Source organism: Trichosurus vulpecula, chromosome 5, assembly GCF_011100635.1.
Source record: "Trichosurus vulpecula isolate mTriVul1 chromosome 5, mTriVul1.pri, whole genome shotgun sequence".
NCBI classification, from domain to species: Eukaryota; Metazoa; Chordata; class Mammalia; order Diprotodontia; family Phalangeridae; genus Trichosurus; species Trichosurus vulpecula.
The window spans coordinates 105,390,113-105,462,201 of NC_050577.1; the positions used below are offsets into that span (position 1 = coordinate 105,390,113).

General features: G+C 39.2%; 3 protein-coding genes and 2 pseudogenes across 3 annotated transcripts; all 5 read left to right on the forward strand.

Annotated features, from left to right (window-relative positions):
• The first annotated feature begins 11,352 nt into the window (after positions 1 to 11,352).
• Positions 11,353 to 12,297, forward strand: LOC118851018 (taste receptor type 2 member 3-like). The gene has a single exon (XM_036760612.1). It carries the CDS (start codon positions 11,353 to 11,355, stop codon positions 12,295 to 12,297), a length of 945 nt encoding a protein of 314 aa, XP_036616507.1.
• A 10,949-nt stretch (positions 12,298 to 23,246) lies between these two features.
• Positions 23,247 to 32,648, forward strand: LOC118851020 (annotated as a pseudogene).
• Positions 32,649 to 35,401: 2,753 nt separating this feature from the next.
• Positions 35,402 to 36,262, forward strand: LOC118851021 (annotated as a pseudogene).
• Positions 36,263 to 42,315: 6,053 nt separating this feature from the next.
• On the forward strand, positions 42,316 to 43,263 carry LOC118851022 (taste receptor type 2 member 3-like). Its single transcript, XM_036760613.1, has one exon. The coding sequence runs from the start codon at positions 42,316 to 42,318 to the stop codon at positions 43,261 to 43,263; it is 948 nt and encodes a 315-aa protein (XP_036616508.1).
• Positions 43,264 to 52,872: 9,609 nt separating this feature from the next.
• Positions 52,873 to 53,781, forward strand: LOC118851023 (taste receptor type 2 member 3-like). The gene has a single exon (XM_036760615.1). It carries the CDS (start codon positions 52,873 to 52,875, stop codon positions 53,779 to 53,781), a length of 909 nt encoding a protein of 302 aa, XP_036616510.1.
• The last annotated feature ends 18,308 nt before the right edge of the window (positions 53,782 to 72,089 follow it).

The window sequence follows — 72,089 nt, forward strand, 5'->3', positions numbered from 1 at the left end:
TGAGCCAATGTTTGATGAAACACACAAACCTAGAGAATACTAAGAGAGCATAGAACCAAAGCAAAATTTTAAAGAATAGCTCAAAAAAGAAATAAAAGGTTTGAGAGAAGTTAGAAGGGAACACATGTCAGAATATATGGCCTGCACAGGAAAAATATTTGGCAGAATAGAATAACTTAAGCACCAATGAGAGTGAAACAGAAAAACAGATTTGGAATATAAGTTGTTTGTCCTTCATTCTCAAATGCAATCAGAAGGGTGAAGCCACAACTGGCAAGTGAATTGGATTTAAGTAAGGAAATTCAAGTACACTGAAGTGAAGGACCATCTAGAAGAAGAGGTGCAAAAGGAAATAATGGTAACAGAACTCACGATCTCTGCTCTAAGCAAAAGTCATTGATCTCAAAGACAGGATGCACAAAGACAATTAAAGGATCATATGTCTCCACGAAAAACACGGCAAATGGGAAAATCAGAATACCATAATGCCAAAAATAATACAAGAAAACTATGCAGAACTTCTGAACACAGAAAACAAAAGGATTAATCAAAAGAGTCCATACATTACCTCTAAAAAATAATTATATTCTTCACATTCTGAGATACATAGTAATTAACTTTACTAATTCAAATAACAAAAAAATAAATTTTTCAGGTGGCCAAGGGAAAGACGTTCAAACATAAAGGTAAAGAAATTTAAATATTGCATGACTATTCTGCACACACTAGAAAATGAAGAAAGGAAAGTAATAATATCTTCCTAGAAGTAAAGGCGCTGTAGATGCAAACTAAAATGATATATCCTGCAAACCTGAATAAAGATAGATATTCCATAAAAGAAAGGCATCTGTAGCATTCCTAAAAAAATGTATGGTTTGGTAGTCAAATTCTCAAACTTCTGCTGGGTAAGCACACACATACTTTCAGCCAAGTGCTTCTGGAGGAAATCTCTTGTTTCCTTAACTGCTGCCATCTCTTGAGCTGAGAAAACCTGTTCTCAGGAATTTTAGTCTATGATCTGTACTCAGAAGCTGTGGGCAAAAACAAAGAACCACCATGCACACCTACTTCCAAAGCAGCTATTCTAGTTCCTCAATGGAGGACACTGTACATAAGCACAGATCTCTCTTTCCTCCTGCCACACATACCCATCCTGAACATGGGTTCACTCTGCTACCTGACAATCTAGTCTTTTAAAGAACAAAAGAACAAGCTGTTCTGTCAGCCCACTTTTATTGACTGCAGAAGAGAGCAGCAACTCCGACAAGTGTCCATCCTCCTGAGTCTTGCCCAGCAATATAAGAGGAGTCTGTGTCCTCTCAGGAGGCACCTTTGGCCACACCCATATTCCAAGGAGAGGTGTTAGTCAAGTGTTTGCAAACAAAAGCTGACATCCTCTAAGGTTGCATTAGAATAACTGTGGAATTCATCAGATTGGTTAGGGACTCCCTGATCAACAACACTTACATTAAATGGCTAATAATGATATATTGAAGAAATTTAAAGGTGAGCAGCTGGGCAGCATTATTCAGGCGAATTAGAAGGGCTTGCTAAAACACCTAGGGAAGGGGAGAGGAGGGTGCCATACACTCTATCTGGTACCATGATGGACCAGTAAGGAATAGATATATCATAGCTCCTGCTACACTTTTTAATTCATATAATACTTATTAGTATATATCTCATAATCCATCCTCCCTCCACTCAAAAGAAAAAAATTGTTTGTGTCAGCAGCTGGTAAAAGTCAGCCACCTATCCAGATAAAAACTCAGATCAAGAATCCTGGGCGTGAGATAGAATGTTTATTCTAGGAAAAAATAATAATAAACCTTCCCTGCTGGCTTTCGCTAGTTTATACATATAAATTACGTTCATTCGAAAAAAGAAAAGAAAAGAAACTCCCCATAAAGGAAATTAATTTGGAACTTGGGCTTTTTCATGATGGGAATATGGACATGGACCTAAAATCTTTTGGCACAAATAGGCTAGAGCAGTGAGAGATAGGCGAAGAGTGTGAAGGAAACCAAGAAGCTGGGGGAATAACGGCATTACAAAAAGAGTTCTGTTTCAGAAATCAGAAGACCTGCCTTCATGTCCTGGCTCTCCTACAACTACCTGTGTAACTTTGGTTTGAGGTTTTGCTTTTGCTTTTTAAGAAAATTCTCTACCGAGTCAGATCAGGAAGGAAGCGAGCATTTGTTCAGCTCTCGTCTCATCTTCTCTTCACAACAGTGGGAGGTAGGTCCTTTTATTATTGCCCCTTTACAATTCAGAAAACTGAGGCCTACAGAGGTAAAGTGACTTGGCCAGGATCACATAGCTAGGAAGTGACTGGGGATGAATTTGAACTCAGGTCTACCAGACTCCAGGCCCAAAAGACACTGAGAACTTAAGAATTTGCTCAGGGTCACAGAGCCAGCATGTGTCAGAGGCAGGGCTTGAAATCGAGTCTTCCTCAGGCCAGCTCAGAGTAACCTGGAATAAGTGGTTTACATGGAACCTCAACCTCTTCATCTGTTAAGTGAAGGACTTGGACTAAAAGCTTTGTGAGGATTTTTTTGTTTTTCAGCTCTTGAAAACCCTTCAGTTTAAGACTCACCATAACAGCAACTGTACTGGCATACCCAGGATGGCTGCTAGTGCAGGGTCTTTTATCTGCTTTACTAAGGAAAGACAGCTGTTTCAGGGCTCAACAATCTTCTTTAATTGAACAGAAAAAATACACAGAAGAGAAATAAAGACCAGCAGACAGGGCTCTACTGCCTGAATCAAAGTCTTTACATCCACCACTGAAACAAGAGAGCCTTTACCTTTGAGGAGTCAGGGAGCTCTGAACATACAGCCCCTCAGAGTCTTGACCAGGGAATCACATCTTTCTCATAAGTGAGCCCCCAAAGCAAAAGGTCTCTTCTCACAATATATACTCTTTCACCTACTAGGCCCAGAGCCAGAAGGCATCACAACCAGATTCATTGCCTAATTAGCTTATTAACAAAAGGGGTGTAAGCCTTCCTACGAGCAAGCTTTCCTTAATGGGCTCCACATGAGGCCTATTAATGGGTGAGGAAGATCTTGCACCTCACCCCCATTAACATTACACTCATGTAGGAAAAGGCTTAAATCCTAGGGCGCGCTCCTGATGGAGTCCCTTAGAAGACTAGAGTTGGTGGAGAAGAGTCCGATCTGGGCTTTTTTTTTTAAGCTACATGGTATGAAGAATGTTATGTAATGTCTTAGGATCCATACCATTTTGAAATGGATTCTAGATGATGAAAAACTGTGTTACCTGTTTGTAACTCTCCCTTCCTAAAGTCTGACCCTCTTTGATCCATCTGCCACTCAGCTTCTGGCTTCCAGCTTCAACAGAGTGGGCATGTGGTTTCAGGCTCTCCTGGAGAAAGAGAAAGACTCTAGAAGAAGGTAACATTTAGAGGACTGGGGCCTAGATCAGAGGTTCCCAAACTTACTTGGCCCACCACCCTGTAACAATAGTGTTGCTAGCAGCTACTGTGGCTGTGTAAGACCAACAACAAAAGCACACAGAAGGGCTGCCAACACAGGTTCTTTGATCTGCTTTTCTAAGCAAAGCAACTTTAAGGGGTTAACAATCTCAGTTAAATTAAAAATACATATACCGTTCACTTAGTTCAGGGGGAAAAGATCAGCCCCCTGAACTTCAGGGCAAATACAAACAGAAATTACAAACATCAACAGACAGACCTTGTCTGATTCAAATCACAATTCATAGTTACCAGAGAAGCACCAACATCTGGGTTACAAAGCCAGGGGGGCTGTTTCAATGGCTTGCCCAGAGTCTTGTCACCCTTTCAATGAGTGTACCCCTAAAAGTTAAATACTAACCTTCCAGTACATATACCCTGTTCAAGACCCTGGGGGCTCCAGGCAAACCATTTAGGGGGTGAGAAACCAGAGTGTGGGAAAGCTCTAACCACCAGCACCACATCATATACAGTTCAACGTCTTAGTTCAAAGAAACATTCCAAGACAAACAATCCCACTTGACCTGCCCTATTCAAACAAAGGTCAGACTCATTAAAGGCACTTAAGAGGATAACAGCAAAAAATCCTGCCCTGATTACTGTTACATGCCCCCTTTTCAAGAAAAATTACTCAGCCCCCCCCCCCGGAAATCTACTTTCTTGAACCCTTTAACTCTTTTTTTAAAAAATTATATCATTTTAAAAAAAAATTTTAAATAAAGCATCTTAAATTTAATAATCTAGGGTAAATTTGTAGGGGTTTTCCACATTGAAGTTTTGATAACACAATATTGTGTCATAAAACCACACAGAATCTTATCGTAAATAAGTCATTACACACACATATTCCTGCCCTGATATATTATGGACTTCCTGACAATGCACAACTTATTCACCTGCCAACACTTACTTCTTAGGTCCTGTCACCAAGGAATGGTACGTTTCTATCTGCAGCAACAATCCAGCTAGCAACAGCTGTTGAGGTGTAAGACCCAACAAGACCAGCAACAAGAGCTGCCAGCACAGGTTCTTTGATCTCCTTTACTAAGGAAAGCAATGTTAAGGGGTTAAAAATCTCACTTCACTCCAACATACAAATATCGTTCACTTAGTTCAGGAGGAAAAGCCAGCAACCTGAACTTCAGAGCAAACACAAACAAATTACAAACATACACAATATAAAAAGACCAAATCACAATTCATAGTTACCAGGAAATCATCAACATCTGGGTTGAGAAGCCAGGGAGCTCTTAACAACGGCTTACCCAGAGTCATACCCCACTCTTCCAGTGACTGAGAGCCCCAAGGGAGAACACCAACCTCTGGGTTTATATATTCTGTTCAGGGTCGAAGGGTGTCACCACATACGACTCACCCAAGTGACCTAAAAGCATCACAAACATGTGACTTAAACCCACGTGGACTAAAAGCCTCTGGCATCACAAACATGGCACTCAAACCCATGCAAACCAGGCTTTCCCTTGAGGCAAGGAGGTCATCCAAGATTCCTAATTTAATCAAAGAAATGAAGGCCAAACTCTTCAAGGGCACTTGATTAAATAAGTGCTAAAAGCCCACCTTAATTACTGATACATTATCTTTGATAAAAATTGTTACAACAGACCAATTCAGATGACACAAGCCATCTCCACCATATAAGTGCCTCAGGAACATAGCTTCTAAAATGTTGACAGGTTCCACTTGCCACTAGTCTTGAGGAGAAACAGGAACTGTCTGGCCTTCCCTTCAGACACCACTGAACAAATCACCACTAGACACTGGATTAGTAGCACATCCACTCAGAATGCCCTTCCTTTGGTCTTCTCAGTTTGTCCCTTCTGCTGCGTCATTCTAGTTACAATGCTAGCAGGTACTAGCACATTGAGAAGGTGCTGGTATATGGGAATTGAGCTGTAGATATTGCTGAGTGTGAGGCAGTTTTCGGAGGAAGAAATCAAAGCTATCGATAGTCATATGAAAAAATGCTCTCAAGTACTATTGATTAGAGAAATGCAAATTAAAGCAACTTTGAGACACCATCTGACACAAATTAGATTGGCTAACATGACAGAAAATGAAAATGATGAATTCTAGTGGGATTGTGGAAAAATTGGGACACTATTGCACTGTTGGTAGAGTTGTAAAGTGGTCCAACCATTCTAGAGAACAGTTTGGAACTATATTCAAAAGGCTTTAGAACTGTACATGCTCTTTGACCCAGCAATATCAATGCTAGACCTGCATCCCAAAGAGATTAAAGAAAAAGATTGATTTGTACAAAAATATTTCTAGCAGATTTTCTTGTGGTGGCAAAGAATTAGAAACCAAGAGGATGCCCGTCAATCAGAGAATGGCTAAGCAAGTTGTGACATATATGATTATGATGGAATACTATTGTTGTGCTATAAGAAATGACAAGCAGGATGGTTTCAGAAAAACCTGGGAAGATTTATAGGAATTCATGCAAAGTGAAGGGAGCAGAACCAGAAGAACATTGTACATAGTAACAGCAACATTGCACAATGATCAACTCTGAAAGACTCAACTACTCTGATAAAGACAATAATCAAAAACAATTCCAAAGGACCTATGATGAAAAGTGCTTTCCACCTCCAGAGAAAGAACTGATGGAATCTGAATCCAGATCAAAGCATACTTTCTTTTAACTTTCTTTATTTTTCTTATTTATCTTTCTTACTTTTTTGATTTGTTTTCTTTTGCAACAGGGCTAATATGGAAAAATGTTTTGTATGACTGCACATGTATAATCAATATCAAATTGCTTGTTTTCTCAAGGAGTGGAGAGAGGAAAAAAGGGAAGAGAATTTGGAACTCAAAATTTTTAATGAATTTGTTTAAAAGTTACATGTAATTTGGAAATATTCAACAAAATAAATAGATATTACAAAAAAGATATTACAGACTGTATATTTTCTAACTAAAAGGGTACATGGAAAAAAAGAAGTAGGAGATTTCTTAAAATGAAAGTTTTAGAGTGATTGGACAAAAAGATGGCAGGAGAGTCAGTTACCTACCATGATATGACTTCTATGACAATTTTTACTGTGGATATGAGGCTAGAAGCAGGCAGTGTTCTGAACATGATGACCTGAGAGGACAGAAATCTACAGGAACCTGACCTTAGACACTCCAGAGGGCTCTGAAGACCACAACATGCTAAATCCAAACAATACCTAGTACGTTGAAATCTGCCAGCACTCTGAGCACAGATACACCAAACCACATGGAATCAGTGACAGGAGCCCAGGCAATCAAGATCAGGACCAAAAAGGATCTGACCATCCCATCTAACATCGCAAGAAGATTCAGAATCTAACCCTATTATTAAATCTCAAATCAGGAACTGATGCTGGAGATAAGAGTCAACAGAAGAAAAAAACAAGCAAACAACAAATATTACAGATCAATACATACGCAAGAGATGCACCTAGAAAACGAGAGAAACCAAATAATGATTACAAGGATGGACTCAGAGAAAAAATGTCTTGGCCACAAGGACTAAAAGGGTACATGGAAGAAAAACAGTTGGAGACTTCTTTAAAATGAAATTATAACTAAAATAAGAGTTCTTGAAAAAAGAATTGGAAGGAAAGTAGATACCCTAGAACATAAGGCAAGATACCATATCCAAGGAGCAGACTCCCTGATAATTGGAATGGAGCAAGTAGAACTAAATGACCCTATGAAATAAAAGGAAATATTAAGCAAAATTAAAAGATTGAAAAAATAGAAGAAAATATAAGGCACTTATTATTTTTTAAAATGACCTAGGAAAGAGGTCAAAGAGAGATAGCTAAAGTATAAAATATGTGGGGGTAGGGGAAGTAAAAGTTGTCTAAATATATATATATATATATATATATATATATATATATATATATATATATATATATATGGCTCACAGATGGCATGAATGGGCATCTAATGTACCATCAGCATGCCATCTGAGGGAAGAGTCAAGAAGATCAAAGACTGCCAAGGCTCAGCAATCTCTTCTCCATTCTCCACACCTCACATGATGAAGAACAACCTCTTTGACTGGCTATGAAACCAGGGCTGTGGTGCATTTGAAAAGGCACCAGGCTCCTGGTGAGGTCTCTGTCCCAGACTTCCTAGCATTGGAGAAGGAGGACAATCCACTAAGGGCATCTAGGGAGGGAGAGGGCACAAAACAGAGAGCCCCTAACTCAGCTATTGCTTTGGTCTCCATTGTGTTCACTCTTTCCTGCTTCTAAGTAAAAGAGGATTTACCTTATGACCTTCAAAAGGTCAATAGACAGAGCAACCAATAGCACAAGAGTAGATTCCATGTAATTTTTTTTTCATTTCTAGTCTGTCCAGTATCTAGGCCCTTCAAAGCCAATTCAATAAAATTGTTCATTGCCAATTGTTAAGTTAGTAAGCCTCCCTACTGTAAAGGGGAACACTGACCTCAGGAGACTCTGAACAAAAACAAAAACAAAAAGGAAACTGGCCAATCACATCAAGACTGCCTATCACAGACAATGGTTCAGAAACAAACTTTTCAAGCAAAGAAGGTTGTGTGTATTTATTATATGCCAACATCCAATTCAAATAACTGAAGAGTACTCAACTAAAAGGCAGTCCCTTTTATGCTTACTATTTCTCACAGTAGACTATTCAGAGCATAGTAACACTGTTAGCCAGCCTGAGATCACCAACCTGTTCAAGTCTAGGGAGGCAAACCTATGTCTCTGAGGAGGATTATGATGAGATCACTCTATCTACTAGCACAGGTGTAGGGGAAGATAAGTCAACAGGACATTGAAGAGCTAGGACTATAGACATTTGCCCCTAACTTACATTTTTCCCAGGAGAAACCAGTAAAATGATTGGTTACAAGTGTAGTCATAAAATAATGATAATGGTTACCTGAGTAATGTGTGATGTGAATGTTCTACTGAGACATATGTAACATATATATTTCATGGCATTTAGGTCTGTGATTACTGAAACAACCAGTCAAATGTTATTTTCATTATCCTATATCTATTGCATGTATGGTTGATGGCACTCTAAAGTGAATCCTTGGAATGCTGGGTTAATCATATTAGGTCCAGCTGTGACACAGATTTTGCAAGGGACTTCAAAATTTTGAACCCTGGGGAGAAATATCACAGTCTGAGAATGTTTAGGCTACCTGCCAAGAAAAGATTCCTAAGTTCCTAAAAACATTTGGATTTGGATTGTATTTCTAACCTAAATGAGAGGGGGGGGCTCTTAATGTGACATCAAGACTGATGGTGGAATTTTCCAAGATGGCTGGAATTTCTTTAAATCTCTCTGGAGAGAGGGAAATGAGAGAAGAGTGGGAATTAGAATTCAGTAGTAAGACAGCATCAGCAGTGTAAGGTCAGTGGTAGCAGCATCAATTAGTCCTAGCAGACTCACTCTAAACCTTTTCCTTTCCCTGGCTTGAATTATTGAAAGGAAAAGAAAAAAGAAAAGAAACTAGCAGAATGAACAGATGCTAGCTTCTCAGAGAAACCACTGGAATAATAGTGAATCTACTCCACTCTCTGTCTCTTCCCATTTTTTATTGTCATTACAATGTGTTGAATATAGAACTCTCAGTTGATTCAGCTGCCTGGGAGATGACCTGCCTAGCTTGCCTGAAAGCCTGGGGTATCCCATGAATTTAAATTGCCATTTTCAACTTTTTTTAGCTTTGCAGAGAAAGGAAGCCATATGGAATCAGTACTTTTGCCCTAGACTTAAATCCTCATGAATGAATCTCATTTTCTCCAAGCAAACTAAAGTGAGGACAAAGTAGGAGGAGTAGAGACTTTGGGAGACTTTGGGCCAGCCTCAGTGACCTCTGCTGGGACACAGCAGCAAAATAGAGTCTGAGAAGGGCTTGAGCTCGATCAAGGTCTGGGTGCTAAGTAAACGCCCAACAATGAGAAAGGATGCAGAGTCCAAGATTTGAGGCAAAGGATCCTGATCTTACCAGCCTTGAGCAATACGGTTTCTTCACTGTGATCAGCCTAACCCACTGCCCTTCCGGTAAGCTGAAAGATGCACATCCTACCTGTGCCTCACCATTAGGCTTCATGAGCCATAGCTGTTAAAACACAGTGTGGTGAATATACCAGAACTTATACCACAAAGATGATAACTGAAGAAGACACTAACAGGAAAGTAAATGAATGAAAAACCACTTACAGTGGAATCAAGCGCTGCCTACCACATACATGACACTGAATGCAAACTTGCTCTAATTAACCATTTTATGAGCCCAATAAATACAGGATTATTCTTTTCTTCCCAGGATGATTCCTTATTAACATTCCTGTCAGTCTTTCTAGGAAAGGAAAATGAAAAGACTGACCAAGAAAATGAAGAAAGAAGTAAAATGAGCCTTACTCTATTGACATAGCAAGAGCTTATCACCCTTCACTTGGTAACCGAAAGGAAAATTCAATTAATTCACTCATAAAAGGGCTAAAAAGAATGCCATGGTTTACCCAACCAACTGAGCAGGGGCTCCTAAAGACCCAACTTTCTCCTGTCAAAGGAGAACCCATAAAAAATTATCTCTTGTGGAATTTTATTGGTCAAGATTCACCAAGAAATTCTAGAAACTGCATCAAGAAGCCAAGGGAGCTTAACTACTGGGAGTTTTTATGACAATCTACATAGCTATCGATGGAATATTAGAGGTGATATTATGAAGAGTGTGACTGGTGTGTAGGGAGCGTTGGAAAGAGAAGGCAGCAATGTTTGGCTTTTATAGTAGAGGTAACATATTCTGTGAGGTTCCTGCCACACAGGCAAGGCTAGTTTTTCCTTAAAGAGTAATGAAACTGTCCTCAAGACTGTGTTGGCCCAGAGGCTTACTTTCATAAGGCTCAGGCCAAAGACATCAATACCAAATGGCCAAAGTACAAAAGCCCTTCAAATGTTGAGATGCCCAAAGTCTCTGTGGCCCTCAGCAGTGCCTTCATCATTTATAAGCTTCTGTGCAAGATAAATGGATAGGCAGGATCTTCTAACTAATCTGTTAAAGAAAATCAACTATATTGAAATATAGTTACATATATTACACATACACACACGTGGCAGAGAATAGAGGATTAAATTCCATATGCATGAGGAGTTCTATGTCATACAAAGATAATGGAATCAGCCCTTGGTATATCAGAAAATACAGCCCACTGGAGAGGTGTCTGGAAATGAAAAATGGAATATATTGTTAAATAGATAGGTATGGATGCACACACATATAAATGAATATTTTTATGGTATTGGGAGAGTCATTCTTCAAAATAACTCTTCCATCCAGTCCCTTCACCCTTCAATAGTTCCAGATACCTCTCCAGTGGACTGTACTTTCTGAGGTTTCAAGGACTAATTTCATTCCCTTTATGTGACAAAGAAAACTTATTGTCTGTATGGAACCAACCCTGCATTTTCTCTGACTCTGACCCCTCCCTTCTCTGTGTGATACCAAATCCTGCAATTATTTGCATCTTAGCAAAGATCCTTCAATCACTATTGGTTGGTCTTTTGTGCACTAAATGTCACTTATTACCCAAGGCATTAAGAAAACTCCAAGCCTGGAGTCTGAACTAAAGAACAATAGCAGACCAGTTTGGGAGGAGTACAAGACTGACCCTCAAGACTTTCTGAGCACTCTGGACAGAGGCAGGAGTACAAGCAGTCAGAGAAGGACAAAAGGTACTAGTGACACTGTGGAAAAGCAGGTGCCTGTGTATGCTTCCTTACCTCAGGTCAGAGGAGCTGTAGAACAGTAGCAAGGCTGCAGATAGCAAAAGGATTACAAAGGTGGGGAAATCCATCTGCAGACATGCTGACCTCATTCCAAATCTTCTTTTTGTTTGTGACCTTCAGTCAGTTCATTCTGGGGATTTCGGGGAATGGCTTTCTTGGGTTTATCAATTGCATCCACTGGATTAAGAGGAGCAAGATTTCTTTATCTGACTTCATCATTATGAATCTAGCCTTCTCCAGGATCATCCTGCAATGTGTGGTCATTTTTGATGCTACTACCTTGGTGTTCGATCATGATTTCTATTATGGACTGACATTAAGCAAAATTCGTGAAGCTTGCTGGAACCTTAGTAACTATTTAAACACCTGGCTGTCCACCTCCCTCAGTGTTTTCTACTGCCTGAAGATTGCCATGTTCTCCCACCCTGCCTTCCTCTGGCTTAAGTGGAGGATTTCCCAGGTGGTTGCCTGCATTCTGCTGGCCTGTGTGCTCTTCTTTTTCTTCAATACAGTATTACTGATCCAAAAATTCAATACATATTCTGACCTAAAAATGAGACTCATTACAAACTACACTGAAGATGTCAGAAGAAAGGAAAGAGAATTTTATGTCTTCCAATTTCTTGGTCTCCTGCCAGCAGTGATACCATTCATGATATCCCTGTTCTCCTGTCTCTTACTCATCCTCTCCCTGAGGAGGCATACCAGGATGATGGGGCACCAGGTCAATGCGACCAGAGACGTGAGCACTAAGGCCCATGTGAGAGCCACCATTGTAATGTTTTCCTTCCTCTTACTCTTTGTCTTTCATTTTGTCATTATCTTCATTGGGATAGCAAACATTTTCCTGTCATTTACCAAGCTGACAGTGATTATAGAGTTGGCTACTCCTGTCTTTCCCTCTGTGCACTCATTTATCCTCATTCTGCAAAACAAAAACCTGAGAGAGACATTCCTGAGGCTGCTGTGGTTGAAGAAGGCCTGCATGCAAGGTTGGGCCAGGGGATCCTTTACCCACTAGTGCAAGGGCAAAGGGGGTGGTCAGTGTAGAATCCGCAAGGCTTTTAAAATTCTCCTGTTCTAGGTAGCATAGAAGGGAGAGCATTGGACCTAGAGGCAGGAAGGCTTGAGTTCAAATTTTGCCTCAGACATTTACTAGCTGCATGACCCTGGGCAAGGCATTTAACCTTCTCTGACTCATTTTTCTCATGTGTAAAATGGAGAGGATAATATCAGCACCTACCTCACAGGGTTGTTGTGAGAATAAAATGAGAGAATATGTTTAAAGCTCTTTGCAAACTTTAAAGTACTGCATAAATGCTGGCTGCTATTATTATTATCATCATTTAGCATTATATATATGCACATATTTATCTAAAATAATTCTGTAATTAAAGTTTTTCTTTATATAAATAACTTTTGAAATGTTTTGAAGACATTCAATGAAATGTAAATTTTATTTCAAAAGGTTGTATTTGGTATCCAATCATTCAAATGTGTTAAATAATATATGTGTGTATAATATATATAGATACAGATTAAACATATAGATAGAGGACAAGGTTTTTCCCTTTGGGAGCAAAACAGTTTACTGTAGAGTTCCCATATTTGGAGAATAGTAGTGAGAGAGTAACCAGTGATCATGGAGAAAGATTAATGTCCTTAAAATAGGTAGATGTCAGCTGTAATCAGGTTCCCATATGTCAGATATTTGGAAAGCCACAGAGACATAAAGAGAGCTTTGATGAGAAATGGGAGAGGGCCAGTGATGAGGAGGAGAGGGGGTAGGATAATATTGATCTCTTATTTATATTATCTGTCATCTATATAGTGCTTTATAAAGCGGCTTTATCCAATCAATGCTGGGAGATAGTACAAGTGTGTTTATCCCAAGGTAATACCAGGTCACCAGGAAGCTGGGGCTCCAAAAAAAGACATGGTAAAGAGCAAAATCGAATAACAATGCCCAGAATAATACAAGAAAATCCCTCAGATCTTCTGAACACAAAAACAAGAGGATTTATCAAAAGAGTCTACACATTACCTCTAAAAAATAATCCTATTCCTCAAACTGTAAGATATATAGTAAATAACTTTAACAATGCAAATAACAAAAAAAGATTTTTCAAGTATCCAAAGGAAAGACCTTCAAATATAAAGAAAAGGAAATTTAAATATCACATGACTATTCTGCACCTACTAGACACTGAAGAAGGGAAGGTAATAATATATTCCTAAAAGCAAAGGAGGTCAAGATGCAAACCAAAATGACATGTCCCGCAAACCTGAGCCCAACAATTGTTGAAAAAAGATAGATATTCAATAAAAGAAAGGAATTTGTAGCATTCCTGGAAAAAAACATGACCTGATCCATAGATTCTGAAACTTCAGCTTAGTAAGCACACACATCTTCTGCCATGTGCTTCTGGAGGAAAGCTCTTGTTTCCTTAACTGCTGCCATCCCTTGAGCTGGGAAAGCCTCTTCCCAGGAATTTTAGTCTATGATCTGAGCTCAAAAGCTATGGGCAAAAACAAGGAACCACCATGTACACCTACTCCCAAAGCAGCTATTCTAGTTCCTCAGTGTAGGACACTGTACATAAGCACAGGTCTCTCTTTCCTCCTGCCACACACACCCATCCTAAACTTAGGTCCATTCTGCTACCTGATGATCTAGTCTTTAAAAGACCAAGAGAGCAAGACCAAGATCTAGTCTTTTAAAGATAAAAAGAGCTGACACCTGTCAGCCCACTTTTATTGACTGCAGAAGAGAGCAGCAACTCTGACAAGTGTCCATCCTCCTGAGTCTTGCCCAGCAATGTAAGAGGAGCCTGTGTCCTCTCAGGAGGCACCTTTGGCCATACCTAAACTCCAAGGAGAGCTGTCAGTCAAGTGTTTGCAAAAAAAGCTGAAAACCTATAAGATTACATCAGGATGACTGGGAAATTCATCAGGTTGGTTAGGGACTCTCTGATCAGCAACACATATTAAATGGCTAATAATAACATATTAAAGACATTTAAGTTGGGCAGCATTATTCAGATGACTTAGAAGTGCTTGCTAAAACATCTAGGGAAAGGGGTGGGGGGTGCCACACACTCTATCTGGCACAATGATGGACCAGTGAGGAAATGATGTATAGCTCTTTCTACATTTTTGAATTTATATTATATTTCTTAGTGTATATCTCATAATTCATCCCTCCCCTAAAAAGAAGAAAAAAAATTGTTTGATTGTGTCATCAGCTGGTAACAGTCAGCCACCTATCCAGATAAAGACTCAGATTAAGAATCCTGGGCATGAGATAGAATGTTTATTCTAGGAAAAAAATAATAATAAACCTTCCCTGCTGGCTTTCGCTAGTTTATACATATAAATTACGTTCATTCGAAAAAAGAAAAGAAAAGAAACTCCCCATAAAGGAAATTAATTTGGAACTTGGGCTTTTTCATGATGGGAATATGGACATGGACCTAAAATCTTTTGGCACAAATAGGCCAGAGCAGTGAGAGATAGGCGAAGAGTGTGAAGGAAACCAAAAAGCTGGGGGAGTAATGGTATTAGAAAAAGAGTTCTGTTTGAGAAATCAGAAGACCTGCCTTCATGTCCTGGCTCTCCTACAACTACCTGTGTAACTTTGGTTTGAGGTTTTGCTTTTGCTTTTTAAGAAAATTCTCTACCGAGTCAGATCAGGAAGGAAGCGAGCATTTCTTCAGCTCTCGTCTCATCTTCTCTTCACAACAGTGGGAGGTAGGTCCTTTTATTATTGCCCCTTTACGGTTCAGAAAACTGAGGCCTACAGAGGTAAAGTGACTTGGCCAGGATCACATAGCTAGGAAGCGACTGGGGATGAATTTGAACTCAGGTCTACCAGACTCCAGGCCCAAGAGACACTGAGAACTTTAAGTATGTGCTAAGAGTCACAGAGCCAGCATGTGTCAGAGGCAGAACTTGAACCCAGGTCTTCCTGAGGCCAGCTCAGAATGACCCAGAGTATGTGGTTTACATGGAACTTCACTTTCATCATCAGTTAAATGAAGGAATTGGACAAGAAGATTTATGAGGATTTTTTTTTCCATTTCAGCTCTTGAAAAACCTTCAGTTCAAGACTCTTGTAGGAGGAAGGTTAAGTCCTAGGGGCTGCTCCTGCTGGGGTCCCTTAGAAGACTGGAGCTGGTGGAGAAGAGTCAGATCTGGGTTTTTTTGGTTACATGGTGTGATGAATGTTATGTCTTTAGAATCCAGAGCATTTTGTAATGGATTATAGGTGATGGAAAATGGTACTACCTGTTTGTAATTCTCCCTTCCTAAAGTCTCACCCTGCTTTCATCCACCTTATACTCAGCTTCTGGCTTCCAGCTTCAAGAGTGAACCAGTGGTTTCAGGCTCTCCTGGAGGGGGAGAAAGACTCTGGGAAGGAGGTACCATTTAGAGGACCTGGGTGTAGAGCCGAGGTTCCTAAACTTTTTTAGCCTACCAACACTTTTGCAAAAAGCAAAAAAAAATTACTCAGTACCCCTGGAAATCTACTTTCTTTAACCTTTTAATGGTTATATTTGCTTTTGAAATTTGTATCATTTAAAATATATATAATTTTTTAAATGATGCATCTTAATTTTAATAATTTATGGGAGATTTGTGGGGTTTTTCCTTCATTGAAATTTTGACAATATTGTATCTTGTAACCATATAGTACCATATTATAAAGAAGTCATTACAAGCATATTCCCACCCTGATTCATTATTGACTTCTCAACAATGGGCAACATGCTCTCTTGCCAACATTTAACTGTTAAGACCTGTCTGTAGACTTAACCACTAACCACTAATCAGCTATAATTTTCATTTTGTGTGTTTGTTTGAAAAATAATGTAATCACTACAATTTTAACTTGTTGCACAACAGATGAAACATGAAAAAACAGTTTTTTCAAATTTTTCTATTCTTCTCTTCTTTCCTTATACTTCTATCGTCCCCCCTCCATTTTTATTGAATGCCCTCAATTATATCTGAGATTACTACCACATTCTCTGGATTGTTCCAGCATGCCCCAGGGAGAAATATCACCCATTTTGGGTCCCTATGACTCAGAGAATGTTCCTGTTCTCACCTCGTATTCCCTTGGGGGTGAGGTAAGGTCACCCCCCTCTTCATCTCTCTGCATGTCGCTCTATCTCTGTCTCTGTGTGTGTGTGCGTGTGTGTGTGCGCGCGCGCGCGCGCGTGTGTGTGTGTCTGTGCGCGCGCTCCAGGGTTCCACTGCTGCCCTTGCCCATGGGGAACCAGAACAATGTTCTACCCCGACCTCAGCATGGAGCCCAAGACCCTGACCAAGAAGTGGCTGCTGCAGGCACAGGTCTCTCTCTTCTTCAGGCCTGACACTTCAAGGTCCAGCTCTGCTGCACTCACCCTGAGCTTCATATATTAGAGGAACATCGATTTGAGCATTTAGAGGGGATACTAGGATGACATAGTACAAACCCTCTAAGAAGGGGAGGAGAGCAAGGGGCCTGTCAGATCCTTCCTGTTTCCTTAGGGTACTGAGGGAATACAAGAAGAAAAACAGAGAATCTAGGGGCACATTGGGTCCATTCTGAGGACTTTGAAGAAGGGAAAGAAAAGGGAGGGTAAAAGAAATACACAGCTGTGGAAGGAGGGGGTGCCAGGACTTGCTATTTCTCATAGTTGGATTGTGGGAAAAGAGCATACAAATGTGAAAAGAGTGCAGTTGGTGGGAGTGTGGTAGGGAAGAAATAGACCTCAGATGAACTGCACTCTTAGCTGAAAAGGACAGGGTTCAAAATTCACATTATTTAGTACAAGAAGATGCCAAACTCCAAAGAGAAACAAGCAGAGATGAGTAGGGAAGAGATAGAGTGTGGAAACAGTGAGGAGAGAATGGCCACAAGCAAAGCAAATTCCCTGGTCCTGAAAGGTGGATCAAAAGCGGAAAAAAAGAAAATCAAATAATGAGAAACTAGGAGCTACCCATCAGCTGGGGAATGATTGAACAAGCTATGATCTGTGAATGGAATGAAATAGTAATGTATATTAGTAATAGAAGTGATAATTCCAGCAAATTCAGGGTGCTATAAATTTATGCAGAGTGAATTGAACAGAACAAGGAGAACAGTTTGCATGTGGACAAACAATATTGATAAGAAAAAAGACTTAAGAACTTAGAAATGCAATAATCAACCTGGTCTCTAGAGGATCTAGGATGAAACATGTTTCCTACCTCCTGACAGTGAGGTAATGAACTCAAGGTATAGAAAAAGGCCTATTTTGGGCCACAACCACTGTGAAAGTTCATTTTGTTTGACCATACTTTTTTGTTGCATGAGGTTTTCTTTTTCTCTATTTTTAACTGGGAGGGCTAGTGGGAGCTAGCAATAGTGATGTCCCAAAAAAGAGAGTTATTGAAACAATTTTTTAATTACATGGAAAGAAACAGAAGTTCAGAACCAAGTTGAGACAAGCAAGGAAGTTTTGAAAATAATGTTTGGAAATTATTATATACTTTTTTAAAAAGCAAGCAGCAGGATATGGTTATTCACAGATTTCATACAATCCTCTTTTTGTCTTCTCTTTTGTAAAAATATAGTATAAGAGATTTGTTAAATGAATTGATAAAAAAGAGTTAAACTATATCTACAACACTCCCCTCCCTACTAGTCTAATACCATTGGTAAGAAAAGACATTAGTTTTTTTGACTTGCTCATGGTAAAGGCATGCTGGCTCTTTGTGATATCTGCTCCTTTTTTTAGATGTTTACCATCCATCTCTAGTAATATGTTCTAGAATTTTTCCAGGAATCAAAGTCAAACTCACTGTCCAATGCTTAGCAGATTTCACACTCTTCAGATTTGCCAGGCTCAGATAAGAGTGAAATGAATTTGATGCATTTATGTGGAACTAGATGCTCCTTTGTTTAGGCCACAAAACATTTTCTTTCACATGACTCCGATCTCTCCTATCTCAATGTGATACTGAATCTATTTGCATCTTACCAAAGAGCAAATCAGTTTTTTCATCTATAAGTACTACATGAGCAGGGAATAGTTTCTATTAAGTTAATATAAATTCCTTAAGGAAGTGATTTCAAAAGAATGTGGCTTCCAGGACACATACAAAAGGGTAGAGAGATCTAGGAAGTAGGTAATGAAAATGGGAACACAAGGGGCTTTCACCATCTTGTCACATTCTGCCACCAAGGAATGATACATTTCTATCCTTGACGAAAATTGTTGCAACAGACCAATTCAGACGACACAAGCCATCTCCACCTTATAAGTGCCTCAGGGACATAGCTTCTACAATGTTGACAAATTCCACACCACTGAACAAATCACCACTAGACACTGGATTACCAGAATGCCCTTCCCTTGGTCCTCTCAATTTGTCCCTTCTGCTAGGTTGTCCTGGTTACCATGCTAGCAGGTACTAGCACATTGAAAAGGTGCTGGTATGTCTGCATTGAGCTGCAGATATGGCAGAGTGTAAGGCAGTTTTCAGAAGAAGAAATCAAAGCAATCAATAGTCACACGAAAAATGCTCTCAAGCACTACTGATTAGAGAAATGCAAATTAAAGCAACTTTGAGATGCCATCTCACACCTACGAGATTTGCTAACGTGACATAAAAATGAAAATGACAAATTCGGAGGGAATTTGGAAAAAAAATGGGACACTAATACATTGTTGGTAGAGTTGTGAAGTGGTAAGATCATTCTGGAAAACAATTTGGAACTATGTTCAAAAGGCTTTAGAATTGTACATGCCCACAGGGTCAAGGGAAAAAATTCAATAAAGGGGGATGTGTTGGGAAGGAGCAAAATATAGTTAGTCTTTCACAACATGAGTATTGTGGAAGGGTTATACATAATGATACACATGTGGCCTATGTTGAATTGCTTGACTTTTTAGGGAGGGTAGGTGGGAAGCGAAGAGGGGAGAGAATTTGGAACTCAAAGTTTTAAAAACAGATGTTCAAAAACAAAAAAAAAGTTTTTGCATGCAACTAAAAAATAAGATACACAGGCAACGGGGCCTAGAAATTTATCTTGCCCTACAAGAAAGGAAGGGAAAAGGGGACGGGAGGGGAGTGGGGTGACAGAAGGGAGGGCTGACTGGGGAACAGGGCAACCAGAATATATGCTATTCTATATCTTGGAGTGGGGGGGAGGGTAGAAATAGGGGGAAAATTTGTAATTCAAACTCTTGTGAAAATCAATGCTGAAAACTAAACATATTAAATAAAAAAATTTTTAAAAAAAAAGAATTGTACATGCCCTTTGACCCAGCAAAACCAATACTAGATCTGCATCCCAAAGAGGTCAAAGAAAAAGGTAAAAGACTGATTGGTACAAAAATATTTATAGCAGCTCTTTTTGTGGGGCCAAAGAATTGAAAATCAAGGGGCTGCCCAGCAATTAGGGAATGGTTAAACAAGTTGTGGAATATGATTGTGATGGAATACTATTGTTGTGCTATAAGAAATGATGAACAGGATGGTTTCAGAAAAACATGGGAAGATTTATATGAATTCATGCAAAGTGAAGGGAGCAGAACCAGAACATTGTACATACTTAGAGCAATATTGTACAATGGTTAACTGTGAAAGACTAAGCTATTCTGATCAAGACAATGATCCAAGACAGTTCCAATGGACCTAAAGTGAAAAAATGCTCTCCACCTCCAGAGAAAGAATTGATGGAATCTGAATAAAAATCAAAGCATGCTTTTTTTCTACTTTCTTCATTTTTCTTGGAGCTTTTTATTCATTTTCTTTTGCAACATGTCTAATATGGAAATATGCTTTGCATAACCATAAATGTATAATCGATATCAAATTGCTTATCTTCTTAAGGAGGAGGAAGAAAAAAGGAAGAGAATTCGGAATTCAAAATTTTTTAATGAATGTTAAAATTTATATGTAATTTGGAAATATTTAACAAAATAAAAAGATATTAGAAAAAAAGATATTTCAGAGTGTGTATTTCCTCCCTTTTCTTAACCATAGAGGCATCTACATGGAGAAGTGGATTGATAGAACACTGGGCTGAGAGTAAGGAAGATCTGAGTTCAAATATGACCTCAGATATTTCCTAAGGGTGTGACTTTGAGCACATCACTTAATCTCCTTCAGCCTCAGTTTTCTCAACTAAAATGGCAATAATATAATAGCACTTGACTCCCAGGGTGCCTGTGAGAAAATATTTGTATAGCAGTAACAAGGTATAGGAAGCCTAGAGTGCTTGGGCTAAGAGATCCTAAGACAGTCAGTTGTAACTTCTATGGCAGTTTTGACTATGGTGAGGCTAGAAGCAGGCAGAATTCTGAACAACATGACCTGAGGGACCAAAATCTACAACAACCTGACCTGAGATACTCCAGAGGGCTCTGAAGACCACAGCATGCTAAATCCAAACAGCAGCAAGGAGCTTGAAATCTGCCAGCACTCTGAGCATAGACACACCAAACCATGTGAAATCAATGACAAGAGCCCAGGTAATCAAGGTCAGGACCAAACAGGACCTGACCATCCCATCTAACATAGCAAGAAGACTCAGAATCTAGCCCTAGTATAAAAGCCCAAATCAGGAAATAATGCTGAATATGAGTCAACAGAAGAAAATAATAAACAAACAACAAATAATATAAGTCAATGGATATGCAAGATATATACCTAGAAAAAGAGAGAAACTACATAATGATTACAAGGTAAGGCTCAGAGAAAAAAAATGTCTTGGCCAAAGGACTAAAAGGGTACATGGAAAAAAGAAGTAGGAGATTTCTTTAAAATGAAATTATAAATGAAATAAGTTCTTGAAAAAAAAGAATTGGAAGGAGAATAAATATCCAAGAACATAAGGCAAGATACCATATCCAAGTAGCAGACTCCCTGAAAGCTGGAATGGAGCAAATAGAATTAAATGACCCAATAAAATGAAAGAACATACTAAAACAAAATTTTAAAATTTTAAAAAGAAAATGTAAGGAATTTATGAATTTTTAAAACGACCTGGAAAACAAGGCAAGGAGAGATAGCTGAAGTTTAAAATATGTGGGGGCAGGGGAAGTAAGAATTGCCTAAATATATAGATGTGGCTCATAGATGGCATGAATTATCTGATGCACCATCAGCATACCATCTGAGGGAAGGGCTAAGAAGATCCAAGGCTGCCAAAGCTCAGCAATCTCTTCTCCATTCTCCACACCTCAATAATCTATGGTTTAGAGGTATGATAGATTCAGAACATAATCAAGGATAGCAACAATCATATAAAAAGTTTTCTAAATCTCTAATAATAAGAAAAATCCAATTTAAAACAACTCTGAGGTTTCACTTTACTCACATCAGATTGTCAAATTTGGCAAAAAAAAAAGAAAGAGAAAAATGAGAGTTGCTGAATGGAGTGGGCAGAGGACAATCAGGCTAATATACAGTTAGTGGAGCTATCAATTGAGCTGGTCATGCTGAAAAGCAATTTGAAACTATACTCAAAGCCGTTAAATTATGTATAATCTTTATTTGCAAAATGCTTTACAAACCTTAAAGCACTACATAAGTCCTAGTTATTATTATTCTATATACACATAGGTATATATAAATACATGTGTGTATGTCTATATGTATACCCAAAAAGACAAAAGAGAGAAAGGATCCAAAAGCATAAAATCATTCCTAGTTGCACATTTTTTTGCACCAAAGAACTGGAAGCTAAAGTTGTGTCAATCAGTTAGATGATGGCTGAAGTTATTATGGTGTATGAAGGTAGTGGAATGTTACTTGTCACAAGAATGAAGAAAAGTGAAGATTCAGAGAAATTTGGAAAAAAGTTGAATGATACAATACAGAGTGAAAAGAATAATTTATACAATATTGTAAAGACTTAAGAACTCTGACCATGCAATGACCCACAGTGACTGCAGTGAGGAAGCATGCTACCAACCTACCTAGAGGTTATGGACTAAAGGAGGGTAATGAACCATAGATTTTTGGACATGGTCAGTGTGTGGATTTGTTTTTGTTGACTCTGCATATCTGTTACAAGTTTTTGGTTTTGCTGTCTTAAGTTGGGGGGAAAGAGAACTAAGGACCAGAGGGGCAGGTGGAAATGCCACCAAAAAAGAAAAAAGAAAAAAATTAGTGTTATTAAAGCATGTGTTTTAAACACTGGGAAAAGACCAGAAAGAAGTGGAGAGGAAGACACAGAAGACAGCTTTGAAACTAACATGTTGAATTTACTGCATAGTTTTAAAAAATACAGATGTTGTATTATAATCAATATTTTTGTTTTCATATGCATTTCATACACAGAAATGATATAGGGAATGTATAGTTAAATAGAAACATAAATATAGACACACACAAACATACACGCAAAAACATATTTTTATGGTTTTGGTAGATTCACTCTACAAAATAGCTCTTCCATCCAGTGTCTTCACCCTTCACCAGTTCCAGATACCTCTCCAGTGGACTGTACTTTCTGAGGTTTCAAAGACTAATTCCTTTCTCTTTATGTGACACAGAAACTTCTTATCTGTGTGGAACAAAAGCCTGCATTTTCTCTGACTCTGACCCCTCCCTTCTATATGTGATACTAAATTCTGCAATTATTCGCATCTTAGCAAAGATCCTTCAATCACTATTGGTTGGTCTTTTGTGCACTAAATGACATTTATTACCCAAGGAATTAAAAAACTCCAAGCCTGGGGTCTGAACTAGAGAACAATAGCAGACCAGTTTGGAAGGAGCAATTGCAAGACTGACTCTCAAGTCTGAGCACTCTGGACAGAGACAGAAGCACAAGCAGGTCAGAGCAGCACAAAAGGTATTGGTGACACTGTGGGAAAGCAGGTACCTGTGTGTGCTTACTTACCTCAGGTCAGAGGAGCTGTAGAGCAGTAGCAAGGCTGAAGATAAGCAGAGAGATTACAAAGGCAGGGAAATCCATCTGCAGACATGCTGAACTTATTCCAAATCTTCTTTCTGTTCTTTTAGTTCATTCTGGGGATTCGGGGGAATGGCTTTCTTGGACTTCCTTATCTGACTTTATCATTATGAATCTAGCCTTCTCCAGGATCATCCTGCAATGTGTGGTCATTTTTGATGCCACTATCTTGGTGTTCTATCCTGATTTTCTATTATGAAGTGACACTAAGTCAGATTCATGAAACTAGCTGGACCCTTGGTGACTATTTAAGCATCTAGCTGTCTACCTGCCTCAGTGTCTTCTACTGCCTCAAGACTGCCATGTTCTCCCACTCTGCCTTCCTCTGGCTTAAGTAGAGGATTTCCCAGGTGGTTGCCTGCATTCTGCTGGCCTGTGTGCTCTTCTTTTTCTTCAATGCAGTATTACTGATCCAAAAATTCAATATATATTCTGACCTCCTAAAAATGAGACTCATTACAAACTGTACTGAAAATGTCAGAAGAAAGGAAAGAGAATTTTACGTGTGGCACCATCTTGGTCTCCTGTGGACACTGACACCATTCATCATATCTCTGTTCTCCTGTCTCTTACTCATCCTCTCCCTGAGGAGGCATACCAGGATGTTGGGGCACCAGGTCTCTGCCCTCAGAGATGTGAGCACTAAGACCCATGTGAGAGCCACCATTGTAATGTTTTCCTTCCTCTTACTCTTTATCTTTTATTTGATCATTCTGTTCATTGGGACAGCAAGTGCTTTCCTAAAAGATGCCAAGGTGATAATAATGATTACATTGTTGGTTGCCCCTGTCTTTCCCTCTGCACACTCATTTATCCTCATTCTACAAAACGAAAACCTGAAGCAGGCATTCCTGAGGCTGCTGTGGTTGAAGAAGGGCTGCAGGAAAGGTGGTCAGGAGATCCTTTACCCATTACTGCAAGGGGAAGGGGTGGGCTGTGTAGGCTCTGCACGGCTTTTAAAATTTTCCTATTCTGGCCAAGATGGCGGCTGGTAAGCACGGACTAGGGTGAGCTCCGTACCCGAGTCCCTCCAAAAACCTATAAAAATGGCTCTGAACCAATTCTAAAACGGCAGAACCCACAGAACAGCAGAGGGAAGCAGGGCTCCAGCCCAGGACAGCCTGGATGGTCTCTGGGTGAGGTCTATTCCACACGGAGCTGGGAGCTGGGAACGGAGTGGAGCAGAGCCCAGCCTGAGCGGCGTGGACGATCCAGACCAGAAGCCGGGCGGAGGGGGCCCTAGCGCCCTGAATATGTGAGCTGCAGCAGTTACCAGACCCCTCGACCCACAAACACCAAAGACAGCGGAGAAGGTTAGTGGGAAAAGCTGCGGGAGTGGAAGGAGTTCACGTTTCCGCTTCCAGCCCCGGGGGCAGCGGAGGTGGGGCAGCTACAGCTGTTGTTCCTTCCGGCTCCAGGCCCACCTGGTGGGAGGAATTAAGTGGCGGATCAGAGCAGGAGTGCAACAGCCTGCTGAAGATCTAAGCCCAGTCTGGACTGGGGGTCCTTGGGGAAGGAGGAGTGCGGCTCTGACAGAGCTGGCACCTCCCCCCCAAACGTAGAACATAGAACTCGTTAGTCTACAAGCAGTCATATACCCCACTGAAAAACTCAAGGGTCAAGTTAGTTGGTTGGGAATATGGCCAGGCAGCGAAAGCACACCCAGATTCAGTCTCAGACTTTGGATTCTTTCTTTGGTGACAAAGAAGACCAAAACATACAGCCTAAAGAAGACAACAAAGTCATAGAGCCTACAACCAAAGCCTCCAAGAAAAACATGAACTGGCCCCAGGCCATAGAAGAACTCAAAAAGGATTTGGAAAAGCAAGTTAGAGAAGTAGAGGAAAAATTGGGAAGAGAAATGAGAAGGATGTGAGAAAACCATGAAAAACAAGTCAATGACTTGCTAAAGGAGACCCAAAAAAATACTGAAAAATGCACTGAAGAAAACAACACCTTAAAAAACAGACTAACTCAAATGGCAAAAGAGCTCCAAAAAGCCAATGAGGAGAAGAATGCCTTGAAAGGCAGAATTAGCCAAATGGAAAAGGAGGTCCAAAAGACCACTGAAGAAAATACTACTTTAAAAATTAGATTGGAGCAAGTGGAAGCTAGTGACTTTATGAGAAATCACGATATTATAAAACAGAACCAAAGGAATGAAAAAATGGAAGACAATGTGAAATATCTCCTTGGAAAAACCACTGACCTGGAAAATAGATCCAGGAGAGATAATTTAAAAATTATTGAACTACCTGAAAGCCATGATCAAAAAAAGAGCCTAGATACCATCTTTCAGGAAATTATCAAGGAGAACTGCCTCGATATTCTAGAGCCACAGGGCAAAATAGAAATTGAAAGAATCCATCGATCACCTCCTCAAATAGATCCCAAAAAGAAATCTCCTAGGAATATTGTTGCCAAATTCCAGAGCTCCCAGATCAAGGAGAAAATACTGCAAGCAGTCAGAAAGAAACAATTTGAGTATTGTGGAAACCCAATCAGAATAACCCAAGATCTGGCAGCTTCTACATTAAGAGATCGAAGGGCTTGGAATGCGATATTCCGGAGGTCAATGGAGCTAGGATTAAAACCTAGAATCACCTACCCAGCAAAACTGAGTATCATGTTCCAAGGCAAAATATGGAGTTTCAATAAAATAGAGGACTTTCAAGCTTTCTCAGTGAAAAGACCAGAACTGAATAGAAAATTTGACTTTCAAACACAGGAATCAAGAGAAGCATGAAAAGGTAATCAAGAAACAGAAATTGCAAGGGACTTACTAAAGTTGAACTGTTTTGTTTACATTCCTACATGGAAAGATGATGAGTATGATTCATGAGACCTCAGTGTTAGGGTAGTTGAAGGTAATATGCATATATATATGTATATATGTATATATATATATATATGTTTATGTATATATATAAGTGAATGTGTTGTTATGTATATATCTATGTGTATGTGTATGTATATGTATATATATGTATATATGTGTTTATATATATATTTTTATATATATATATGTAAAAGAGAGAGAGCAGACACAGGGTGAGTTGAAGATGAAGGGAAGATATCTAAAAGAAATAAAATGAAATTAAGGGATGAGAGAGTAACATACTGAGAGAGGGAGATAGGGAGAGATAGAATGGGGTGGATTATCTCGCATAAAGGTGGCAAGAGGAAGCAGTTCTATGGGAGGAGGGGAGAGGGCAGGTGAGGGGGGAATGAGTGAACCTTGCTCTCATCAGATTTGGCCTGAGGGGGAATACCATACATACTCAGTTGGGTATCTTACCCCACAGGAAAGAAGTGGGAGGAAGATAAAAAAAAAAATAAAAGGCAGGGGCATGATGCAGGGGAGGGCAGATGGGGGTGGAGGTAATCAAAACAAACACTTTGGAAAGGGGACAGGGTCAAGGGAGAAAATTCAATAAAGCGGGATGGGTTGGGAAGGAGCAAAATGTAGTTAGCCTTTCACAACATGAGTATTGTGGAAGGGTTATACATAATAATACATGTGTGGCCTAGGTTGAATTGCTCAACTTCTTAGGGAGGGTGGGTGGGAAGGGAAGAGGGAAGAGAATTTGGAACTCAAAGTTTTAAAATCAGATGTTCAAAAACAAAAAAAGTTTTTGTATGCAACTAAAAAATAAGATACACAGGCAATGGGGCGTAGAAATTTATCTTGCCCTACAAGAAAGGAAGGGAAAAGGGGATGAGAGGGGAGGGGGGTGATAGAGGGGAGGGCTGACTGGGGAATGGGGCAACCAGAATATATGCCATCTTGGAGTGGGGGGGAGGGTAGAAATGGGGAGAAAATTTGTAATTCAAAATGTTGTGAAAATCAATGCTGAAAACCAAATATGTTAAATAAATAAATAAATTGCATTTAAAAAAAAAATTTTCCTATTCTAGATAGCTAGGAAGCATAGAAGGGAGGGTGTTGGACCTAGAGTCAGGAAGGCAAATTCTGCCTCAGATGCTCACTGGCTGCATGACCCTGGGCAAAGCATTTAACTTCTCTCTGACTCATTTTCTTCATCTGTAAAATGGAGATGATAATATAGTTACCTACCTCACAGGGATGTTGTGAGAATAAAATGAGAAAATATGTTTAAAGCTTTTTGCAAACCTTAAAGTGCTACATAAATGCTGGCCACTACTATAATTATCATCATTTAATATATATGTACATATAATATGTAATGATGTCCATAAGTTTTTTACATAAAGTAACTTTTTAAATATTTTAAGACATTCAATAAAATCCGAATTTTATTTCAAAAGGTTATGTTCAATATCCAGTTATTCCAATATGATAAATAATATACATATACATATATAATATATACATCTATAGATGTAGTCTAAATACAGAGGTAGAGGACAAGTGTTTTCCCTTTGGGAACAGAACGGTTTACTGTGATGTTCCTATATTTGGACAATACCAGTGAGAGGGTGAGCAGTGATCAGGGATAGAGACTAATGTCTTTGAAATAGGCAGATGTAAGTTTTAACAGGTCCTCATATGTCAGGTATTCGGAAAGCTGTAAAGGTTTAAAGGGAGGGTGGGTGCATAATAATAATTATGCTGTCTCTTATTTACATAGTGCTTTATAAAGTGGCTGAGAGGTAGATAGGAAGTACAAAGATGTTTATTCCAAGGTAATACCAGGTCACCAGGAAGGTGGGGCTCACATAGAACAGATACAATACTGGAGGCTGACCCCAACAGGATCAATTTTTCTCTCTTGGACTTGTTGTTCCCAGTTTAAGTGAGAAGAAATTCTCCTGGAATGCTCACTGAATAGCTGGTTTTTAAGTTTCTCCAAATGTGAATAAAAGTAGTCCCCAGCTTCTGTTTATATACTCAAGCCAGCAATGCCTTGAACCTTTATTTCACCTGACAGAAAATGCAGAAGACACAAAGCATTCATAGGAGTTCATAAACAAACAAAATAAACCTCTACAAACACAAACAAAAAGCCTTCAAATAACCCATAAGTTAGCTCCCTCCTCAGGGGAACTGAACAGGGGGTGACTATTGGAGTAAACTTTCGACATTCCAATGAGTCTCCTTACTCCCAAGAGTCCTACATTGTAACTCTTCCTCTACCAAAACTTAAAGTACCGCCTTCTAATTTAGAATCTTCCTAAAAAAAAAGTACATGCATAGATACATGTGTACACACACACACACACACACACACACACACACACACACACACACAGAGCCACTAAAGCTAACAGTCCCTTTCCCATTGGTCCTGTAATGTCTCAATAATTCATTTACTGCTCTCTAAGCAAGATATTGGGCAAAATATCTAGATAACACTCTTCTTTCTCCAAGAGCCATGTTGCATCAGGAGATCCTCTTCTCCTCAAAAAGTCTGATCTCAGATGTTTCTGAGTCATGTGAAGAAGAGAATGGAGGACTACACATTTTCTACCAACCCTGTTAACTCTTGTGGGAAAAAAATTATGCCAGAAGTACACAATTACAGAAGAATTCATGGCAGAAACAAAGCAAGATGCCCAACAAGGCATCTTCTGAATTAATAGTGGAAAATGCTAACCCCCATCACGTTCATTCAATACCTCTCCACCACTGACTGGTGTCTACTGCACAGTGAATAATCCACATCAGCACAAACTGACCCTTGGGCTTATTATGCTTTATATTTCCCTCCTGCTGTAGAGAGTCTACAGGCACACAGATGTTCACTCCCTCATTCTTCTCTGGATGCCATTCTTACCTCTCCAAAATTCTTTTTATACCATAACATGATAGCCTTCTTACTATGAAAGATCACATCTCTCCAGAACAATCATGTTCACTCCTTCATTCCTCTATGGGAATTCTACTACTGACTCTCTGGAATTCTCTATCCAATATCTGCCAACATAAGTACTTTCCTTCCAACCCACTATTTACCCTTATGCGTTGCCTTCCCTCATTAGAATAAAGCTCCTTGAGAGCAGTTTCTTGTATTTATATGCTTGGCACTAACAGTGCCTGGCACATAGTAAGCACTTAATAAAGGCTTATTGATATGTTGACCTAACTTTGTTTATCTTCTACTATCCTACTGCAACAAGCAGTAGACTTTGACATTGCCTAATCATGTGAAGTGAAGGGGAAGGAACAGGAAAAGACCTGGGGCAGATCCTAGGTTAGGAACTCCAAGCTAAAAACACCACCTCACCCTCCCCAACCCTATAAAAAGCTGAAGATGATCATTAAGGACAGTCAGAGAACTGAAAAATGGAAAGAACTAGGGCAAAAGGCAAGAATAAATGTCTATACTGGGCCTGAAGGAAAAGGAACTAGAATCCAGCTGAGAGCAGTGTTGACTTCCCAGAAACTTGGAGCACAGTCAGAGAGGTTGATGAAAAGGGGAAGAGTCAGAAACTGAGTGAGAAAATAATATAAGAAAAAAACTAAAATCACACAAAAGCTCAAGAAAGAAAATTCAGTCAAAAACCAAGAATACAAGCAGACAAATCAACAGATATTAACATTAGAAGGAAGGATGAATACTAAAACACCTAAAAGAATAAAACCTTCTCTAAATAAATAATACTAGAAAAAGAAAATTGAGCTGTTTAATGAAAAGCAGAAACCTAAGAGAGCACAGAACAAAAAGAAAATATTCCAGAATAGTTCAAAAAAGAAATTGAAAGTTTAAGAGAAGTGAGAAGAAAACACATGTCAGAATATATGGCCTACACAGCAAAAATACTTGGCAGAATAGATTAACTTAAGCACCAATGAGAGTGTAAGAGGAAAACAAATTTGGAATAGAAGTGGTTGTTGTTTGTCCTTCATTCTCAAAGCGGACTGTGACATTGGGAAGGTAATGGCACAACTTGCCAGTGAATTGGATTTAAGTGAGATAATACAAAAACACTGAGGTAAAGGACTATCTAGAAGAAGAGGTGCAAGAGGAAATAATGTTAACAGATTTCATGTTCTCTATTATAAACAAAATCATTGATCTCAAAAACCAGGATGCACAAAGACAATTTAAGGATCATACGTCTCCAAGAAAACACGGCAAATAGGAAAATCAGAATACCATAATGCCAAAAATTATACAAGAAAGCTGCTTAGAACTTCTGAACACAAGAAAACAGAAGGATTAATTAAAAGAATCCACACATTACCTCTAAAAAATAATCTTATTCTTCAAAGTTTGAGAAACATAGTAACTAACTTTAAAAATTCAAAGAACAAAAAATAAATTTTTCAGGTAGCCAAGGAAAAGACCTTCAAATATAAAGGAAAGGAAATTTAAATATTACATGACTATTCTGCACACACTAGAAAGTGAAGAAGCTTCCTAAAAGCAAAGGAGCTCAAGATGCAAACTAAAAGGACATATCCCACAAACCTGAGCCCAGTAATTAGTGAAAAAGATAGATATTCAATAAAAGAGAGGCATTTGTAACATTTCAGAAAAAAATATGGTCTGATCCCCAAATTCTGAAACTTCAACTAAGTAAGCACACACATCTTCTGCCATGTGCTTCTGGAGGAAATCTATTTCCCTGACTGCTGCCATCTATTGAGCTGGGAAAGCCTGTTCCCAGGAATTTTAGTCTATGATCTGTGCTCAGAAGCTACGGGCAAAAACAAGGGACCACCATGTATGCCTACTCCCAAAGCCCTTCACTATCTTGTAATATTCTGTCACTAAAGAATGGTATATTTCTATTTTGATGAAAATTGTTGCAACAGACAAATTTACAAAATGACACAAGCCATCTCCACCATATAAGTGCCTCAGGAAAATAGCTTCTAAAATGTTGACAGGTTCCACCTGCCACTAGTCTTTAGGAGAAACAATATGCTTCCCTTTAGACACCACTGAACAAATCACCACTAGACATTGGATTAGCAGCACATCCACTCAGAATGCCCTTCCCTTGGTCCTCTCAATTTAACCATTCTGCTGGGTTGTCCTAGTTATAATGCTGGCAGGTACTAGCACACTGAGTAGGTACTGGTATATCTAAATTGAGCTGCAGATATTGCTGAGTCAGTGGAAGAAATCAAAGCTATTGATAGTCACATAAAAAATTGCTCTAAAACACTACTGATTAGAAAAACGCAAGTTACAGCAACTTTGAGACACCATCTCACACATATCAGATTGGCTAACATGACAGAAAAATGGAAATGATAAATTCTGGTGGGACTACGGAAAAACTGGAACACTATTGCACTGTTGGTGCAGTTGTGAAGTGGTCCAACCATTCTGGAAAACAATTTGGAACTATTTTCAAAAGGCTTTAGAATTGTACATGCCCTTTGACCTAGCAACACCAATACTAGATCTGCATTCCAAAGAGATCAAAGAAAAAGGTAAATGACCAATTTGGACAACAATATTCATAGCATCTCTTTTTGGGGGGATGCCCATCAATTGGGGAATGGCTAAACAAGTTGTGGCATATGATTGTGATGGAATAATATTATTGTGCAATAAGAAATGACAAGCAGGATGGTTTCAGAGAAACCTGGGAAGATTTCTATGAATTCATGCAAAGTGAAGGGAGCAGAACCAGAAGAACATTGTACATAATAATAGCAATATTATACACTGATCAACTATGAAAGACTCAAGCTACTCTGATCAAGACAACGATCCAAGACAATGCCAAAGGACTTATGATGAAAAGTGCTCTCCACCTCCAGGGAAAGAACTGATAGAATCTGAGTCCAGATCAAAGCATGCTTTTCTTCACTTTTTTTCACTTCATTTTTTCACTTTCATTTTTCACTTCATTTCACTTCATTTTTCTTGGAGTTTTTGGTTTGTTTTCTTTTGCAACAGGGTTAATATGGAAAAATGTTTTGCATCACTGTAAAAGTATAATCAATATCCAATTTCTTGTCTTTTCAAGGAAGGGGAAAAATAAAAAAGGAAAGAATTTGGAACTCAAAAAATTTTAATGAACGTTAAAATTTATATGCAATTTAGAAATGTTTAACAAAATAAAAAGAAATTAGGAAAAAACATTGCAGAGTGTGTATTTCCTAGCTTCTCTTAACCATAGAGGCAACTAGGTGGAGCAGTGAATTGGTAGAACACTGGGCTGAGAGTAAGGAAAATCTGAGTTCAAATATGACCTCAGATATTTCCTAGTGGTATGACCCTGAGCAAGTCACTTAGCTTCCTTCAGCCTCCATTATCTCAACTAAAATGACAATAATAATAGCACTTAACTCCCAGAGTTCCTGTGATAAAATATTTGTCAAACAGTATCAAGATACAGGAAGCCTTGAGTTTTTGGACAAAGAGATCCCAGGAGAGTCAGTGACCTACCATGATATAACTTCTATGACAGTTTTGACTGTGGATGTGAGGCTAGAAGCAGGCAGCATTCTGAACAAGATGACCTGAGGGGCCAGATATCTACAGCCACCTGACCTGAGACACTCCAAAGGGCTCTGAAGACCACAGCATTCTAAATCCAAACAATACCCAGTAGCTTGAAATCTGCCAGCACACTGAGCACAAGCACACCAAACCACATGGCTTCAGTGATAGGAGCCCAGGCAATTAGGTCAGGACCAAACTGGACCTGACCATCCCATCTAACTGTACAAGAAGACTCATAATCTAGCCCTAATGTAAAGACCCAAATCAGAAACTGATGCTGCAGATAAGAGTCAACAAAAGAAAATAACAAACAGCAAATAATATAGGTCAATAGATGCCCAAGAAATAAACCCAGAAAAAGAGAGAAATCACATAATGATTATGAGGATGGACTCAGAGAAAAAACATGTGTTGGCCACAAAGACTAAAAGGATACATGGAAGAAAAGAAGTAGGAGATTTCTTTAAAATAAAATTATAAATGAAATAAGAGTTCTTGAAAAAAAGAATTGGAAGGAGAATAAATACCCTAGAACATAAGGCAAGATACCATATCCAGGTAGCAGACTCCTTGAGAATTGGAATGGAACAAAGAGAACTTCAATGACTCTATGAAATAAAAGGAAATATTAAAACAAAATTAAAAGATTGAAAAATAGAAGAAAATAGAAGGCATTTATTACTTTTAAATGACCTAGAAAACAGGTCAAGGACAGAGAGCTGACGTATAAAATGTGTGGGGGTGGGGGAACTAAGATTTGTCTAAATAAATAGATATGGCTCATAGATGGCATGAATAGACATTAAGTGATGAGCCATCAGCATACCATCTGAGGGAGAGGTCAAGAAGATCCAAGACTGCCAAGGCTCAACGATCTCTTCTCCATTCTCCATACCTCAAATATCTCTGGTTTAGAGGTATAATAGATTCAGAAAAAAATCCAGGATATCAACAATCTTGAAAAAAATGTCCTAAATCACTAATAATAAGAGACATTCCATTTAAAATGCCGAGGTTTCACTTTACTCACATCATATAGTCAAATTTGGCAGAAAAAAAGAAAGAGAAAAATGAGAGTTGCTGAATGGAGTAGGAGAGGACAACCATGCTAATATATTGTTACTGGAGCTATGAATTCATCTGATCATGCTTAAAAGCAATTTGGAACTATACTCAAAGTCATTAAAAATGTATAATCTTTATTTGCAAAATGCTTGGCAAACCTTAAAGCACTACATAAGTCCTAGCTATTATTCTATATATACAGCATTATTCTATATACACAGTATTATTCTATATACACATAGGTATATATACATACTACATGTGTGTATGTCTATCTGTATACCTAAAAAGATAAAAAGAGAGAAAGGATCCAAAACCATAAAAACATTCCTAGTAGCATATTTATTTGTAGCAAAGAACCAAAAACTAAGGTTGTGTCTGGCAGTTTAGTGGAATATTATCATGCCATATAAATGACAAAAACTGTGCATTTGGAGAAATTTTGAAAATTTTATATGAAACCATGCAGAGTGAAAAGAATATACAACATTTTAAAGACTTAAGAACTCTGGCCAATGCAACGACCCATAGTGAATGGAATATGGAAGCATGCTACCTACCTAACCTAGAGGTTATGGACTAAAGGAGGGTAATGAACCATAGATTTTTGGACACGGGAAGTATTTGGATTTGTTTTTGTTGACTCTGAATATCTGTTATAATAGAAGTTTTTGGTTTTGCTTTCTTAAGTTGGATAGTAAGAGATCTAGGAACCAGAGGGGTCTGTGGAAATGCTGCCCAAAAAGAAAAAGATAGTGTTATTAAAGCATTTGTTTTAAACACAGGAAAGAGAACAGAAGGAAGTGGAAAGAAAGAGAGGACAGCTTTGAAATTAATATGTTGAATTTATTATATGTTTTTTAAAAATACATATATTATATTGTAATCAATATTTTCATTTTCATATGCATTTCATATAAGAAATGATAAAGGGAATATATAGTTAAATAGCTAGATATAGATACACACAAACATACATGCAAAAACATATTTTTATGGTTTGGGGAGGGTCACACTTCAAAATAACTCTTCCATCCAGTTCCTTCACCCTTCACCAGTTCCAAATACCTCTCTAGGGCACCGTACGTTCTGAGGTTTCAAGGACTAATTCCATTCTCTTTATGTGAAAATAGGAACTTACTATCTGTGTGAAACTAAACTCTCCATTTTCTCTGGCTCTGACCCCTCCCTTTTCTATGTGATACTAAATCCTGCAATTATTTGCATCTTAGCAAAGATCTTTCAACCACTATTGGTTGGGCTCTCATCCACTAAATGACATTTATTACCCAAGGAATTGAGAAAACTCCAAGGCTGGGGTCTGAACTAGAGAACAGTAGCAGATCAGTTTGGGAGGAGCAAGACTGACCCTGAAGAATTTGTGAGCGCTCTGGACAGAGACAGGAGCACAAGCAGGTCAGAGAAGCACAAAAGGTACTGGGGACACTGTGGAAAAGCAGGTACCTGTGTGTGCTTCCTTACCTCAGGTCAGAGGAGCTGTAGAGCAGTAGCAAGGCTGAAGATAAGCAGAGAGATTACAAAGGTGGGGAAATCCATCTGCAGACATGCTGAACTCATTCCAAATCTTCTTTTTGTTTGTGACCTTCAGTCAGTTCATTCTGGGGATTTGGGGGAATGGCTTTCTTGGGCTTATCAATTGCATCCACTGGCTCAAGAAGAGCAAGATTTCCTTATCTGACTTCATCATTATGAATCTAGCCTTCTCCAGGACCATCCTGCAATGTGTGGTCATTGATGATGCCAGCCTCCACACCAGCCATTGAAGCAGGGACTGCCAGTGTGGCGAGGAAGATGACTATTTTGATTGGGTATGGGATGATCTGAACAAATCGACAGCCACTCTGCTAAGTTGTGACAACCGCAAAGTCAATTTTCACATGGAATATAGCTGTGGCACAGCAGCCATATAACGGAACAAGGAACTATGTGAAGGCCAGCACTTTTGGGAGATTAAGATGACTTCTCCAGTCTACGTCACTGATATGATGGTTGGCATTGGGACATCAGATGTAAATCTGGACAAGTATCGCCACACATTCTGTAGCTTGCTGGGCAAGGATGAAGACAGCTGGGGCCTCTCTTACACAGGACTTCTCCATCACAAGGGTGACAAGATGAGCTTCTCATCACGGTTTGGCCAGGGCTCCATCATCGGGGTTCACCTAGACACTTGGCATGGGACACTGACCTTCTTCAAAAACAGGAAATGCATAGGAGTTGCCACCACCAAACTGCAGAAAAAGAAATTCTACCCTATGATTTGCTCCACTGCAGCCAAGAGTACCATGAAGGTGATCCATTCCTGTTCCAGCCTCACTTCCCTGCAGTACCTGTGTTGCTACCGCCTGCGCCAACTGCTGCCTGACTCTGGGGACACACTGGAAGGATTGCCTCTGCCACCTGGCCTCAAGCAGGTGCTGCACAACAAACTGGGCTGGGTCCTGAGCATGAACTGTAACACCCTGCCATCGCCATCACCCAAGGTGGCAGCATGCTCAGGGATCCCTGAGGCCAAGCCATGTCAAAGGAAGAGGTGTCGACGGACTTAAGTTATTTTCCAATGAAAATTGCCTTGTTGGGCTTGGGGTGGCTTCTTTTTCTTTTCCCTTTCCTCCACATATTCTTGGGACAAGAGGGAAGGTTGGGAGGGGAGGTCGCCTGTTCCCATCCTTGGGGCCAGTTCCACTGGTTTGAATTTGCCAAGATATTCCCCTCATTCAGGAACTAGTTTAGGTCACAGCACCTGCTCCTCACCTGGACTGGAAGACTGTGCCATGAACCCAAGAGCATCAACTCAGAAAAAGATGATCACAGTAAGGCTCCCTCAGCCCTTGTTCTGGACTTAGCCCAGGGGTCACTCCAGGTCCTCTTTAGGGTAGTGGAGACTGCAGTGCTACTGCCTCCCTCTGGGGACAGTGTATGATCACTCCTGTCTCAGAGGAGGGGAGGATAATGCTGCAGCCTAGCCTCAGCTGTTCTCAAATGTCCAGCTGAGAGGGGTCAGGAGAAAAGCCTGGTTAAAAGAAGATGTGTGTCTATGTTCGCCCTCCACCCCTTGGGGCTTCAGATCTAGGATTTTTTTTTAAAAACCTGCTTTTGCATGTTGTCAGCTTCTTCTGTTCCTGTATCAGAGACTGTATCAAATCACTTTTAATAAAGTCAAAATAGTTTATATTGAATTACAAAAAAAGAAACTCCAAGCTAAAAACACCACCTCACCCTCCGCTAACCCGACAAAAAGCTGAAGATGATCATTAAGGACAGTCAGAGAACTGAAGAATGGAAAGAACTAGGGCAAAGGCCAGAATGAATGTCTATACTGGGCCTGAAGGAAAAGGAACTAGAATCCAGCTAAGAGCAGTGTTGACTTCCTAGAAACTTGGAGCACAGTCAGAAAAGAGGAAGAGCCAGAAACTGAGTGAGAAAATAGTATAAGAAAAAACTAAAACTACACAAAAACTCAAGAAAGAAAATGCAATCAAAAACTGAAAATACAAGCAGAAAAATCAACAGAGAGGATATTAAAATTACAAGGAAAGATGAATAGTAAAACATCTGAAAGAATATAACCTTCTCTAAATAAATAATACTAGAAAAAGAAAACTGAGCCAATGTTTGATGAAACACAGAATCCTGTAGAATACTAAGAGAGCAGAGAACAAAAGCAAAATATTCCAGAATAGTTCAAAAAAATTAAAATATTAAGAGAAGTTAGAAAAAGACATATGTCAGAATATGTGGCCTGCACAGCAAAAATACTTAGCAGAATTGAATGACTTAAGCACCAATGAGAGTGAAACAGAAAAACAAATTTGGAATACAAGTTGTTGTTAGTCCTTCGTTCTCCAAAAGGACCATGACATCAGGAAGGTGAAGCCACAACTTGCAAGTGAATTGGATTTGAGTGAGGGAATACAAGTACATTGAAGTGAAGGACCATCTAGAAGAAATGCAAAAGGAAATAATACTGACAGAACTCAAGATCTCTGATATAAGTAAAAGTCATTGATCTCAAAGACAGGATGCACGAAGACAATTAAAGGATCATATGTCTCCAAGAAAAACATGGCAAATGGGAAAATCAGAATACCATAATGCAAAAAATAGTACAAGAAAACTACTCAGAACATCTGAACACAGAAAACAAAAGGATTAATCAAAAGAGTCCACATATTACCACTAAAAAAATTCCTGTTCTTTAAATTCTGAGACACATAGTAATTAACTTTAATAATTTAAATAACAACAAACTTTTCAAGTGGCCAAGGGAAAGATCTTCAACTATAAAGACCAGGAAATTTAGATATCACATGACTATTCTGCACACACTGGAAACTGAAGAAGAGAAGGTAATAATATATTCCTAAAAGCAAATGAGGTCAAGATGCAAAACGAAAGGATATATCCTGCCAACATGAGTACAATTATTGATGAAAAAAGATAAATATTCAATAAAAGAAAGGCATTTGTAGCATTCCTGAAACAAAATATGGTCTGACCCCCAGATTCTGAAACTTCAGCTAAGTAAGTACACATATCTTCTGCCATGAGCGTCTGGAGGAAATCTCGTTTCCTTAACTGCTGCCATCTCTTGAGCTGGGAAAGCCTCTTCCCAGAAATTTTAGTCTATGATCTGAGCTCAGAAGATAGGGATAAAAACAAGGAACCACCATGTACACCTACTCCCAAAGCAGCTATTCTAGTTCCTCAATGGAGGGCACTGTACATAAGCACAGATCTCTCTTTCCTCCTGCCACACATACCCATCCTGAACCTGGGTCCACTCTGCTACCCAATGATCTAGTCTTTTAAAGAACAAAAGAACAAGCTGTTCTGTCAGCCCACTTATACTGACTGCAGAGGAGAGCAGTAATTCTGACAAGTGTCCATCCTCCTGAGTCTTGCCCAGGAATATAAGAGGACCCTGTGTCCTCTCAGGGGACATCTTTGACCATACCTACACTCCAAGGAGAGTTTTTAGTCAAGTGTTTGCAAACAAAAGCTGACATTCTGTAAGATAACAACAGGATGACTGGGGAATTCATCAGATTGATTAGGGACTCTCTGACCAGCAACACTTGTATTAAGTAACTAATAATAATATATTAAAGACGTTTAAAGGTGGGCAGCTGGGCAGTGTTATTCACATGACTCAGAAGAGCTTGCTAAAACACCTAGGGAGAGAAGAAGGGAGGGTACCATATACTCCATTTGGCACAATGATGGACCACTGAGGAAGAGATACATAATAGCTGCTGCTACACTTTTTAATTGACATTATACTCAATAGTGTATATCTCATAATTCGTGTCATCCAGTGGCAACAGTCAGCTACCTAACTGGTTAAAGATTCAGATCAAGGATCCTGGGCAGGAGATAGAATGTTTATTCCAGGAAAAAAATAATAACAGTTATAATAAACTCCCCCTGCTGGATTTTGCTAGTTTATACATGTAAATTATGCTCATTCTCAAAAAGAAAGAAGTAAAGATAAGAAACTCCCCAAAAAGGAAATTAATTTGGAACTTAGGCTTTTTCGTGATGGTAATATGGACATGTACCTAAAAGCTTTTGGCACGAATAGGTCAGAGCAGTGAGAGGTAGGGGAAGATTGTGAAGGAAACCAAGAAGCTAGAGGCATGATGGTATTATGAAGAGTTCTGTTTGAGAAACCAGAAGACCTGCCTTCATGTCCTAGCTCTCCTACAACTAGCTGCATAACTTTGGTTTGGGATTTTCCTTTGCTTAAAAAAAAATTTCTACCAAGTCAGATGAGGAAGGAAGGAAGCATTTATTCAACTCATCTCATTTTATCTTCACAACAACACTGGGAGGTAGGTTCTGTTATTATTTCCTTTTTACGGTTGAGAAAACTGAGGCCTACAGAAGTAAAGAGACTTGGCCAGGATCACATAGCTAGGAAGCGACTGGGGCTGAATTGGAACTCAGGTTTACCTGACTCCAGGCCCAAGAGACACTGAGAACTTGAGTATTTGCTCAGGGTCAGTAGATAACCAAGAGAGGCACCTAGAAAAAGAGAGAAACCACATAATGATTACAAGGATGGACTCAGAGAAAAAATGTCTTGGCCAAAAGATCTAAGGGGGTACATGGAAGAAAAGAAGTAGGAGAGTTCTTTAAAATGAAATTATAAATGAAATAAGATTTCTTGAAAAAAAAGGATTGGAAGAAGAATAAATATCCTAGAACATAAGGCAAGAAAGCATATCCAGGTAGCAGATTCCATGAAAATTGGAATGGAGCAAATAGAACTCGTGACATGATGAAATAAAAAAAAATAGTAAAACAGAATTTTAAAATTTTAGAAAAGAAGAAAACATAAGGTATTTATTATTTTTAAATGACCTAGAAAACATCTCAAAGATAGTTGAAGTGTAAAATATGCGGGGGTGGGGAAGTAAGAGTGGTCTAAAAATATAGATGTGGCTCACAAATTGAATGAATGGACATTATCTGATGCACCATCAGTATGCCATCTGAGGGAAGGGTCAAGAAGATCCAAGACTGCCAAGGCTCAGCAATCTCTTCTCCATTGTCCAAGACCCAAATATCTCTGGGTTAGAGATATGATCAATTCAGAACGAAATCCAGGATATAAACAATCATGTAAAAAAGTGCTCTAAATCTCTAATAATAAGAGACACTCAATTTAAAACATCTCTGTAAAGTATGAATGCAGATTTAGGCACACTTCATGCTCACCTTTTTCCCCCCTTTTTTTTCTCTCTTTCGTTTTTGTTTTTGGGTTGGTTTTTTTTTTTTGGTTCTGTTTCTTCTTTCTCATGATTCATTCCATTGGTCATAATTCTTGTCCACAACTTGACTAGTGTGCAAATTAATTCAATGCGAAGTAATACGTGGAAGTTATATGGGATTCCATGCCGTCTTGGGGAGGGAGGGGGGAGGGAGGGAAGAAAATCTGGAACTCAAAATTATGTAGAACTGTGTGTTGTAAACTATAAATTAAAAAAATAAAATAAAATAAAACATCTCTGAGGTTTCACTTTACTCATATCAGATTGGCAAATTTGGAAAAAAGAAAGAAAGAAAGAAAAGTGGGAGTTGCTGAATAGAGTGAGGGAGGACAATCATGTTAATATATTATTAGTGGAGCTATGAAATGATCAGATTGTGCTGAAAAGCAATTTGGAACTATAGTCAAAGTCATTAAATTATGTCTAATCTTTATTTGCAAAATGCTTTGCAAAACTTAAAGCACTACATAAGTCGTAACTATTATTATTCTATATACACAGAGGTATATATACATATGTGTATACCCAAAAAGATAAAAAGAGAGAAAGGATCCAAAAGCATATCACTCCTAGTAGCACACTTTTTTGTAGTAAAGAACTAGAAACTGAGGTTGTGTCAATCAGTTGGAGGATGGCTGAATTTATTGTGGTATATGAATGTAGTAGAATGTTATTGTGTCACAAGAATGAAGAAAAGTATGGATTCAGAGAAATTTTGAAAAAATTGTATGACACAATACAGAGTAAAAAGAATAATTTATACAACATTGTAAATACTTAAGAATTATGAACAATGCAATGACCCATAGTGACTGTAATGAGGAAGCATGCTACCTACCTACCTAGAGGTTATGGACTAAAGGAGGGTAATGAACCATAGAGTTTTGGACATGGTCTGTGTGTGGATTTGTTTTTGTTGACTCTGAATATCTGTTACAATGGAAGTTTTTGGTTTTACTTTCTTAAGTTGGATAGTAAGAGATCTAGGAACCAGAGGGGCCTGTGGAAATACTGCCAAAAAAGAAAAAAAAGTGTTATTAAAGCATTTGTTTTAAACACAGGGAAGAGAACAGAAGGAAGTGAAAAGAAAGAGAGGACAGCTTTGAAACTAACATGTTGAATTTATTTTATGGTTTTAAAAAATATATATGCTGTATTATAATCAAGATTTTCAGTTTCATATGCATTTCATATATAGAAATGGTAAAATAAATAAATAGTTAAATAGATAGTTAGGTACAGATACACACATACACACACAAATGTATTTTTATGGTTTTGGGAGAGTCACTCTTAAAAATAACTCTTTCATCCAGTCCCTTCACCCTTTACCAGTTCCAGATACCTCTCCAGGGGACTGTACGTTCTGAGGTTTCAAGGACTAATTCCATTCTCTTTATGTGAAAATAGGAACTTACTATCTGTGTGAAACTAAACTCTCCATTTTCTCTGGCTCTGACCCCTCCCTTTTCTATGTGATACTAAATCCTGCAATTATTTGCATCGTAGCAAAGATCTTTCAACCACTATTGGTTGGGCTCTCATCCACTAAATGACATTTATTACCCAAAGAATTGAGAAAACTTCAAGGCTAGGGTCTGAACTAGAGAACAATAGCAGACCAGTTTGGAAGGAAGAATTTGTGAGCACTCTGGACAGAGACAGGAGCACAAGCAGGTCAGAGAAGCACAAAAGGTACTAGTGACACTGTGGAAAAGCAGGTACCTGTGTGTGCTTCCTTACCTCAGGTCAGAGGAGCTGTAGAGCAGTAGCAAGGCTGAAGATAAGCAGAGAGATTACAAAGGTGGGGAAATCCATCTGCAGACATGCTGAACTCATTCCAAATCTTCTTTTTGCTTGTGGCCTTCAGTCAGTTCATTCTGGGGATTTTGGGGAATGGCTTTCTTGGGCTTATCAATTGCATCCACTGGATTAAGAGGAACAAGATTTCCTTATCTGACTTCATCATTATGAATCTAGCCTTCTCAAGGATCATCCTGCAATGTGTGGTCATTTCTGATGCCACTATCTCGGTGTTCTATCCTGATTTCTATTATGGACTGACATTAAGCAAAATTCGTGAAACTAGCTGGAACCTTAGTAACAATTTGAGCATCTGGCTGTCCACCTGCCTCAGTGTCTTCTACTGCCTCAAGATTGCCATTTTCTCCCACTCTGCCTTCCTTTGGCTTAAGTGGAGGATTTCCCAGGTGGTTGCCTGCATTCTGCTGGGTTGTGTGCTCTTCTTTTTCATCAATACAGTGTTACTGATCCAAAAATTCAATATGTCTTCTGTCCTCCTAAAAATGAGCCTCCTTACCAACTACACTGAAAATGTCAGAAGAAAGGAAAGAGAATTACATAGCTTGTACCTTCTTCTTTTCCTGTCAGCACTTACACCATTCATTATATCCCTGTTCTCTTGTCTCCTGCTCATCTTCTCCCTGAGGAGGCATACCAGGATGATGGGGCACCAGCTCAATGCAACCAGAGATGTGAGCACTAAGGCCCATGTGAGAGCCACCATTGTAATATTTTCCTTCCTCTTACTCTTTATCTTTCATTTTGTCATTCTCATCATTGGGAGATCAAATGATTTCCTGACAGATGCCAAGGTGATAATGATTATACAGTTGGCTGCCCCTATCTTTCCCTCTGTACACTCATTTATCCTCATTCAGCAAAACAAAAACCTGAGAGAGGCATTTGTGAGGCTGCTGTGTTTGAAAAAGGGCTGCACGAAAGGTGGGGGCAGGGGATCCTTTACCCACTAGTACAAGGGAGGAGGGGAAGGGAAGTGTAGGCTCCGCAAAGCTTTAAAAATTCTCCTATTCTAGGTAGCTAGGTGGCGTAGAAGGGAGAACAATGGACCCAGAGTCAGGAAATCAAATTCTGCCTTAGACACTCACTCGCTACATGACTCTGGGCAAGCCATTTAACCTCTCTCTGACTCATTTTCCTCATCTCTAAAATGGAGATGATAATATAAGTACCTACCTCCCAGGGATGTTGTGAGAATAGAATGAGGAAATATGTTTAACGCTCTTTGCAAACCTTAAAGTAATACTGCATAAATGCTGGCTACTGTTATTATTTTCATTATTTACCATTATACATATATATAATATGTGTATATGTGTGTATAAAGATACATACACATGCACATATATATACACATACATACCCTTACATTCACTGAGCTAGCTCAGTGTTTGGGAGGCTCCAAAGGAAAGTGTGGGAGAGAAGAGACTGACTACCACACTGAAGGTCCACAGAGCCATTGTGCTGATCTCATTGTTGTACACCAGTGAAACCTGGACAGTCTACCAGTGCCATGCCAGGAAACTGAATTGCTTCCATTCGAATTGTCTTGGGAAGATACTGAAGATTGCCTGGTAGGATAAGGTACCAGACACAGAGGTACTTACTCAAACTAAACTGCCAAGCATTCAAACTCTGCTTCAGAGAGCAACAACTCAGATTAGCTGACCACATTGTTAGAATGCAAAACATACGCTTGTCAAAAAGACTATTTTATGGAGAAGTCACACAGGGGAATCACTCACATGGTGGTCAGAAGAAGCGAAATAAGGACACTCCCAAGGTCTCTCTAAAAACCCTGGATTTGAAAATGGCAGCTGGAAAGCAGGGATTTGCCTAAAGCTCTCCCCAGGACCCTCCAAACACCTATTAAAAATGGCTCTGAACAAATTTTAGAACTGCAGAACCCACGAAATAGCAGAGGGAAGCAGCCCAGGACAGCCTGGATGGTCACTGGGTAGGGTCTATTGCACGGAGCTGAGAGCAGAGCAGAGCCCAGCATGGGCTGCACCCAAACCAACCAGACTGGGAGCCGGGGGGAACAGGCCCTAGCGCCCTGAATCAGTGAACTGTGGCAGTTACCAGACTTCCCAACCCACGAACACCAAAGACAACAGAGAAGGTTAGTGGGAAAAACTGCAGGAACAGAGTGAAAGGAGTTTGTGGTTTGGCCACCACACCCCAGGGTTGGTGCAGCTCTGAGGACTACAGCTGCAGTTGCTTCCGGCCCCAGGTCCACCTGGTGGGAGGAATTAAGTGACAGATCACAGCAGGAGTGCAGAGCCTGCTTAGATCTGAGTCTGAGTCTGGGCTGGCAGTTCTTGGGCGAGGAGGAGTGCTGGTGTGGCAGAACTTGCTGTGTAGAAATAGCTCTGAAAACAACAGCAAATCCCCTCAAGCTTGGGACAAAGTACTCTCTACTAGACAAGCAGTCATACCCTGATGAAAACCTCAAGGGTCAAGTACTTGGGTGGGAACATGGCCAGGCAGCGAAAACAGACTCAGATTCAGTTTCAGACTTTGGAATTTTTCTTTGGTGACAAAGAAGACCAAAACATACAGCCAGAAGAAGTCAACAAACTTAAAAATCATACATCAAAAGCCTCCAAGAAAAACTTGAACTGGTCTCAGGCCATGGAAGAGCTCAAAAAGGATTTTGAAAAGCAAGTTAGAGAGGTAGAGGACAAATGGGGAAGAGAAATGAGAGTGATGAGAGGAAACCATGAAAAAAACAAGTCAATGACTTGCTAAAGGAGACCCAAAAATACTGAAGAAAATAACACCTTAAAAAATAGACTAATTCAAATGGCAAAAGAGCTCCAAAAAGTCAATGAGGAAAAGAATGCCTTGAAAAGCAGAATTAGCCAAATGGAAAAGAAGGTCCAAAAGACAACTGAAGAAAATACTACCTTAAAAATTAGATTGGAGGAAGTGGAAGCTAGTGACTTGATGAGAAATCAAGATATTATAAAACAGAACCAAAGGAATGAGAAAATGGAAGATAATGTGAAATATCTCATTGGAAAAACACTGACATAGAGAATAGATCCAGGAGACATAATTTAAAAATTATTGGACTACCTGAAAGCCATGATCAAAAGAAAAAGAGCCTAGACAAGATGTTTCAAGAAATTATCAAGGAAAACTGCCCTGATATTCTAGAGGCAGAGGGTAAAATAGAAATTGAAAGAAACCACCAATTGCCTCCTGAAAAAAATCCCAAAAAGAAAACTCCTAGTAACATTGTTGCCAAATTCCAGAGCTCCCAGATCAAGGAGAAAATACTGCAAGCAGCTAGAAAGAAACAATTTCAGTATTGTGGAAACACAATCAGGATAACACAAGATCTAGCAGCTTCTACATTAAGGGATTGAAGGGCTTGGAATATTATATTCTGGAGGTCAATAGAGCTAGGATTAAAACCAAGAATCACCTACCCAGCAAAACTGAGTATCATGCTCCAAGGCAAAATAGGGATTTTCAATAAAGTAGAGGACTTTCAAGCTTTCTCAGTGAAAAGACTGGAGCTGAATAGAAAATTTGACTTTCAAACACAAGAATCAAGAGAACTATGAAAAGGTAAACAAGAAAGGGAAATCATAAGGGACTTACTAAAGTTGAAATGTTTTGTTTACATTCCTACAGGGACAGATGATGTGTGTAATTCATGAGATCTCAGTATTAGGGTCGCTGAAGGGAATATATATATATATATATATATATATATATATATATATGTGTGTGTGTGTGTGTGTGTGTGTGTGTGTGTGTGGGTATGTACATATACACACACACACGCACACACAGAGGGCACAGGGTGAGTTGAATATGAAGGGATGATATCTAAAAAAAATAAAATCAAATGAAGGGATGAGAGAGGAATATACTGAGAGAGGGAGAAAGGGAGAGATAGAATGGGGTAAACTATCTCACATAAAAGTAGCAAGAAAAAGTAGTTCTATAGGAAGGGAAGAGGGGGCAAGTTAGGGGGAATGAGTGAAAATTGCTCTCATCGGTTTTGACCTGAGGAGGGAGTAACATACACACTCAATTGGGTATCTTAACCCACAGGAAAGAAGGAGGAAGGGGATAAAAAGGGGGGACAATAGAAGGGAAAGCAGATGGGGGAGGAAGTAATCAAAAGCAAGCACTTTCCGAAAGGGACATGGTCAAGGGAGAAAATTGAATAAAGAGGGATAGGATAGGAAGGAGCAAAATATAGTTAGTCTTTCACAACATGAGTACTGTGGAAGGGTTTTGCATAATGATACACATGTGGCCTATGTTGAATTGCTTGCCTTCTTAGGGAAGGTGGGTGGGGAGGGAAGAGGGAAGAGAATTTGGAACTTAAAGTTTTAAAAGCAGATGTTCAAAAAAAAGTTTTTGCAAGCAACTAGGAAATAATATATACAGGCAATGGGGCATAGAAATCTATCTTGCCATACAAGAAAGTAAGGGAAAAAGAGATGGGAGAGTGGGGTGACAGAAGACAGGGCTGACTGGGGAACGGGGCAATCAGAATATATGCCATCTTGGAGTGGGGGGAGGGTAGAAATGGGGAGAAAATTTGTAATTCAAACTCTTGTGAAAATCAATACTGAAAACTAAACTAGTAAATAAATAAATAAATAAACAAAAAGAAAAAAATTTAAAGTTTAATATAAAAAAAAAAACAAAAAATACCCCTGGATTTGATTTGTCACATGGGAGGCACTGGCACAGGATCACTCAGTATAGCATGCCCACATCAGAGAAGGTGCTGTGCTCTATGAGTAAAGCAGAATTGAAATGCAGGATACACAAATTTAGAGAATTCACACCAAATGATCACATAGACTATTGGTGCCTGACTTGTAGTAGAGCATTCCAGGCTTGTATTGGTCTGATCCGCCACTACTGGATGCACTGACATTTGACTCTAGCATAGTGATGTCATTTTGGTCCTCCTTGAGAACGAAGGACAACAACCAACCAACCATATATAGGTATATATTTGTATATAAAATGATGTCCATAAGAGTTTCTTTACATGAAGTAACTTTTTAAATGCTTTTAAGACATTCATTTAAATCTGAATCTTATTTCAAAAGGTTATGTTTGGTATCCAGTCCTTCCTATGTGTTAAATAATAAATGTGTGTATAACACATATAGATACAGATTAAACATATAGACAGAGGACAAGGGTTTTCCCTTTGGGAGCAGAAGAGTTTACTGCGGAGTCCCTATATTTGGACAATACTGGTGAGAAAGTGACTAGTGATCAGGAAGAAAGACTAATGAATGTCTTTGAAATAAGTAGATGTCAGTTGTAATCAGGTTCCCACGTGTCAGATATTTGGAAACCTGCAGAGACATAAAGAGAGGTTTGAAGAGGAAAGGGATACGAGAAAAGAGGGAAGAGGGGAGAGAAAATAATGATTGTACTATCTCTTATTTATATAGTACTTTACAAAGTGGTTTTATCAGATGCTGGAAGGTAGACAGTACAAATATATTTATCCCAAGGTAATACTAGGTCACCAAGAAGCTGGGGCTCATATAGAACAGATAATGGTCCTGGAGGCTGATACCAATAGGATCATTTCTTTTCTCTCTCTGATTTGTTGTTCCCATCTGAAGTGGGAGAAAGTTTTCCTGGCATGTACACCTATAGTGGTTTCTAAGTTTCTCCAAATGTGAATAAAAGTAGTCCCCAGCTTCTATATATGTACTCAAGGCAGCAATGTCTTGAACTTTTATTTCACCCCAATGAACATGTAGAAGACACAAAGCACTCACTTCATAAACATAAAAAACCTACAAACCAACAAAACACACACACACACACACACACACACACACACACACACACACACATATAAAACTCACACAAAAAGCCCTCCAATAACCCATATGCTCCCTCCTGAGGGGAACTGAACAGGGGATGACTATTGGGGCAGTCCTTTGACATTACAATGAGACTTCTTCCTCTGAGCATCCTACATTGTAACCCCTCCCCCAGCAAAACCTAAAATACCACCTTCTAATTTAGCATCCTCTCAGACAAAAAATATATATGTGTTTATATATATGTATATATATATACACATACGTAGGCATATAGAGAGAGACAAACACACAAATATACAAATACACAGAGAGCTACTAAAGCTAACAATCCCTTTCCCATTGGACCTGTAATGTCTCAATACTTCATTTACTGCTCTCCAAGCAAGACGCTGGGCAAAATATTTAGATAATACTCTTTTTTTCTCCAAGAGCCATACTGCAGCAGGAGATCCTCTTCTCCTCAAAAGGTCTGATCTCAGGGAATTCTGAGTCATTTGAAGAACAAAATGGAGGACTAGACATTTTCTACAATCCCTGCTAACTCTCAGGGGAAAAAAATTGTGCCAGAGGTACACAATTATACCTGAATTCATGGGAGAAATAAAGCAAGATGCCCAACAAGGTAGCAGACTTCTGAATTAATAGTGGAAAATGCTAACCCCCATCACATTCATTCAACACCCCTTCACCACCAGTCTTCAGTCTACTGCATGGTGAACAATCTACATCAGCACAAACTGACCCATGGGCTTAGGCTTTACATTTCCCTCCTGCTACAAAGAATCTACAGGCACAGTCGTGTTCATTCCCTCATTCTTCTCTGGATGCCACTCAACTATCCAGACTTCTTTTTCTACCATAACCCAATACCTTTCTTACCCTGAAAAATCACTCTTCCCCAGACCAATCATATTTACTCCTTCCTTCCTCTATGAAATTCCTCTACCGACTCTCTGGAATTCTCTATCCAATATGCCCCAACATAGGTACTTTCCTTCCAATCCCTTATTTACCCTTATGTGTTGCCTTCCCCCATTAGAATGAAACTCCTTGAGAGCAGTTGCTTGTATTTATATTCTTGGCACTTATCACAGTGCCTGGCACATAGGAAACACTTAATAAAGGCTTATTGACTTGTCGTTCAAACCCTGTCTTCCACTATCTTGCTGCAACAAGCAGCAGACTTTGACAATGCTTAACCATGTGAAGTGGAGGACAGATCCTAGGTTAGGAACTCCAAGCTACAAACACCACCTCACCCTCCCCTAACCCTACAAAAAGCGGAAGACAATCATTAAGGATAGTCAGAGACCTAAAGAACTGAAAGAACTGGGGCAAAGGACCAGAATAAATGTCTCTACTGGGCCTGAAGGAAAAGGAACTAGAATCCAGCTGAGAGCAGTGTTGACTTTCCAGAAACTGGGAGCACAGACAAAGAGGTTGATGAAAAGAGAAAGAGTCAGAAACTGAGTGAGAAAATAATATAAGAAAAAAAAAACTAAAACCACACAAAAGCTCAAGAAAGAAAATTCAATCAAAAACCAAGAATACAAGCAGACAAATCAACAGAAAGGATAACATTAGAAGGAAGGATGAATACTAAAACATCTAAAAGATTACAACCTCCTATGGGGCAGCTAGGTGGCACAGCGAGTACAGCGCTGGCCCTGGAGTCAGGAAGACCTGAGTTCAAATCTGACCTCAAACACTTGACACACTTAACTAGCTGTGTGACCTTGGGCAAGTCACTTAACCCCAATTGCCCTGCATTCCCCCCCTCCAAAAAAAAAAAAAGATTACAACCTCCTCTAAATAAATAATACTAGGAAAAGAAACTTCAGCCACTGTTTGATAAAACACAGAATCCTGCAGAGTACTAAGAGAACGTAGGTCCAGAATTGTTCAAAAGGTTAAGAGAAGTTAGAAGGGAACACATGTCAGAATATACGGCCTACACAGCAAAAATACTTGGCAGAATAGATTAACTTAAGTACCAATGAGAGTGAAAGAGAAAAGCAGATTTGGAATACAAGTGGTTGTTTGTCCTTCATTCTCAGAGGACCGAGACATCAGGAAGGTGCAAGTGAATTGGATTTGAGTGAGGGAATACAAGTACATCGAAGTGAAGGACCGTCTAGAAGAAGGGCGACGGGAAATAATGTTTGCATAACTCGTGACCTTCGTTGTAAGCAAAAGTCAAGGCTCTCAAAGACAGGACGATTTAAAAATCATATGTCTGCAAGAACAACATGGCGCATAGCATAATGCCAGAACCTTTGATGTCCCCCATCTGCGACACTCGTCCCCTTCACCTGCGCCTCTCCTGGGCTTTCTTCCAGGCTAAAACCCGGCCTCCAGCCTTCCGGGGGCCAGATGAGGTCTGGGAGGAGGCAGGAGGGAGGAAGGGACAGGGGAACCTGTGAGACCAGGGCAGCAGGGAGCCAGGCGTGGAAGAGAAGCAGCTGCTGTTGCCGGTCGACAGTGAGCAGCCCAGTCCCAGGAAGGTTCCCTACCCCGCACAGTGTGCACCCCCAACCATGCCCTCTCGGGCCGATGTTCGCGAGCCACTTGGGGTGGACAGGCCTGGCCCACACCGGCCTCGCCCAGCTGCTCCAGGGTTCCGCCACTGCCCTTGCCCATGGGGAACTAGAACAATGTTCTACCCCGACCTCAGCGAGGAGGGCAATACCCTGACCCAGTAGTGACTGCTGTAGGCACAGGTCTCTCTCTCCCCACAGGCCTAACAATTAAAGGACCAGCTCTGCTGCACTCACCCCGAACTTCATATATTAGAGGTACATTGATTTGAGCTTTTAGAGGGAATCCTGGAAAGACATAGTACAAACCCTCTAAGAAGGGGAGGAGAGCAGGGGGCCTGTCAGATCCTTCCTGTTTCCTTAGGGTACTGAGGGAGTACAGGAAGAAAAGCAGAGGACCTAGGGGTGCAATGGATACATTCTGAGGACTTTGAAGAAGGGAAAGAAAAGGGAGGGTAAAAGGAATACGTAACTGTGGAAAGGAGGTGGGTGGGGAGAGTGGGATTGGGGACTTGCTATTTCTCATAACTGGGGTGTGAAAAGAGCATACAAACTCAAAAGGAGTGGAGTTGGTGGGAGTGTGGTAGGGAGGAAGTGTACATGAGAAGAGCCACACGCTAAGCTGAAATGGACAGAGTTCAAAACTCACACTATTTAGTACAGGAAGATGCCAAACTCCAAAGAGAAACAAGCAGAGATGTGTAGGGAAGAGATAGAGTGTGGAAACAGTGAGGAGAGAGTCAACGAGCAAAATAAATTCCCTGATCTTGAAAAGTGGGTCAAAAAGAGAAAAAGAGAAAATTAAATAATGAGAAACTAGGTGCTACCCATCAACTGGGGAATGATTGAACAAGGTATGATCTGTGAATGGAACGGAATAGTAAGGTGTATTAGTGATAGAAGTGATAATTCCAGAAAATTCTGGGTTGTATAAATTTATGCAGAGTCAGTTGAATAGAACTAGGAGGACAGTTTGCATGTGGACAAACAATATGGCTAAGGAAATCAACTCCAAAAGACTTAAGAACTCAGAAATGCAATAATCAACCTGGTCTCCAGAGGACCTAGGATGAAACACATTTCCTACCACCTGACAGGGTATACTCAAGGTATAGAAAAAGACATGTTTTGGTCCACAGCCACTGTGAGGGTTCATTTTGATTGACCATGCTTTTCTGTTACATGAGGTTTTCTTTTTCTCTATTTTTAAATGGGAGGTTTAGAGAGGGGAAAGGGAGTTTAGAATATTGATGTCCCAAAAAAGAGAGCTATTGATACACATTTTTAATTACATAGAAAGGATCAGAAGTTCAGAACCAAATTGATATAAGTAGGAAAGTTTTGAAAATAATGTGTGGAAATTATTGTATTCTTTTTTAAAAAGCAAGTGGTATGAAATGGACATTAACGGATTTCATACGATCCTCTTTTTGTCTTTGATTATGTAAAAAAAATAGTATGAGACTTGTTAAATGAATTTATTTTAAAAAAGAGTTAAATTACATCTACAGCTTTCCCCTCCCTGCTAGTCTAATAAGACTGGCAAGAAGAGAAATTGTTAGTCTTATTTGACTTGCTCATGGTAAAGGCATGCTGGCATTTTGTAATATCTTCTCCTATTTTTAGATGTTTACCATATTTCCCTTTACTAATATGTTCTAGAATTTTCCCAGAAATCAAAGTCAAACTCACTGTTCCACAGTTGCTAGATTTCTCATTCTTCCCTTTGTCAGGTTCAGATAAGAGTGAAATGCATTTGATATATTTATATGGAACTAGATGCTCCTTTGTTTAGGCCACAGAACATTTTCTTCACGTGACTTTGATCTCTCCTTTCTCAATGTGAAGTTGAATCTATTTGCATCTTACCAAAGAGCTACTCAGTTTTTTCATATATATTGGAAGGGCCAACTCAGATTACCCAGAAGAGAAGAGATCTGAGGGTTAGTCCGATGAGTATTTACAGATTTGCCAGGAAGGAGCCAAGGGACAACTCCAAAGGACAACTCCAAGCCCGGCCACATTCTAGCCAAATACAGAAACCCAACCAACACAAAGAAGAAAAAATTATCATGAGAGTGGAACATCAGGTATCTCTATCTTCTGGACCCAAGTCAAAGAAACCCAAGTAAAAGAAGACAGTGACAGATAATCAAAAATTCAAAAAATCAAGGCTGACTCTCTTTTTACAATCATGCTGAATTTAGCTGACAGTGTGTTCTCGGTTGTCTTCGTCATTGAGTTAATTCTAGGTTTTTGCTGTAATAGTTTCATAGGACTGCTGAATTGCATTGACTGGGTCAAGAGCAAGAGGATGACTTTGTCTGATTTCATTATTACCAGTCTAGCCCTGTCCAGAATATGCCTTCTTTGGGCACTTGTAATTGATATTTTAGTACTGGTCCATCCCAGTTTTTATGAGGAAATGATAGCAAAGGAAATTATGGATACAGTCTGGATATTTATTAACCTTTTAAGCATTTGTTTGACCACCAGCCTTAGTGTCTACTATTGCTTGAAGATTGCCAATTTCTCCCACTCTGCCTTTCTCTGGCTCAAGTGGAGGATTTCCTATGTTATTATCTGGATTCTGCTGAGCAATGTGCTTTTCTCTTTTTTCTGCATAGCAACCCCAGTCAAAGAATTCATCATTTGTTTTAGCAGCATACAAATAACAAACTGCACTGAAAACATTACAAAGAAAAGTAGCTATTCTCTCCAATTAATTTTGAGTACCATCTGGATGGTCATCCCCCTTGTTGTAATTCTATGCTCCTCTCTCCTGCTCATTCTCTCCCTGAGGAGACACATGCAGCAGATGAAGAACTATATCCCTGGCTCCAGAGACCCAAGCACTGAGGCTCATTTAAGAGCCATCAAAATCATTCTCTCTTTCCTCTTTCTCTTCATAGTATATTTTGTTGCCTTTTTTATACTTATGTTAAGCGATCTCCTGCCAGATAGTGATTCAGCATGGCTGATTGGGGAGATGATTACGGCTATCTATCATTCTGTACACTCACTCATCCTCATTTTGGGCAATAACAAGCTGAAGATTGCATTCCTGAGGATGCTCCAGATAGTGCCTGAAAGATGGGACTAGGTGACCCTTCACCCCACAGATGATTCTGAAAAGCAATGATGGAACCGGCTGTTCTAAATCTAGCTCAGTTGGGGACCTGCCCCTCCTTCACCATCAGTTTCCACTTAAAGCCATTAAAGACAGACATTGACTCATCTGTTCTCCAGCACCATGATCATTAACAGAAAATTTTCAAAAATTGAATGAAAAACATAATGAAGGAAAAAGCATTTATTAAACTCTTATTGTGTGCCAGACATCTGCACATAAAGGTTTCCCATCAATGGGAATGACTATGTTTTATTACTATTATTGTGCCATAAGAAATGACTCTGGTTTCACGATTTGGAAACAATGAATGCTAAAAGAACAAGAGAGTGTATACAGTATGAATAATACCACACATTCATTATGCCCTGGAAAGAACATTGAACTGGAAGTCAGAAAACCTGGGTTCTTGTACCAGCTCTACTCTGAATCAGCTGTGGGACATACTCTTGTGAGAACTGTTTAGGCCCCTGCCAACACTCAAAAAGGGCCAAAACCTAGACTGACCAATCAGAAAAGGACATTTTGGCTCACCCTGGATTGGCATAACAATCATGTTTTGTGTACTCTCTGACTGAACCTGAAACTCTCCTACTGGATTTACCTAACTAGGAGCATTCTTCTTATGAAAACCAATCACTTTGAACCAGACATTTCCCTTATCTTATTGTTTTATGGCCCTCACTTAAAGATGGTACCTTGACATCCTTTGTTTATGGCTAGGAGAAAAACCAGTTATTCTTCTTGCCTTATGGAAACTATAATTTTTGGCTGGTGGTGGGGGATGGGGAAAAACTTCCTTACTGTATGGGTATATAATCTCTTCCAACTGGCCCTTCTGGGAGCTCTAATTATTCTGACTTCCATATGCATGTTTTTGCTAGCTTAAAGGGAATAAGCAGCACATGTCAACCTAATTTTGTCTCTTTTTAGAGAAAACTCTGAAGGTTGACCTAATTTTGTTGTCTCTTTTAGAGAAAATCCTGTCTCTTTTTAGACCAAACTCTGGAGGCTGACATTTGTCACTTAAATTTTCTATCCCTTCCTCAGTTTCCTCACCTGTAAAATTAGAGGTTCAGATTAGATAATAATAGGCATTTATATAGCACTTAAACATCTACTTGAGAGGACTTTCAATTTTCTTTCCAGACTTAAATTTCTACCATTCAATGTCCCTGTTCATTTAGCATTAGGAATATTTAACAGAAATATCTTCCACTTGGTGATACAATTACCTATAGTAACTCTTTTGTAATACTTCTATGATATCATATGGGAAAAAAAGAGGAGGAATTTTGTTTCCACAGGATTAAAAGTACTCCTCCTAGCTTTGAGTGATAGCAACATGTAAGTCAGAGGTGACTGGTTCTAATCAGAGCTGTGATCTAGAAGAACCAGGCTTCTGATCAGGTGAAAGGTTAGAAGCTTGTACTCGTGTTTAATAAGCTGTTTGAGAGGGCATGACATGGGCAGTTCAGGGGGGTGCATCTGGCCAATGGAAATCAAGGTGGAATATTAGAATTGGGAACCAATAAAAGGGCTCTCATTTGTCTGAACAAGCTGTATTCCATTAAGGAGGCTACCCACTTATTCAGAAAGAATAAATGTAAAATATGATGAAAACCTTCCTGGCTTTCCAATAAGTATTGTTTATTCCTAGACAAAGTATGTTTCTCACAATTTGGGGGCTCATCCAGGATTTCTAGAATTGGAGAAAGGAGAACTCACTGGGGACAACAGGAGGTGCCCCTGCTGGTTTCCAGCAGGCCCAAGTGCCCAAAGGTTGGAGTTTTCCTTTTTCAGACTGCTAAATTCTTGGGATTATTTTTTGGAATCCTTGGGAACCCAGGAATGTAAGTAAAGAAATTGAATGAGAAAAAATGAAACTGAACAACTGAAGATTGCGTAAGTCAGGTCCCTCATCAAGGTGGGAAAATTCAGGATCTAAGTACTGCTTTGTCAATTCTCAGATTTGAGGTTGATAAATCATATTTGCCTAGAATGGTAAAAGAGCTCTTAAAAGAAAAAGATACTGAGGAGGAGGATAGGATTCCTCTGAGCATTTATCCAAAAAAACAGTCCATTGGGATAAATGTTGGCTAACTGGGAAAACAGTGGTTTAACCCAGAATAAAGACAGCCACTTTCTCTTTATCTGCCCTCCCCTACCCTCCCTGCCTGCCGCAGCAGTCTCAAGTAAGTGGCTAGACAGGACAGAGACAGAGAGAGAAAAATACTTTACTATTTAGTTTAAAGTTTAAGGAAAGTATAAAAGGTTCAGAAATTTGGGGGAAGTTGTTGGTAAAAATTCTCTCTTGCTCCATTCTAAATCTGGCTAAGTTTGGAATGTGAAGTGAGAGACAAGAAAAAAAGTGGGGAAATTTTTCCCCTCAGATTGATTTGCATTTAAAACCATTTCCTGCCTCACATAAAAGAAAAATTTTTGTTTAATGAAACACAACTGAAAGGTAATTTAATTCATTCTGGTTGTATTTAGAAATGTGAAACATGAAATGTGTTACTCTTAATTTAATGCTTAAGATAGGTCTGAATTCGAATTCTAAATTATTTGTGTACATTGTCCTGTGTGGTGTCTTATCTATGAGTGTGTGAAAAATGTTTTATGTTTTGTGATGGGAAATTTGAAATTCAGCGAGTGAAACCTTTGGCAAGTTTTGGAGATTGGGAGTGGCTCTCCCAAGTTCAGATGTGGGGTTAATTAGCAAAACCGAAAAGATCTCAGGCAGGTGTCCAAGAAAGAAAACTGAGGGTTTTGACTTCAGTGTTCTGTTTAAATTGCATTATAAAAGCTCTTTGCAGAGGTTGGAGGGTATTTAACTCCATCTAGTTTCCTTAGGGGCAGAAGAGTGGACAGAATTGGTACCTGAAAATCTTTTTTTTTTCATTTATTTGAAATGTCTGAGGTAGCTTGAGTAAAGATTAGGAAAGACAGAGAAAGAAGCTAGAGTAGAAATATGGAAGGTAAAATATAAAGAGGAATGGTTTATATGGGGGGGGGTGAAGCAAACCCATGTCCTCTTGGTCACTCCCTCCTCCATCTTTCTTTAGATGACTTGGGGATTTTAAAGAGTACAAGGAAGTTTTAAATGAAAATGAAAATTTGTAGCCTGATCTGTTAACCAACAGACAAAGTTATGGAAAGTTAGAAGGAATTATGTCTATCCACATTTCAGGATGGATCAGGGTAGGGGGGTATTAAAAACTGGGTTTTTAAAAAATGGGTACTGACAATGGTAAAGAGATTTATTTGTACAATTAATTATTAAGCTTTGCCTGGGCCAGAGGCAACAGTTACAATATTGGCCTAGTACATTTTAAGCTAACATAATTTCAAATTTTTAAACTATTCTCAGAAAAAGAGCTATTCAGAGCTAGGAATATACAGCTAAATAAAATATATTTAAGGGAATATATAAATACCAGGATGTAATTAAAATGTTAAAAGTAATAATGTTGAATAATTTTTATATGTGATGATCTGGAAATGCAATTGATGTCATCTGAAGTTTATTGTCTCTGTATTTCTAAAATTGTATTGTATTTCTAAAGTTCTCTTAGATTGTAAAACTTGAGAGACCATTGTGAGGTAGAAATGGTGCTAAAGCAATTTTTAATCTGAATTTTGTTGCATGTAAATTGGGTTTTTTTAAAGGATGTGATAAAAATGTGATAATTTGAAACTTATTTTGGTCATAAACAAGTAATAATAATATTATAGCAGATTTTTATGAAAATATATGCAGTGGTTTAGGGTGATAGTTTCCACATGCTGGTGATGAGATGAATGATTCTCTGTGCAAGGTGATTTAGAAATGCATTCACCTAAATTGATAACGGATTGTTTAAAAAGCAATTTCTCTTACCCAAATGTTGTTAAAAATTGCACTGTCAGAGAAAAATGATGAATGGGTTAAGAAGATGATCTATTGGACCGTTACTGTAACTTAAGAAATCATAAACTTCCAAATCTTGTCTTTATTTAAAAGGAAGTTATAGTTAAAATTTTTTTGCTATAAAATACTTTAAAAAGTATGTTTGTGAAAGGAAACTTGCTAATTATGCAAAGACTTTGTAAGATTTCCTCTAGTAATTTTTGTCAATTATGTACAAGAAGTTTTATGAACAGAAAATTTGATACTTTGTGATATCTAGGAATTCAGTTGTTATATTACTTTGGAAATTTATGAAAAAGCAATTTCTCTTATAATCTAGATGTTAGGTTAAGAATTGTGCAAATATATGTATATATAATATATGGATGAGTGAATGAATTAGGATAAACTTCCAAGCTTTGCCTATATTTAAGTTCTTCTAAACTCTATGTAAAATGTTTCTGTGTTATAGAATTCTTACTGAGCAAATGAGAATCCTTGGAAAAATATAGGAGTGTGATTTTCAAGCCTGTATCATCTAAGGATATATTTATGTATGTTAATCTGGAGATTTATGGACTACCACATTCACTATCTATGTGAGATTCCAGAATGTAATTAATTTCTAGTGATATATTTAAAAACAAGGGAAGGCTAACTGATTTTCTTCATGAATACCTATCATTTTAGAGAAGAAATGTTTTGTAAAATCTTTTGTATAATTTGTTGTAATAACTTGATATTAAAGTTTATATTCAAACCCACTGTGAACTTCATGAGTCCCTAAGTGGGACTCAGATGTCTGGGAGATATGCTTACGTATATAAGAGTTAAGAGACTAAGGACAGGATGAGAAAGGTGGATGGCACAAGATAAGGGAGACAGGGGAAATTTTGTGACACAGGATGGGAGTAGAGACAGAAAGTTCTATGGAAGTTCAGGATGAGGGGAGACTTTGGGATACTTTCAGGTTAGAGAATAAATTAGGCAAAACAATGGCTTTACAGTCTCCTTATTCCCTTCAGTCCCCCTCCCCCCATAGTCTAGATAAGAAGAGAGAGCTTTACCTTTCTCCACCTGGCAAAAGGGAAGGAGGGGAAAGGGGCAATAGCTACAAAGAAGGCCCCACAGGTAATGACTTGGGCCTCTGAGGCTGGGAAGCCTGGAAGTCTTGCTGAGAGAGCAGCAGAGTCAGAAGTCAGCCAAGCTCCAAACCTGGCTCTTAAAGTCAACAAAACTGGTCTCTAGTGATTGGTATTTAGGATAAAATTAGAATTTAACATGTGAGTCCTAGTAAAGTTTTGACTAGTGAGACTTGCCATCTGATGTAAAAAGAACCCACTATCTGGGAGAGATGCCATTCTGCAAATGAAAGGCTGTGATGCTTTCTTTTCCTTCTGATGGCAGGTCTCAGGAATCAAGACAAGTAGTTAGTGATAAATGGAAAAGTATGTGTCAGAATTTACTACTATTGTGAAGTGGTGGTACCCAAAGACCTAGAAGGTTTTATGGGGAGAAATGGAAAATTTGATTAAGGCAAAAATGTGAAATCTTGCTGTTTTCAATCAAATAATTGGGTAAATTGTTACTCTTGTATAGTCATATGAAAGATAGAATCCCTGGAATAAGAACATTCTTTCTAAATGTTATGGGAATAATTAGATAAAAGAAAAGAAATAAAGATACAAACACAATGTTGAATCACTATCCCATAGACTAAGGCTGGAATTTAAAGTTACTGTGTATCAATATGGAATAAGGTCCTTACATGTTTCAAAATGGTGTAAGAGCAACTGGGTATAAATACAACTGACTGAATTAATCAGTCAATTAATCAACTTAGTTCCAGTAGAACTAAGTCAGAGACATCTTCTGTTTAGGTTTCTTAGAGGGATGTAACTTGTGGAATACTTTTGCCTTGATGGAAAAGGCAAATGTTTCTGTTTTGATTTGAATTCATTCCATGACCTAAAACATAAGATAAAGTTAGTGTTTGAACTTATCATATTTATATGGTTCATTTCTTGAAGTATATCTCGTTCTTTCAGATTGGGCAAAGTTAGAGGAGGATAGAGAAGCTTGGGAAACTGATGCAAATCTATAAGAGCAATAACTTATGATCTTAATGGGAAAATTTTATGAACAAGGGTAGAAGTGCATGCAAACTATTTAAGGCTCACTTTAAAGATGTTCCTTAACCAACATGAGATTGGAACTTGATTATTGGAACTTGCTATTCAAAGACCTAATTGGACTGTTAACTGACTGTTTTTCTGAGTCTAACTCCAGATGTGGACATAAGAAAGGCTGTCTGAGCCACTGATCCAGAATGCCAACAACCCTGTGAGGTGCAGGTATGGACTGCAGAAGGTGATCTCATGGGAAGGCTGGGAAAATGGCTATTCCATCTGAGCTGAGACAGGATTTTTCCTACTTAATCTCTCAACTGAAACCTGGCAGACTTTAAGCCTGGCTCAATGCAGATTGCAGTTTGACATAACTTCTGCCTGGAAGTAGGAGAAATATTGTTTCCTTACTATAAGTTATGTCCCTAATCTCTTAGTGGCAAATTTCTATAATCAAAAAGTTTTGTAAGCACAATAACAAATCTACTAAATAACTGATTCTGGAACATCTTAGATTACTATAAGATTGAACTATCAGGCTTAGGATTTCGGCCCAAACAACAACCAGCTATTTAGACTTGATATCTGTTACGTGTGTGTGTGTGTGTGTGTGTGTGTGTGTGTGTGTGTGTGTGTGTGTGTATTCCTGTATAAGTTAAGGTCCTTTAATTCTTTGTAATAGTATGGAGAAAATAAGATCGAGGGCTTGGCAGAATATTATTTTGTTACCTAGTTAATATCATACTTGTCTCAGTTTTGTTACAATTAGTTAATGTTAAAAGAAGAATGACTTGTGGTTCATTTTGTAAATGCTTTAAAAGAAACATGGCATGACTAGAAGTTGGAATTGTTCTATGAATTGATTACTTAATATATTTATGCATATATTGGAGCTTGTTATTAATTCCTTAGTGAAATCTCATCCCCTGATGGGGAGGGAGGATTAATAATGGATTAATGTGAAGTATAAAAAATTAGGTTCTAATGTGAATCTTTTAAACATGACAATTGGTCAAGGTTCCAATTTTGATTTTGTAAGAATGATATAAGTGTAAGATTTAGGAATGGTAACTTAAAATTGTGCCAAGGTCATTTTTGTAGGAGAGTAGACAAAAGAAAGCAGGTTTCTACAAGAAAACAAGAAGAAGATGCTGAGATGCTGTGCTGGAGAACAGGTGCCCAGACAAGAGGATTTCACCAGATGAAGATCCCTGCCATACAGCTGTATGAGAGGAGACTTCTGAATCTTAAAGGCACAACTGATTATTGTTTTCCTTCGGATCTCTGAATCTGTCTTTACAAAGGGGACTGCCCCCTTTTGATTTGTCAGTGTATTGATCAACCTCTCCCCCTTATGCCCACTTAAAGGGGAGATGGATAAGGGGAAGAAGTCACATAAGAAAGAGAGTAAGGGAGTATTAAAGATGTGGAAACAAAAATTTGAATAAAAGAAAAGAGGGGGAATTATGGGAAACAATAGGAGGAATTTTGTTTCCACAGGATTAAAAGTACTCCTCCTAGCTTTGGATAACAGGAGTTAGGTCAGAGGTGACTGGCTCTAATCAGAGCTGTGATCTAGAGCAGGGCTATACAACCTTAGGTTTTTATTGAAACAATAGACAATATATTTTTATTTGCCATTTAGTGAGAGCTCTGAGGTAGCTTGGCTTCATTTACTAAAGCATTTATGTAAATTTCTATGCTTGAAGGTGGGCTGCACAAATCCCACTGTGGGCGCAGCCGTATTTTGGACAGCCCTAATCTAGAAGAATCAGGCTTCTGATCAGGTGAAAGGTTAGAATCTTGTACCCACACTTAATGAGCTGTTTCAGGGGGACATGACATGGGCAGTTCAGGGGGTGGCATCTGGCCAATGAAGAGTAAGATGGGAGATTCGAATTGGAGCCAATAAAAGGGCTTGCATTTGTCTGAACAAGCTGTACTCCATTAAGGGAGCTACTCATTTATTCAGAAAGAATAAATGTAAAATATAATGAAAACCTTACTGGCTTTCTGAGTATTGTTTATTCCTAGACTATGTTTCTCACATATCACATATTCTCAATAAAATTTGGATGATACCTCAAATCATTGTGTTAGTAATATGGTAGGCTTCCTGAATGTATATGCACATATATACACATATGCACATACATACAGACATATATTAAAAGTTTTCTTAAGGAACCAAAAGACAGCTTATTCTGATAGAGTTCCCATATTTGGTAAGCACCTGGGATTGTACTTTGTACCTTGATACAAGAACAGGAAATCCAGTTTTCAGAAAGTGACAATTCCACAGTTCTCCGCTTTTGAAATCTAAGAGACAAGATCAGAGTTTTTAAAGGAATTGAAAGGGACATCAGATCATTCATGGATAAGGGAAGGGAGAACCAAGTGGCTGCTGATGAATGTGGAGGTAACTTGGAGCCTTGCCCCAGTTCTGAGTTGTCAAACGGAGGAAAAAAGATGTCTCCTTCCTTGATCCCCACCCCTGCTGTCACTGAACTGAGCATTTCTGCTCTGCCAACAATGTCTGTATCACTCATGAGTCCACTGAACTTTCCTTCATTCAACATCAAGGGAGGCTAAAGAACCAAAGAAAACAAGAACTCAAAATGCTCTGGAGGCATTTTATTAGTGGGTCATGCTCTAATTCCTAAGGGATCATGCTATCCCATTCATAATGTGCTCAGATTAAGTCCCTTGAGAAATGAGCAGGCAATTCAATGATGTGCATAAGTCACGAGGAAGGGCCTGAGCTACTTTGTAAATCATCAGAGATTAGGCAAATCTATCTGGAGGTTTAGAAAGCAACTTAATCCCCTCAGTATTGTGTTACACCTGCATTTGACCTTGTTGAGGTATATATTTGAATTTTTTTGATGTATTTACAAATGTGGCTAGATGAAGATATTTAGGCCTTCATGCTATTCTCAAATTTAGCATACCTTTTACAAATTGTTCCTAGAAATCATTTGCATCCATTTTGGGTCATCACCTTAAGACTGCCAGCTAGCTGACATTTGTATGACGCTAAGGACCAGACCTATGATTTCATTGGGATACAGAGCTCAAACTGAGGAAATTTCCTCTACCACTGCAAATTGATGGGTTTTCTGCAACTTATAATCTTAGAGAGTTGCTTTGGCCACTGAGAGCTTGTCTATCAATCAGTAAATGTGTATTAAGTGCCTACTATGTGCCAGGTGCTAAGTTCTAGGGATACAAAAAGAAGCAAAAGAGAGTAACTAAAGAAGTCACAATCTAATGGGGGAGACAACAAACAAACAAAATACACAAACAAGCTATATACAGGATAAATAGGAAGTAATTAGAAGAGGAAAGGCATTAGAATTAAGAGCCGTTGGAAAAGGCTTCCTGTAGAAGATGGAATTTTAGTTGGGACTTAAAGGAAGCCAGGAAAGGTAGTAGGTCAAGACAAGAAAGGACAGCTCCAAGCTTGGGAGACAGAGAAAATGCCTGGAGCCAAGAGATGGAAGGTCTTGTTTGTGGAACAACAAAAATGTCAGGGTCACTGGATTGAAGAAAATATACTGGAAATTAAGGTGGTGTTTGTCCTTCATTTTTGAAGGGGACCATTGACACCATGAGGTGGACATCATGTCCATCTTGCCATGGACATGAATTAGATTTAAGTGAGGCAGACTTGCCCAAAGTTATCAGCTTCACTCTCTCTTCCAGAGTCACAGAAGTCCAGTGGCAAGAAAAAACTCAAGATGACCCAGGTGGTAGCCCAAAATGCAGTGGATGACTTTGAAGTCTTTTTGAAGCATCTTTGAAGTCTCACCAGGCTCTAAGCACTCCACAGTCTCTGCTTCAGCCACCTTCATGACTAGCTGTTGGAACTTGTTCTCATCTGCCCATTCCACTGGGTGGTCTTCACATGCTTGGGATAGATACCCCCCTAACTCACCAACAGCCTCATAGGTTACCCTCAACCTGGTTTGGCCCATCTGCCCAAATGGTTTACTAGAGACTGACCACTGCACATGCTACAGCTTCTTGGAGCCAAAGGTGAAAGTTGAGTGCTAGGGAGACATCAAAGCCCTTTTCAGGACTGCTCATCCACTTTCATGTGTATGTTCAAGGAAGATGAGCACTTTTGGTGTGAAGGCTTGCCAAGCCCTTTAGGGAAGGGTTAGGTTATAAAAGGTATTGAATACCAAAAAAGGATTTTCTATCTGATTCTGGAGGTGATAGGGAGCTGCTGGAGTTTATTGAGTAGAGGGGTGACATGGTCAGACCTGCATGTTAGGATAAATAACCTTGGTGACTGGATGGAGGATGGACTGGTGTACACAGCAACTTGAGGCAGGCAAACCCACCAGCAGTTGGCTATTGCAATATTCCAGGCATGAAGCGATGAGGATCTGCATCTGAATGGCAGTAGTGTCAGAAGAGAGACTGGAGTGTATTCAAGAGATGTTGCAAAGGTGAAATCAATGGGCCTTGTCAACAGATTGGGTTTGATGGGGGAGGAGGGAGGGAGGAAAGGGAGAGATGATAGTGAGGAATCAGGGTGACAGGGAGGTCTAGAGAATGACACCTAAATTGAAAGCCTGAGGGACTAAAAGGATGGTAATAACAGTAATAAGGAAGTTAGGAAGGTGGGAGACATTAGGGGGAAAGATAATGAGTTCTGTTTTGAACATGTGGAGTTTAAGATGTTTAGTGGACAGCCAGTTCAAGACATTTGACTCCTGACTCATTTTCTTTCTTTTCTTTTAGGCAAAGTTAAGTAATTTGCCCAGGGTCACACAGCTAGTAAGTGTCTGAGGTCATATCTGAACTCAGGTCCACCTGACTCCAGGGCTCTTGTTCTATCCACTGCCCCACCTAGCTGCCCCCAGTTCAAGATATCTACAAGGGAAATGGAGACTCAAGATAGGTGGTCTGCAGAGAGATTAAGGCAAGATAAGTAGATTTGAGAATCATTTGCCACTTTGTATCTTGAAGCCAGGACTTCCTGATCTAAGGCAAACTCTCTATCTACTATACCATGATAATTTTGCTACATGCATGTAACCACTTTATAAAGCATTTTCCTTACAACAACCCAGTAACGTAGAGAGTACAGGTTTTAATATTTTCATTTTGTACTTGAAAAAACTGATGGTCAAAAAATTTACATGACTTCCCCAGGACTCCTGCTCAGACCTTCCGACCTAAAGTCCAAATCTCATTCTACCCGTCACTCCACCATACTTTCTCTCCTTCCTTAATTTATTTGATCTGTTCCCAGATGTAAGAGGGTGATCTAGGGAATCCCAGATCAATTTGAAGAATTCCCTCAATCAATCTGATATTCCAGTGCATGCCATAGGTCATCGTTTGGATTTACTGAAGGGAAACTCCTCGTGGAATGTGTCTGCTTTCCCGAGAGCCAAGCTGAATGGGTTTCAGAGCATAATGTTGTTGTCATTTTTTCGGTACTATCTGACTCTTTGTGACTACATTTGAGGATTTCTTGACAGAGCTACTGGAGTAGTTTGCCATTTCTTTCTCCAGTTCCTTTTTACAGATGAGGAAACTGAGGTAAACAGGGTTAAGTGACTTGTCCAGGGTCACACAGATAGCAAGCATCTGAGGCTGGATTTTAACACAGGAAGATAGGTCTCCTTGACCCCAGGCACTGCCCGCAAAGCCTAATGCTTCCTCCTTGTAATGACTGGCTGCATAAAAATCAGTTTCTTTTCCTTGTGACCTATAAAAGTGAGCTCAGTGCTCTCTTTGACTCTCTTAAGGACTTCCTCTAAGAATTCTAAGAATTTTTCCCTTGTGCTTTCTTCAGTTGATCCCATCTTGTAACAAAAGTACAGGACAGTGCTAGACTTTGGTTTGCATGTGGCCTTGAAGGAGAGATCCTGAGAATGAGCTTCTCCAGCTTAACGGTTTCAGCTGAGGCACTGAGAGGTTTCCTACAGAAGCATGTGGCACAAGCTGACATATGCCTGCTCTATAGTGCTGAGAAAAAACTCCTAGCCTTGGGAATTTTTTTTGTGGTGTTAAGGAATGTTAAGGGGTCCCCTGAACTTGTCTTTTTGAATTGCCATTATCTTCTAGAAAAACTGGACCTGAAGTATACAGTAGGCCCTGAATGCATCAAGAATGAAGTCCCGTCCTTCCGAGCTGACATAACTTATTGTTTGCACCCCAAGCTAGACTCTGTATGTCCTTTGTAGTCAAGACAGACACCACTCAGTCTGCACCAGCAGGAAAAAAAAAACCTGCTTCTGCAGCTGGGACCCCTGTAGATAAGCAGACCATCATTTCTTCATAGTCTAACAGTTCCCTAGTGTTAGGTCTGGAATTCCCCCACCTAGGGAACTCTGTACCTCCCTCCCAAAACAGCGGGACAAGTCTGATACCAAAGGAAGAGGCCAAAGAGCTCCAAATTGATTATAGGTAGTCGTTTAATCAATTGGATACTTACATTGTGGCAGTATGATGGATCCCTGACAAGAGTTTGATAGTTGCCAGTCTGGGGATGGATACTCATAAACATCCCAGGAAAGCCCAGTGGTAATTACAGAAATCAAACAAAAGGAGGTGGAGCTATAAAAAGCACATCTCTTCTGATTGGTGGATATTTTGTATTTCTGCTCATTTCCAAGCCTGGGTGTTAAGCCGATGCTGATGGGTAAATACCCAAACACAAAACTGTGTACCAGACATGTACTGGACACAAATGGGCACTGGGTCCACGTTATGGCTTCAATTAGTCACAGTATCTAAGTTATGACTCAGTGTCTAAATTATTATTTTTAAAGGGTCACCATGTCCAAGTTTCTACCTTTCATGGAGTTTAAGTTAAAGGCTTTTCATTTCTTACTGTGCATTATGGATTTTCCCCAATTGGGACCCCCTACAATCCACCCCTGAAAAGCTGCCCATACATTCTTTCTGAATATCTTCCACAAAGTCTATAAGGTGCCTTTATACTAGGGTATATAAGGCCTTTTGGGGTACATCCAGGTGGTCCCATTTGTAAGTATGAACCACAAAGCAATATAAGCACAAGTAGGAAAGCAACATGACCAATGAGAAAATTACCACAATTGTTACAATTTTCTTCCATCCCACTCCTAGGGAGATGGAGGAAGAACCTATGGCATTTGGTAATTAGTGGGAGAGCTCAATTCTGAACTTAACTTAGTACAAGCCAGCTAAGTTTCTGAACTAGGTTCAAAGATTAATAAACATGGTTTGGGCAGTTTTACAACATATTGGGGTCAATTACAAAAAGGAATCAGAAAAAATTTGATTTTGTCAATTTCCCCCTTTTTGTCAATGAGAGACTTGTATAATGATGATTATCAACAATGATCCAATGTCCATTTAATTAACAAATTTAATCTTGGAATTCAGATATCCCATTTGCTTTCTGGTCTCTTGAATATCTCTTCTTGGGACAATCTGGAAAATGTCTTGTCCTCAGGACCAATTCTTCAGTAGAATTGTTTTTCTGATTCCAAGTTTCTTGTAGAGACTTGTTAGTTTTTCCTGCTAAAATCTTTTTCAAAAAGTCTCAGTACAAGTTAGCATAGCCTCTCAAATGGGATATAGAAAGGACTATAATTCTAGGTTAAAATAGCTCGGATTTTATGCACCTGCCTTTTATTATAGTAGCTCAAATATATCCCAGGCTTAGTCCATGGAATAACGATATAAATGACATAACACCATCTTTGCATCTTTGTTTCACAAACTTATTTTATCTTTTCTTAATTATTCCCATAGCATTCAGAAAGGATGAGCTATTTAAGAGTTTAATTTTAGACATGACTATGTAAATATTAGCAGGCTGATGACAGGTGTGAATGCTCATTTACCTAGTTGTTTGGGATAAGGAATTACTATACCTTCAGACTGAGATCTCACATACTTGCATTGTGCTCATATCTTCCATAGCCCACTTGCTCTGATTATGGAAATTTGCTATAAAAGGAAAAAGCAGGGACATGATTATACCAACATCAAAGTGGTCCTTCAGGCTTAAACCAAAGGGCACATATATGGCAGGATAAAGCATCCTTAGCTCTGTTTGATTTCAGGTAAGAGTCACAGTTTGGCAGCCAACCATGCAGTGATAATTCCACCTCATAGCCAGACGCGGGAACAATCAGGTGGGAAATATTCCTGTTCAAAGAAATACAATGGGGAAATTAAGTCAGAAGGATCCCACCTTATGCTAAAGCCTAGGTTGTCTCAACTTTTTCCTAGATGCAAACTTCCATCTGTGACAATTCAGGATCATAATCCCTCTGACTAGCTTATGTCATTTCTCTTGAGTGGTAGATTACTGACTTAATAATCCATCAGACAACTATACCTAAATTCAAAGCTGAAAAAAAAAAGTTACAGTCCCAAGAGCTTTTACCTGAAATGGGAAATTTCACTAATCACAACTTAGGGCTAGATACACTTATTTTTACTCCCATGGAGTTGCAATAAGCAGTAAAAATTTACCAAGATTCACATACATAAGAGATTTCACTTAGTACCTTTCGCTTGGTTTTTTCTTTTCTTCTCAAGTTTAAATTTGTCCTGATTAAAAGACCAATCATTAGAAATTATTTCTATATTATACATAAATTTGCAGATCCTCATCAAGCCAAGTTCATGGTTTAGTTGCTCCATGACACAAACAACCTCTTTGGCCAGGGCTGATGACCTTGCCCACACAGATAGTTTCTAGGAATCTGGCAAGTTTACAAAATAAAGGAAATTGACAGGGACTCAAAAAAAGGGGCTGAACCTGATGCCCCTCCCTTGCCCACTCCCATCTATAGTCTTTTTCTGAACTGATGTAAACCATATACTCTCTGGGTGGCAAGTCCCCTATTTTCAGTCTTAGTTTAGTTTGTTTTGCCCTGACTGAATTTCCCCCATATCCTTCCATGGCTACCCACTTGCCAGGATGTCTTTCAGGGTTCCCATATAGCATCGTGCATTCTGTACCAGTATCTACCAAAGCAGACATGGTTTGTTTATTTTATGAACCCAGTGTATGGTAACTGGCACATGAGGCCTCCAGTGACCCCCCATAATCCTACATCAGAGCCTACCTTGGCCATCTTCCTAGGGGAGGGGAGTTGGGGATATCCACCCTATCTACCCTTAGAGCTACTGTGGGCTGTGCTTTTTGACACCACCACTAGGTGGAATTCCCCAAGGTGGAATAGACTAATCCTGCTGCATACCCTCATGCCCCAAGACAGATTGCTCTGAATGGACAGAACAATACGGATAAGGCTTTCACCTCATCCCCTCCTTTCCACACACAGTAATCGATTACCAATTTTAGGTTTTAACATTGAAACAATAACCCCAAATGGCTTAATTAACAATCTCACAACTTTCATAAGTGATAGCCAAATTGTTTTACCTGTAACTTCCTCTTAACTAAAGGAAAAGGTGGAAATATCCAGTTCCCTAAATGGCAGTTGCAAAACATTATAAAACAGGGTTAGCAGGGCTGATAAAATAACATAATTGGTTTTAAACAATTTTCCACCGGCATTTAGTTTCTTTCAGTTCATACTGTACTGATATCCAAGCTATGAAAAGCTGCTTGACATAACAAGGTTTACCAATTTGAAACAATATTATGTATTTGAAACTTGAAACAAACCCATTACTGATCAGATGACTTCAATCCTGTTGAATGCATTTCCAAATTACCTTACACAGAAAAATCAGGGATCTCATCACCACTGGCATTGTGCACTGATCATATCTAATTAAGGAATTAATAATAATGGTTAACATTTATAGTGTCTGCCCTCTGCCAGGCATTGTGTTAGACACTTTCCAATCATGCAAAGTAAGATATGGAGCACTAGGTTTTCTGGAGAGACATGATTTCTTGATTCAGTTGTTTCCCCAGAAAAAGAAAAGAATCTACATAATTCTCATATTGTATACTTATAACAGCAATTTAGATTTGAAGATCTTTCCCACCCATTAATAGGCCATGTGACCTGCTTACATCACAGGAAGCCTAAGTTACATGTGGTAAGAGGAGCCTCCTGACAGGAAAAGGAAGTTACGTCACAGGAAATGCAGACAGAGAGCAGTAATGGCTGCTAATGGCCACCCTCGTGATGGTTAGAACTGAACAGGCTGACTCAGCTGTACTGTGAGTTTGTTTTGGGGAAGACCCCAGCAGGGGGTCTGAGAGGTTTTGGGATGGTGAGGCTCCAGCCTGTGTTATGGTATTTTAAGTTCCATGCTGTTATGACAAAGTGGGCTAACTGGCTGTGAGAGCTGAACGTTTGGTTATGGGATATGATTCTCTGGTGTCTAAATAAAAGTTATCCTTTTACCTTCTATACGGAGAGTCTCTCATACTTTGCGATACAGAACTACACAGTCATATTCACGATTATCACTGCAATGTGTTTATTGCTTTACTGATACATTATTTGGCAACTAGGAGGAGGGGATCACAAGGCATAAGGTTTCTATTTAGAGGTAGAAGGGCTTTAGAAGAAGAAATGGTTGTCCTAGGATGGGAGGATATGACTTACTGCTCCCTAGCAAGGGAATGGTCTAAAGGCACTGGTCTCTGTGAATATTGGAAGCAGAAACTACACAGGGGAGGACCTAGAGATTTGGAGCTATGCCTCAGAGGAGTTACTGTTGAGCCAGGAACAGAAGTGCTGAGAGGGATCTCTAGAAGAGGCTGGATTTTACTTACAACCTATTGTATTTTATGTGAAAACAGAGACAGACTATTACAAGACAGAACTCAGACCCAGACAGTTACTGAAATATCTGAGAGTGCTTCTACTATACCACAGCAAGATGGAGAAACTCAGGTGGTAGAACAACAGGGAGCTAACAGCCTTGTAAATTCAGCTAGAAGGCAGAGGGAGTCAGGGAGGTCAAGAGTGCACCTCAGTTCAGCCGAGGTTGAGCCTAGCAGTCAGTATGGTTACCATGGTAACTGGGGCAGAGAATCTAGACAGGAGGATAGAACATCAGAACTTCAGGCATGAGGTGATACTTTGTGGCATACTGCTACTTCTGAGCCACAGAGTGTTACCATATCACACCAGACTTCTCAAAAGAGAAATGCTCTCCATACAAGGAAGTAGTCAAGAAACACAGGGCTGTGATACTGAGTTCAGGGAGACTTTGGAAGATTTTACACAGCAGGAAACCACAGTTATCTTGAGTAGATTCACCCAGAGAATGGGAGAATCATTAACATCTTGGATGGTGAGAATCAGTGATGAACGGGCCACAGGAGTGTCTGTAGATTCTGTGGATTGTATGAGATCCATAAGCATTAGTCAGAATTCTTTTGTACAGCAAGTTTTTAGGGATTATAATTTGCAAGGAGATAACCAAACAACCAATTTGTTGGCATTGGCTGTGGTAGGCTATAAAGAGGAATACACTGCTGATACTATGTGGCCTACTGCAGATAGACCCTGGCATTCAATAAGGGACTGTACAAGAAAATTAAAGGAGGAGGCAATGCACAGCCCAACTATTTGTTATAGGATTGTGACTGAACATTTGGATGAATTGAAGTTACCTGGTGTACAGCTTACCCACTACATAGATGATATCATGATACAGGGAGAAAATGTAAAAGAAGCTGAGCATATGAAAAGCAAAGGATGGGAAATCAACCCTGCAAAGATTCAAGGACCAGCTCAAACTGTAAAGTTTGGGGGTATACAATGGAACAAAGGACTGCGAGAAATTCTCCCACAAGCTCAACAGAAGATTCAAGATTTTCCTATCCCCAACAATAAGAAAAAGAAACAAAAGTTCATAGGACTATTTGGATATTGGAGGCACCACATTCCACATCTTGGACAGATTTTGAAACCCTTATATAAAGTTACCAGGAAAAAATATGAATTTGACTGGGGACTTGATCAGAGTAAGGTTTTTGAAGAAGCTAAAGCTGCTATACAATTAGCTCTGGATTTATGGCCTATGCAAAGTGGACCAGTGGAATTACAAGTGACTTCCCAAGATGACTGTGAATTGGAGTTTATTGCAGAAATGACAAAGCAGAAATGTACCCTTAGGATTTTAGTCAAGGAAACTACCTTCATCTGGATTATAATATACACCTTTTGAAAAGCAGTTGTTAGCTGCATATTGGGCTTTGGTAGAGACTGAAAAACTGACTCTGGGCCATGAAGTGATTTTAAGGCCTGGAATCCCAATTATGACTTGGGTGATGAGTACCCCAGCATCTCATAGAATTGGAC

Bases quoted from the DNA above. Each gene is read 5' to 3' on its own strand.
- LOC118851018 (XM_036760612.1), top strand. From the start codon at position 11,353: ATGCTGACCTCATTCCAAATCTTCTTTTTGTTTGTGACCTTCAGTCAG.
- LOC118851022 (XM_036760613.1), top strand. From the start codon at position 42,316: ATGCTGAACTCATTCCAAATCTTCTTTTTGCTTGTGGCCTTCAGTCAG.
- LOC118851023 (XM_036760615.1), top strand. From the start codon at position 52,873: ATGCTGAATTTAGCTGACAGTGTGTTCTCGGTTGTCTTCGTCATTGAG.